This window comes from Chaetodon trifascialis, chromosome 6 (genome assembly GCF_039877785.1).
Source record: "Chaetodon trifascialis isolate fChaTrf1 chromosome 6, fChaTrf1.hap1, whole genome shotgun sequence".
NCBI classification, from domain to species: Eukaryota; Metazoa; Chordata; class Actinopteri; order Chaetodontiformes; family Chaetodontidae; genus Chaetodon; species Chaetodon trifascialis.
The window spans coordinates 1993970-2065493 of NC_092061.1; the positions used below are offsets into that span (position 1 = coordinate 1993970).

Below are 71524 nucleotides of genomic sequence, written 5' to 3' on the forward strand. Positions count from 1 at the left end.
CAGTCACACTCTAGATGTTGTGTAATCAGTCTAATAAAACTTCTATGACCTCGCAGGTCACAAATAAAGGATTTCAAGGGTATTGCCAGCAGTAGTTTTGTTCCATTACGGACAGAGAGACGACGAAAGGGGAGGGGCACTCACGACTTCTTCTCTGAGCCAGGATATTTCTAGAGCTGACCCATTTAAGCAGCCCGGAGAAGCTGCAAGCACAGGTGCATCTGGATGGCTGCAAGTGGCAAGCAGAATGCGTAATTATATACATTAAGTGTCAAAACAGATTTGCATGTGTAATTTGACGGGTGGACATGCAAACTGTGCGGGATTTGAACGGGGGAACATCCCAGCCGCGCGGATTTGTTTCATTCATTTCCAACACTTGAATAAGTGTTTTCTCATTCTTTTATGAAGAGAAAAGAAAAGCGAACGTCAGTCTACGATTCAGATGTTTTGTTGTGCAGTCAGAGGGGAGTCTTTTATGGGAAACAGTGCCTGCTGCAGCCATTATACATGGCCTACAGCCTCGCACAATTAGTGCAAGTCAGTACTGCTTTGCATTGTGCTGCTGTGGGACGGGGAGTGAGACATATCCATATTTAGAAGGACCTCATTGATTCTTCCTAACCGCGGCACAAAAGATTTGTTGTCCGTCCAGTCTTGAATAGCGGGACCTTAATGACAGCCCTGCTTTCTAAAACCTCCTGCTGACCTCAATCAGTGTTTGAAAATGTGATGAAACTGAGCAGGAGCTGTTTGCTCAAACCGTAATATAGCTGCATTCTGTCTCTGCGCCGTTACATAACAATATCACAGTGACAACGCACAACCACAAATAATTCACACCATCAGGAGCCCTCGGAAAGAAACTGCTCCCACCGAGAGGCCCGTCTCCTCCTTCCAACTGTGTTCCCCTTTAATAAACTTGCACACATGACTGAGTGATTCCTCAGCCAAAATGGCAGATGATGAAGGATGAGAGAGGACTGTATAGTAAAGATTTAATTAAGACTCACCATGGGATGTCTTACTGTGACTCCAGAGACCAGGACAGAGGAGTTTGTGTTTGCTCACTGCAGCTGTGAATAATATCTACACTATTCTTACTTTGACCTACATGTACTGAGAGGAGGATGTGAGCGAGCCCACACCAGCGCAGGCCTTTGTTCCTGTTTCATTTTCAGCGTGGGCCTGCCAGAGGGGCTCTCCTTATGCTAAACCTTATGTTGACTTTAAATTGTCAATCCCTGCTGAGGATAATCAGGGACGCAGGAGACACTGCACTGTATGTTTGTGAAGCTGCACGGCTGAACCCCCCCACCCCCCTGCCCCCGCGGTGCATCTGCAGATTGTTGAGGGTTTATAAGCAATTTTCGCCTCCCTCCGTCTTCTCCCCGTGACGTAGACTTTTACAGTCTCCATGGAAGACTCCCATCAGCACTTTACTTCGTTCCCTTTGAAATCAATTCAGTCTCTTTTGCTCCTACTCGGTGTGGGTTGCCATGGATACCGCTCCCAAATGGTTTGGCTCGTACATGAATTTGTTTATGAGGACCTTAAAGTCTGTGTTACTTGGAGTGGAGGGGAATGCTCTTTTTTTGCGCAGCCAAAGCAAACATCATTTGCTAATTAAACACAGCACAATTACACTCAGATGAGTATTTTATTCTGTTCTTCAAGTCCAATCCAGAGCGCCCCGTTCGCTGAGGGTTTCTTCAGGGAGTGATCATGAAATCATTTCTTCCACCTTTAGAGATGCAGTATCAGCTGCAGGACGGCAGTCGTAAGAGTCACACCAGTAACTCAAAGGCATTCGGGAAAAGCCGAACAATCCTCTGAATATAATCTAGTCTGATCCACCAGGAATCAAAGCAACGCCATCGTGGCTGCTTCGGTTCCCCGTTGAGCCAAAAAAGCATCCAAATACTTCGCTTGGCTGCGTCTAAATCCTCACAAAAACACACACGGACTGAGTGGCATGCGGCCTATAAAGACCATCGCAGCTGTAAATTTGTCTGGAGCGAGAGCGTTGGAAGGAGAGGATTGGGTGGTTTAATTTGTGGAGGACTTAGTCAGGGCTCATTTGGAATTAAGGGAAGACTGGGTGCATCTCCCACTGAGTCTTCAGATTCATGCTGCTGCTGCATCTCACTGCCTCCAGTCCACTGGTTCAGAGCATCTGCATATTTCATGCAGGGTATGAAAGGGGCTTGTAGGATCTCAAGGAACCACCCACATTCAAACAGACGTCTGTCTCAGGCAGGCGGGGGGAACCTTTCCTATCAAGAGTCATTTCGATTTTTAGAACAGCCTTTGAGAGCTTTTCTGAATTATAGAACACATACATCACACTGACCTCTGAGGCGATGGCTGGAAAAGCTTCTCTTTGACGAGGGTCTGACGTCAGGTGACAGTGAGGATGATGATGCTGCTCGCAGCTGGTTTTCCAGGTTCGGGTCAGTCAGTCTTCAGCAGAACTGAATCTTTGCAGGAAGGAGCTGCTCTCAGTAGCAGGTTGTTGCTCTGCAGCTCATTGATTTCATGCTGTTCATGTCAGACGCATCAGCTGATTCCACATTAACAGCAAACATGTTCAGTTCCTTCTGATGACTTCTCATGTCCTGAAACCTCTCGCCAAACTCCTGAAAGAGTTTCACACCCAGCAGCATATTCACATGTCACAGCAGCTTTTGCTCTTGCAAAGCAGGGACATGCAGAGTGTTTCCTCTTTCCAGCTGCCACAGCTTTAATATCACTTTAAGTGATTTCACAGCTGAAAGCAGAGAGCTGAGAAGCTGCTGGAGCTCCGGGAGGTTCACGGTCATGTCCGCCATGAAAGTCAAATCACACAGACGCCTGCTATCACTGTGTTTTTCTTCATCTCTATGAATTATTCCAGACAAACTGACACTTTGAACAACTTTCACTTTGTCTGGTGCTCGCAGCTCCACAGCAGCAACAAGGCGCTCCTTCACTTAGCCGTTAGCTCGCTCACCACAACACCTGCCAACACCGTGTCTGTCAGAGCGCGGTCTGTCAAAGCTGCTTGTTGGGCATCCAAACGCCACTCAAGACCATTTACTTGATCCATGAGCATTTGTCCTTGCACCTCAGTTTAGGAGGTTTTGAGCTGCTATGATGCTCGAGATTAGCCTTTTTCATCCGCGCGAGCTCGTCCCTGCAAGCTAACTTTTGCCTTTTACCTCAGCAAAAAGAAAATCGTTTGTCCATTTCTCTCGACACTCTGCATACTTCTGTTTTCTTGACACCTGCAATGATATGATATCAACTCTACCTGTGTGGTGCATTCAGGGACCACTTGGAGGAAAGTGTTAGTCTACTATTTTCTGTCATTTTCTTTTATCATTGGAAAAAAGTAATTGCTTTTTCGTACTCATGAACCGCCTCACGGGCCGAATGAAATGGTCTTGTGGAGGTTCCCCAGTCCTGAAGGATGTCTAATTCTGGCTGTGTGAAATATTCAACACTACAGGGACGCCATCTCTAGCATCCCTGGGGATTTCTTGTGAAGCAGTCAAGCTGAAATGCCTTAACATCTCTGTCTAATGTGCTTTCCTTGCTTCCTCTGACATATCATTACAGTCCAAATAAGTGAAGCTGAGAGTTGCTTTGTATTACCCTGCCACAGTAGCTATTTTGGGCTGGACTTTGTAAGCGATGGGGCCTGGCTGTGTGTGCATCCTCGCATCTCTTATGTAATTCCCTCCAATGGGAACACAGAAATCAGAAGGAAAGTTTGTAGAGAGTCACTTAATCTTACATAGAGTTAATTGGAGACAGCTGGAGAACTGAAGGATGTTTACTGTGCCAACATGAGCGGGGAACAGTGTAGGAACAAAGCAGAGCGTCCAGACTCTTCCTTATGGCTCATTATGGCGGATATGCCGGAGCGGCGTGAAAGCTTGTTTGAGCGGTGGAGGCAGAGTGAAGCAGTGCTCTGCTTTAATGTTGTCACTTTGTGGCGGTATAAGCCTGATTGATCCCTGTCAGAGGGGCCTCTAATCAACAGAGAGCCATTGATTTCCTCTACACGGAGCCTACGAGGTGCCTGAGACACCTGCTAGCAGCCAGCTGACAGACACTTATGCCTGCTAACCAACAGCTGACACAAACTGATGCCAATGCACTGTGCTGGAGAGGGTGAGTCACACATGCTCAGATAGATCCCACTCTCAGGGATGCTGGACGGCGCACAATGTGAGATCCACTGTACTGTCATTCTGAATCATATCTCATACACGTGGTATGTCACAGATGGAGTCTCGGTTAGCTGTGGTGTTTTGTAACCACGATGCAGGCAGGAATAGTGCGGAAGCGGCGCGAAGCCGCCCTTCCTGTGATAAAACTAGCACTGTCAAAGCTAAGTATCATTGCCATCTTCAGCCTGATCAGCACAGTTCAGCTGTGGTGATTTCTATCTGCCCTCAGACTGCTTCAGTAAGCAGTTTTCCAGCGGCAGTCACATGCCCCCGGCTGGGGCTCACAGCCAGCTGTCCCCATCATCAATTCAGACAATGCAGAAGGCTGTGGCGAGCTGAGACTCTGGGGTAGATATGTGTGGCACGGGGCAGGCTAGGGAGAGCAGGACGCCACCGATTTTTCCTCTGGCAAGATTGCAAAGAGCGCAGACGACATGCAAGCGAGGGCATCTTTATCAGGTGCCAATCTGAGTCTGTGTACGAGCTCTCGGATTTCATCAGACTCCAGGTCGTTATCAGGTCATGTTTTGATAAACTGTCCATCACACCAGAGCTGCAAAGATGAGCCAATCAATAGAAATTTAATTACTGATTTGTTCACTGAATTAAGTCATTTCTCAAGCAGAAATGCTGAGCAGTTGCTAGTTCAGGCTTCTGTAACGCGGTTTGATCTCTTTCTTTGTCATCCATGATAGACTTATGAATGTATTTGGGTTTTTGGCTCTTAGTCGGATAAACTGAAGCATCTGAAGATGTCGCTTTGAGCTGTGGGAAATTATGACAGACATTTTATAGACGAGGAAAATAAGTGGTACATTAATGCATAATGAAAACAATCCTTCCATCTACTTCCATCACAATAAAGTAGAAAATTACAGTATGTTGGAACAGGATTGCTTTTCTCATTACCATGTCTAATGCATGTTCAGTAGTGTAGGAGGAAGACAAGATGTGAGCAGTCGAGTGGAGGAGAGGGCCAGTTCTGCACAGCCTGCGCGCAAACTTTCTAAAAATGTAATTGTCAGAATTGCTTTGCCTCATGAAGAGAAAAGCTGATTACAAAGCACCTCACACTGCAGGACGAGCAAACAAGCAGCAGCTCCCCCGGAAATGCCCGCGCAGCCACGCTCAGGGCTCCATGTTCGGAGCTGAACGGAGAGACCGCATTGCTGCTCCGAGACCGAACACCCACCCCTGCCTCCTCCAGCACCCCCGGCCCCCCCACCCATAAAAACACGCACAACCACGCCTCCGGAGGCACGCGCACAAGCGCAGGCTCAGACACACCTCCTCCTCCCCCCCTCCATCGCACACAAACACAACACACGCACAAAGGCAGAAGCGGGTGTGAGACCATCGCTGGGCGCAGCGGACAACATGTAAGGCGGCGGCGGCGCGAAGGACGGCGCGGCTCCGGCAGGCTCACGGCAGGTGCGTCAGGGCTGAAGCTGCACCTCGCGGAAAACAAGCTGCCGCCTCACCATGTCCACCGCATCCGATCCGCCCGCTGGTGAGACGGTAAGGCCCCTCGTTCACTCGCGAAACCTTAACATTTCCAAACTTAGGCGAACTCCTTCCCTCCTCCTGCTCCCCGCCGGGCTCCGTCCCGCTTTGAACCCGCTGCTTCTTTCTCTCTCCGCAAATGATGTCATTCCGGGCTCAAAGGCATCAGGTCAGCCACAAAGGATGGAGGGCCGTCCGTGCCGCAGCACCAAAATAAAAGGGGTGCTGAAGTGCGTTAGAGCAAGTATTTGGTGAGGCTTCAAGGCTGAACGCGCCTCGGTATGGCCCCGTGGGGAGGCTTCAGGCGAAGCTGCACCACATTTGTTATTGTCTGGAAAAAGCGTAGCAGAGAATACAGCTTTGGCTTTTTAAGTTGTTTTTAGGTACAAATTGTCATCCAAATGTGATCAGACCGCGCGCACAACCACAACATCCTCCAGTTTAACCACAGCGCAGGGAAATGCAGCGTTTTGTTGCATGAACACATCACAGGACTGTCATTGGTCCGTTTGTTGATAAGGTCAGTATGAAGTGGTGGCGTGTCACAGATGGATTTTGCCCACACGGAGAACATTATAGCAATTCATTGCGCATGAGTCCATGTTTTTAGGCTGAAATCGTGCCCTCAGTGAGCAACTCCAGCAGCGTTTCATGGTTTCTTTGCTGTGTGCTGTAGCCATGGAGACAGTATGTGGCATGTGGTTTTACACTTGTGCTGGGAAGTGAATTGAAGAACAGCCTCAGAGCATGAAGATGAGCAGAGGAAGGAATGCATGCTCTCAGTTAGTCAGCATCTTGTTCTGTCCTCTGCTGTTTTGTCTTGTCTCTGATCCTGAATCAGTGCCATCAAACACACTTTCCTGCAGAAAAAGCCTCATAATGTTTGTGCAGGGACTTTGAAAGTGCGTCTGTGGTGACCTACTGTAGACATACACCATTAACTCTGATCTTCTATGAATCTCTTGTGGCATTTATATGCTACAGCTCTCATGCTGGGATTTGCACGTTAGCTGTGCAGAGCTATTTTTACATTATCCTTGCAAACCCATTCATACAACAATAGTGGGAGCTATTGTTCATAGCCATTAATGTATGAAAGCTGTGTAGCTGTTTGAGGCACGTAGGTAGTGGTAGTGAACTACTCACTCAGTGTTCATCTACATCCTTCACCTTATCAGGTCTATTTTTATACTGTGGAATAAAATGAAGTTGCATCAAGGCTCCTGCATCCTGCTGACACCTCACCTCATTCATTTAACCCTGGGAGAATAGAAAGTAAAGTGGATTTAAGTCATTTTTCCCTATTTAGTGGCATCTGGTCACCATGGTCCTAATGGTGTTAGAATAGCTGGTAATAGTATTTAATCTGTGTGTTTCAGATTTGAAAAGATGGAAAAATGAGCTCAACAGCTGAATTTAGTAAGCCAGATAGATGCTTTGAATTACGTTTGCAGCTTAAATACTCGTGCTACAACAAGAAAAGCTGAAGCTGTACACAGAATTGATGATCCTAAATTGCAGCTGTAGCTGCTGTGTTTCTTTTGATGAAGGGTAAACACACACAGGCGTCGTTGAAATGAGGAATTGTGAGGGGGTCAAGCGAAACAGTGAATATCAGCGTTGGTTTGTCTGTCGAGGTCGTCGTGTGTGAACAGACGTGATATTTAGGTGTGTTGGGCAGACCTGACTGGAGATGGCTGGTCAGTCCTCTCTCTTCACGGTGAACAGATGGTAACTCAGGGTTAGCTCGTGGGTGGGCGCCAACAAGAAAGCCCATGTGTGTGTGACACATAAATCCATTGTTGAAATCAAACTGTTTTGCCCATGATAATATTCAAAGGCCTAAAAAATACTCTTAATGTTCTTTAAGCTGAGATTAACAACAGTTGTCCGTGTGTTATTTATTCATAAGATGTGAATAATTCAGACCGGAGAAACAGATGCTGTGTGTCGTGAAAATGTAAAAACGAGCAAAATCACTTTCTGAAGCTCAAACTAACTTTTTGTGATAATTTTGTTGAGGTCTCTAACATGGAATTGGTTATAGGTTACAGGATTTAATGGAAAACCAAGACTACTGCAGTAACGCAATAAAATTACTTTTATTACTACAATTTGTTTGAAATTATATTTAATCAGAAATAGTTTAATAATAGCTGCGAGTTATGTTTTTAAGATAATGTTAATAGATCCTTTCAGCTCACAGTCTCCAGTTTCATTAAAATTAAAAATTAACTCAGATAATGTCTTTTTGTCACGTTGCTCGGATACAAAGTCGTATTGTGGCTGTAGGCTTGAAATTAACTCGGTTAGTAAATGAGCAACTACATCTGTTCGTAGGCAGCCGTCACCTCGGGTGAACATGTCATGTGCTCGGGCCGCTGTGGTCAGGGACGGTTGTGGTTGTAGCGTTGTGGTCAGGGAGGTTTAATTGAGAGAAAGCTTCTCTCTTCCCTGTGGAAGCTGCCCAGTACAACCACAATCTCATCCGCTGGCCGCCGAGCAGCTCCGCTCGAGCATATTGAGGGTTGAGGGCCTTGCTCAGGGGCACCTGAGTGGTGCTAATGAGGGAGGGGCTGATTTATCCCGTCGGTCCTGCAGATTGAGCCAACGACCTTCTAGTTGTACAGATTCAGTAGATGCTTTTAGATTAAAAGCATTAAAATGATTTCAAAATGTGTGTAGGGATTTGGTTCTCAGATTTATCAAATATAAACTGATCTTACTGTCGTTACACAACTTAACAAACAGTTTACTGCCTGCCTCTGAGGTGAATTGGTTTTTAATATATCTCTTTCTTTCCACAGGCTGTGTTGATCGTGAATCACACTGAATGGAGATCATTGAAGCTCCTTTAAGATGACACGAACGCATCCCCCTGATATACTGGCATCGACTCTATATCAGGACATTACTTTGAATCCCCTCGCTGACCACTCCATTTCTCTCCACTCCTCCCGGCAATGTGACTTGAAAATGATTGACAAACCCGAAATCATCAACAAAAGACACTGCCGCAGCTTTGACTTCATCGAGTCACTGGATGACCCGCAGTCCTTCTCTTCCTCAATGGAGTACCCATACAAGAGGGCTGAGCATCAGACATTGAACAAAGATCTAATGTGGAATGGGCTGGATCAGCCGGGACACCTTCGCTTTTCATCTCCCGATCTGTTCAACACCAGGCAGTTCCAGCAGCAGCAGCAGCAGCAGCAGCAGCAGCAGCAGCACACCACCCAGGACAAAACCAGCCACCTTACATGGTCCGACTCTAAAAAGAGAACGAGATCTAAAAGCGCTCCGAGAATTAAGGCCACCCTCACTCCGGTGCCCATCTCAGTGTCTCCTCCAGGAGCCAGGAAGGGGAGGGACGCACCTCCGCCTGCATCAGACATCTTAAGGACTTCTGAAACACATCGAGAGTCCTACAACTCAAACAGGGCTTTTTTGAATGATGTGCATCCTATCAAACTGCAGCCACATTCACCCCTCTATGTTTCAGACTGTTTTGAGGAGGATAAACCAGATAAACCAGCCATAACGCCTCACGTCAGGTGCCGCGTGGACATTAAACCGGATGCTGCGGTACTGCAGCACACAGCTAGGCAGGTTCCCAATGTACGGACTGAGCATCTTTGGCAGAGATACTCCCAGGCTAGTAGCAGTAGAGGTTTGTATGTACCACGACAGATTGTCTCCTCACCAACGCCCACTCCGAGTGAATGCTACAGTGGAGATTTTAGACAAGGATACCACTACACCACTAGCATGTCTCCTATCTCTTACCAGCATCTAGACATGCACAGAATGCCGTCACCAACAGCACCGTATCTGAGCCAAGAGCAAAGAGCTTTCTCGAACCCAAACATACCAACCAAGTTTTTCTATACAGAGGACCCAGTTCGGTACCCAGTCCATCCCTATTCTAGAGCATACTTTCAGGATGATCGCTCCAGTCTAACCAGTCACGGTAGTACAATGACAAGTCAGTATGATCCAAGGACTCGATGGGTGCACAGCCTCCCTGTCAGGTCGTATTACACAGACCACCTTTCCAACAGAGAACCAGCACAATCTGTGTACAGTAGGCCTTATTCAACCAGTGAGGCAGGATCATACTTTTCTCAAACTCCAATGTCTAGATCGTACTATGGAGAGGACAGCCGCTTCAATCCATACCATATGAGTAGCTCAAGGTTATTTTATTCCAAACCGTACGGCTCTCCTGAGGAGCTGTACTTTCCTCCAAGGCCATATCATACAGAGGGTCGTCGACGCCCTCGAATGTCCCAGGCCTTTTCAGATGACTGGTATCGCTCAAGTATATCTGGTTACTCTAACCACTCCTCACAGCACACACCACCAAGAGTGAGGCAAGACCCTACCATACCCCCATGGTTTACTAGCAGCTGTGTGGAGACGAGCAGACTAGGAGCAGAGGTCAAAAACCACTCCAAGTCTTGGGACAATATTCTGTATCCACGGCATGACAGAGAACAATCAGTGCCTCGTGGACGAAGCTATGAGAACCTGTTCCAACAAGCGAGGCAAGGAGCATCCTCTGACATTACATCTCAACCTGTCATACTAAACCTCTCGAGTTCACCAAGACGCTACGCTGCCCTTTCACTCTCTGAAAACTCGTTAGAGAGGGCCTCAAGCAATCCATGGAGGAGCACCAAGAGCGGGCACTGGTTTGTTACTCCTGAGATCACCATAACGGACAATGACTTAAGTGGCGGCAACAACAAGCGACGCGATGCACACTCTGTCAGCTGGGATATGCTCGATGGTGAAAAGACGCCATCTCCGAGAGTTGTGCATCAGAAGCAGCCGTCCAACACAGCGGACATAAGCAAAGACAGGAAGCACAACAACTTCTCCCTCCAGCAGAGTCTGGAACAACTGGACGAACTCTTAGCTGATTTGGTCGTTGATTACAAACCACCAACTTGCAGAAAGTCCAGTGAGGACCTTTTAGACCAGCTGAAACAGCTCATTACTGAAGATGACGACAAAGACAGAGATACTTCTGGACTCGAAAACTTAGGATGTCTGAACACGCAGCTCCCATCCTCTAAATCCAGCCCTGACACAATCAAAGACCCTGACAGTGGATGTGATGCTTTTCAAAGGAGCGCAGAAGAATGCTCTCCAGACCACAGCACAGATGAAGATGACGCTATGGTGTGCGCTAACAAGAAGTGCAACCGGATTGAGAATATGTTCAACGCCTGCTTGTACTTCAAGTCCTGTCACAGTTGCTACACCTTTTACTGCTCTCGAAACTGTCGCAGGGACGACTGGGAGACCCACAAAGAGACCTGTCTGTACGGCCGCGTCAACAGCGTGTGCCGACACTCTCTGAAGTTCTGCAGAGAGAATTCAGAGATCCACAAAGCCTTCTCTCGCGTTGCTAAAGCTGGCTACCTCTCAAGAGGGAGAGGCGTTCTCTTTCTGGGGTTTGCTAATCCAGAGACAGCTGACAACTTCCTGCAAGTTGGGCTGGAGAGCCTCCTCATGTCTCCCACATACTTATCTCTCAGAGAGCTGGATGGCTTCAAGGACAACCTGGGTGAATACTGCAAGGAGCTGCAGCTGGCAGGTAACGAGTACGACCCCAATGAATGTTTCCTTCTGAATGTATCCATAGCTGTTGGTGAACTAGTGCCTAACAGACCTTCACCGAGGGTCCAAGCACCAACAGTTCGAAAATATGCAAAGGTGTCCTTGGCCTCCTCAAGCCCTGACAAAAAGGTACTCAAGAAGGACAGTGAAATGGAAACTCTCATCCTCACTCCGCCTCCAGGCACACCGGACATTGACAAGGAGGGGGAGGAGGGAAGAAAAGCCAGAGAGGTGTGCTTTGTCAATATCCAGCGTGAGCTCAGGACCAGGGGAGTCTTCCTTCGCCACGAGTATCCCAAAATCTACAATCAGCTGTGCGAGTTTGTGGAGAGCAACAAAAGGTTCACTCCAACAACAATTTACCCCATAGATAAGAGAACGGGGAAACAGTTCATGTGCATGATCATGGCTGCGTCCGAGCCGAGAACACTGGACTGGGTGGGCACGCCTCACCTTCTGGATGATATTATATAGCAAAGCACTAAATAGAAACGATAATGATGTCAGCTACACTACATGTACATAATGTAAATACATGATGTGGTTTAGCAGACTCAACACTGGTCTGGACATATGTGGATATATGTGACCAATCTCTCTTTCTGTCTTTCTCTTATTTCACTCTGTTGCCACACACAAACACTCACACACACGTACAGTATATACACACACACACACTTTTAGAAGTTGCCCTATGTTGTTATTGGCTTGTTTTGATCCTGTTGCACTCTGAAGAGTTAATAGCCTGCATGTAGACTAGGCACAAACCCAGTTATCCAGGTGTTTAAGATGTGAACATGTATGATCTGTGCGGTTTCTGCAGACAATGTGTGAAGCACACAATATTTATGAAGTACACATCTCATTGCCACCACATCATAGATGGCACCACAGCCAGGTCTCATATTCTAAGAGTCATCCACTATTGATTCCTCGGAAATTGTTATAGCAGAAATTTATACTATAACTTGTTTCATTGGTTGTAATATTACAATTATTTACTAGTACTTAAGTATTATTTCCTAAGTATACTGTAGTTGTGTGGGTATTTTTTTTCATTATTGCTATATTAGTTATTCATTTATAGACGAAGAAGTACAATCAAACCACCTGTTTTTTCCCCACTTCATTCAAAATTTTGGTTGGAACTTATTTCATCTCGTGATAAGACTTGATGTCATTCTCGTATAAATTGCTTTGTTTGAAAGTGGCCTTCAGTCGAAAAAAAAAAAAAGCATTTGACACAAAGCAATGTATAGGTTTAGCTGTCTCTAAAGGCTCGACAGCTCCCGACTTTATTTGTTTGAACTACCATTGTAAATGAACAATTATTTTGCTCAAAGCATGTTATTTATATTCAGGTATTTTAATATTGATATTGCTTATGACTACATTTATTATGTTAATGAGATACCATTTGATGCTTAGAAATGTAAGAGGTATATATATATATATATATATATATATTGAATATTAGATAATTTGAACATCATAACCCTGAGACCTTATTGTAACTAATACCACAGTATGTTCTTAAACAATATGCAATAAAAGAGCAACCTTAACATCTATACTGTAAATCCTATTTTATTATTAATATTGAATAATCCCAGCCGAGAGCTGCAAAGACTTTGTTTGCACTAAAACATAAATTATAACATGAGAATGTTCCTAACACAGCTGCAGCACTGAACACAGATATGATGACATGCCTGCTTCCATTGCCATTGATGACTAATCTAAGGTTGCTCTTTTACTTGATTATATATATCTTTGTGCAAGACCCTCCTGGACTTTCTATTTTGTGATGTTTATAACCCATATATAAATATATAATAAATGGAATTTAACGAGTGACCTTGTGGCTTTGCCTTCCTCTTCCGCAGCACTCTTAATTGAGCCGAAGGGTAGAATTATACATTTCCCATCATTAAGGTTGTTCTGCACAGTGATCGACATGCCTGAAGACATCAGCCTCCCGACCCTTAACCTCGTCAGCTAGGATGTTTTTCATACGTTGTTTTGTGATGAGCATGCATCAAATAAGTCCAATCAACTCGATCCCTCAAAAGGTAGGAATGAACTATCTGCATTATAATTCAGAATAGCGTTTTATTTTGCTTTGTGTTAAAGTGCAAAAACTACATCAAAACTCAAAATGCCAGTAGGCTGAAATCCTCTAATTGTATTGATCAGGTACCGATACTCTGATGCATCGGCCTGCATCTACCTGAGATACAGGTAGTGTAGCTACATATGAGTCGTGTTCCCAGTCATCATCTTCTACCGTTAAAGCAGGTTTGACACAGGAAATGAAGGGGTGGGATGTGGGGCACAATGCACTGAGTAATGTTTTGATGAATGACATGTAAATGGATGAATTCACTCTGATCAAGACACGATGTTTGTCAGAACATAACCTCATCGCTCCATATCCTGCTTCATGTTCGAAGTTCTTCTGTTCAGGCACTGATCTGAGTTTAAAATGAGCTAGTGTCAGGAGATTCCCTCATTTTGTTTATTAATTTATGTTTTTATTCATTCATTCATCTATTTGTTTTTACAATGAATGTGTTGCAACACGCCTGACTCATTTCACTGTAATAAGTTGCCTTTTAGAGAATCTGCAGTATTTCTTTAGGAATCTTTCTTCTATGTCGTTAGACCGCCACCTAGTGGAATAATGCATGAATTACTTTTTTTTAAAGTTTTTTAAAGTACCCACAATCCAGTACGTAATTGATTGAATTGGAACACACACACACACACACACACACACACACACACACACACACACACACACACACACACACACACATCGGCATTCTGCTGTTTTTATTGGAAAAACCTCCCTTCAAAACAGCAAAATGAAAAACGTGATGGCTTTTTGTTTAGCCTGCGTTATTGTACTACGTTGTAATATTACAGGACTGTCAGGGGATGCAGTCCAGGTAAATGTCCTGCTTTAGTTGCCTTTTTAACGACTGCAGATCTGATAGTAAGACACTGGATGTCAGTCAAAATATGCCGTGATCCATTCATTTATGGACAAGCCTTTGTTGACAGTGTTGATGTTTGTATTTTTTAAATTACCTGTGAATGTTGATTGATATCATTTCCCTATAAATGTTTAGATTAACATGAATTTGAACAGGCAGTTACATTCAAATGCATGAATAATATTCATTTTCTGGCTCAGTTGGGTGCCATGAACAAATATATCAATGTTAATCTGAAGCTAATTTGAGGTTTTAGCAGACTGGCTCCATTAATACAAGTGGAAATATTCTAAAGTTACAATCTTTTTAGTTTAAAATTTCCAGAGGTGTTTCCTTGCTGAGCTGCTGTGGAGGGATTGAAAGCAAAGAGCAAAGAGGATGGAAAAGACTTGAAGAGAACAACCTGATACGTCTAACTCATTCTGCATACAGTAAGCCTCGTATTAGATTAGCTTTGTGAAATTAATTTTAGAATTGCTTTCCATGAAACGAGGAATGTGAAGCCCCCATCATTTACACTGGAAGAGCATTAGGAAGGGATCTCTTAATGGCCAGAATGAACAGGAGGAATGATTCCAGCTAGCAAAGCCAATTCACTGTTCATCAACTGAAGACTGATTTTAAACAGGCTTGAAAAATGTGAACCTGTCCTGTCGCAGCTTGAATGTTTTTCTGTAATGATCTCGTCTTGGCACACTGCTCCAAAATCCAGCAGAGAGCAAATGTATAGTGTGCACGGCCACATCATGACATCAAGTTCAGTCAGCTTTACTTACAAAGCGCACGTAAAAACATGTTAGGATGGCCGAGCACTGCACAACATCAATACTCAAAATAAAAACCTGAAATACAGCTAAAGAATAAAACGATGATTTTAAAATGGCCTGAATGGACGAACACATCACAAAGACAAAACAGGAAGAATTCACAAAGCATAAGCCATTATAACAATTTAGATTTCAATCAGAGGCAAAATCCAGACACACAGAGAGCCGTTGTCCTTTTCAGTGCTTCATTATGGGATGTGGGCCCTGCTCTGCTCAACCTCAGAAACATTTATTGCACTGTTTGTCTGCTCTGGGTGGTTAACAGCATCATATCAGCTCTCAATATCACATGCCTTATAACAGTCTCATGTTGAGATCGACTAAAGAGGCACAGTTTGGCCAAGGTAGCTGTCAACACACTCAGCCAGTGGAATCAGCACACCAAATTTTGTTTTTACAGATTAAACAAAACATCAATCCAGCGCCACAGAATTACTTGTTACATTTCATTACATTTCACCAAGTACACACGGAAAGAATATGAACAAAGCAACACTGCTGTACAACCACGACAGCAAAAAATTCAATTTGCTATCTTAACAAATGCATATACGAATCCTCTTTAACAGTTTGCAGAAAACTGGAAACTGAGCATATCAACGGAGGCATTTTTGAGGGATTGGATTATGTTGTCTAGCTTTCCATTCACGGCAGCTGTAGGGTTTGTTAGAGCTCTTTTAATAACATACAGTATAGGATGGTGTTAAGGCCTGTTTTCTGTATTAGTGTGGATGTTCCCTTTAACAAGCCTCTGCGCGTGCGCGCTGCGCAGGTCTCCTCGTGATGACAGCAAATGACAGCAGTGCTCGCTCCTGCAGAAGCCAGTGTGAGACGGCTAACCGCCAACTAACTGTCCCTCTGAATCGAGAAATCTTACGAACAGCTGTGTTTAGAGACATTGTGGTCAACCAGTACACGCTAATCACGTTAGGTAAGTCACCGAATTCATGTTAACATGTTTTCTTGATCACATTTGGTCACTAAGGAGCTTGCAGCCTGAAGCTAAGCTAACGTAGCTAACTAGCTTATCGTTAGCTTACCCTGCTTGACTAGCAAGCGTTAGCCGAGTTTAACTTGGTCAACGTTAGCAGGCTAACGCTAGGTTAGCCACTTCACCAGTTTGTTCTCTTTCTCCAAATCAGTGCACACACCAGTCCGCTTTCACTCGTAACAACCAGTGTAGCACCCGGGTGTCCTGGGCTGTGTCGGTTTCCTCACAGCGTTTAGCTGACCTAACGTTAGCTACGTGCTTTATTAGCTTTGATTCTCTGCTCGTCTGATGGTAATCCAAAACAAGTTCACCAAACGTTAGCCAGTAACTTAACCTAAAACATCTCTATTCGTTGGCTGCCTTCCTGGCTAAATCTAGGCTGGCTAATGTTTGTGCACCGTCTAATCAAGGACACTGTAAACGTGCAGCTCAACGTTAGCATCACATTAACGTTAAAAATGTTTCGGCTTATTGTGTCAGATGTGCCCCCACCCACCCATGGAGCCTGCGACAGGAATGACTAAAGTTGTAGCCTGTTAACATAACCGCTCAGAGCTGGTATCTGTAACGTCAAGGCTCGTGAGGCCTTAGGATCTAATGGCTTACTGTCATTAAACATCATAACTTCAATATTTAATCAGTGGATATAACCGTTAACCCTTCGGAGCATAGAAGTACTGCGGTTATCTCCTCATTTGTCCGGTATTACTATTGCAATTAGTCGTAGACAAGAAAATAAGTCAGTTAGGTTGATCATTAAAGCTATTGTTGTTCATTTCTAGTGTCACTGTCCTTTACGCTGTACTGTTTTATATCTAATTGAATGCTTTCGCATTCTTGCTATGTGCCAGACAGAATAAACTGATGGAGGACCTGGAGGCTCAGTGATGTGTGACTGAAAGCTTAAATGATGAAATGCTAATGAATTACAACCCAAACATCCAAGAACTGCTGTCACAGTGAACCGGTCCTGAATTATCCAAGCCTGAGATATCGCTCACCTCAAAGGGACTAACTTTTTACCATGACACCACCTCACTCAGCAAATCCTAACTTACATGAAAGCTTCAGGAATCAGTTCCAGTTACTCACTGTACTGTATGATGAAGTCTTAATCATAATCCGATTGAGGGTCAGTCAGCAGAACTTTCTTTCCTCTGTAGTGATGACTACAGATTGCCTGAAAACGAGGTCATTGCACTTTATGGTTAAGTTCGTGTGACCAAGAGTTCACACACTTTCTGCTTTGAAAGTGGATTTATGTGAAACCCTCGGCTCATTCATTATTTAAAAAAAGTTCATCTTTTCTTGTTGGGATGCACAATACTGAAAGTTTAACATGATCATTTGACTTGATGCACATGACACATTCTGTACCTGACGCTTGGTTTAATGTTTCATTACTTCCTGTCCTCATGTGTTTTATACTGTCTATGAGGAGATGATGGCTTGGATTTTGAACTGCAGAGCTGGTGGCGTGTGTGTATCTGTGTGTTTGTGCTGTTTACTTCACGTCGTCATGGCAGCTGCTGTACATCTGTAGGATTTTGTTTGGGCCCTCATATTGGACACTGCACATCCAGTGTTTTCATAATTTCCTTGATGACATTACTCTGTGTACAGTGTACATTGAGTGTCTTTGGCAGCAGGACATGGTTCAACCCGCCTTCATGGATCTGTCAGAGGCTAGACTGATCCTGAACCGCTTCCCCATTTGACAAGGTCTACCTTGAACGTGTCAAATACTTGTAATTGTAGGAAGCTGCCCTCAAGGTAGCAGATTAAGTGACAGCGCCTGTGTTAAACTGGGTTAAAATCCAATGACGCCTGAGTTTACAGTACAAGCTGTGGCTTTTCAGCACATGATGGCCGACTGATAAACAGCATCCCCTGTTAATGATAAATACTGTTTATCTGTAAAACTTCCACTTTCTGCCCTGATTAACTGCATCTCCAAGCTGATAACTAACAGTGGAGTCTAGTCAGGAATTCTTGCTTGAACACTGTTGTGTCAGCTGAATGTGGAGGAGCCACATAAAACAGGCCTTATCAGCCCTTCATAATGTGTGTGGTGTAGAAACATGGGTTTAGAAAGATTGTATTGTGTTTTTCTCCTTTTGCCACCGTTACAGCTTCTTGTGTCAGAGCTGGTGGACATTGTCAAACGTTCCTTTGGGTCGGTGGGGGCCTTAAGCTTAGAGAAGTGGATGTGTAGCCAGAAGGTCACATTTTCCATCCCCAGAAAAGTCTAGATGGCAAAAGTGAGAGCAGTACGTACCCCTCCCTCACATTCCCCAACCAAGCAAACCCAAGAATCTGACCTAATACTCATTGTCAGCTTTCATTTCTTTAATCGATGGTGTGGAAACATTTCAGGCAGTAGTGGAAAAGTGTTGTGGTCCAATAGCCAGCCCGAACGGTGGGAAAGGTCACCATAAACCTCACTTAGTAGGTGTTCGTTATTTGCCTGCTGAGCAGTGTAAGACATTATCTGAAAAGGAAGTGTGAAGAGGATGTTCGCTCAAACCGTGAATACCTTTTGTAGAAAGTGAAATCCTTTGAACATCTATAAAAAGCACTTGTTCCATTTGTGTGTGTGTGTGTGTGTGTGTGTGTGTGTGTGTGTGTGTGTGTGTGTGTGTGTGTGTGTGTGTGTGTGTGTGTGTGTGTGTGTGTGTTAGATCATGAAGTGGGAGGAGAGGGCTGTGTTCCAAACACTTTGACTCTGATGCTGTGATATCTACATACATTTTTCTGAGTGCTGTTTTGTGCTTCACATTTCAAAAATAGTTCCAAACGGTTCAATGTTCTGTTGAATGATTTAAGCTGCTGGATTTGTCCTGGCCTTTAAGAACCTGTTTGTCTTCGGCCTGCCTTTTGTCTCCTGTGCTACCTTGTCGTCATTGTTGTGGTGCTTACAGATGTTGTGGTTGAAGGCTTGGTCCTCTGGTGTCTCATGTGAGCAGCGTTCTTTGGCCGTCCTGCCGCAGTGACATTGGTCGTCACGCAGCTCAGAAGGCTGCAGATCATGCCGTCCCTCTCGCTGTCTGTGGTTTGGTTTCTCTTCTGCTTTAGAGTTCCTCAGTGCTCTCCATGACTGACTCACCAGGTAGCTTTATGCAATGGATTGTATTGGAGCTGACGGGCACGGGGGGGCCGTGACGAATGGCAGTTAGCCTCTCTGCTAGCCACTTAATAGCCTAGTCGCCTTTTCACTTCCCTCCCAAGTATGTGAGGAATGTGTTTATTCAAGAACATGAGTGTATGCTTGGAAGGGAACCGTGTGTGTGTTTGTTACCTGTCAGTTCATTCAGATTTAACTTCTAACAAAAGAAACCAGAGAAAAACAGCCTCATTGTAGACAACAACTTAAAGATAGAACCAGGTGGTTGGTTTCAGTGCAGCTCTCTTCTGTGATTCAGATGCCATTAGTGACTGTGTTGTGAGGAAGAGCAGACTCAGATCAGATCTGGAGTGAAATGATACCCAGCTGACAGAGGAAAGGGTTGTCTCATTTATAATGTAGAACTGATCAGATGTTTTATTGATTTGTTGATCAACAGAAAATAAATCGGCTAATGTTTTAGTGATTGTTAAAGTCATTTTTAAGAAGAAATGCCCAAATTTCCCTCATTTCCAGCCTCTAATGTGAATATTTGCTGTCTTTCTCAGCCATCTGTGGTAAAAATGGAACATTTATGGGTTTTGGACTGTTTGTTGGACCAAAAGGAAAGCTTTGATGGACGTTTTTCACTCATTTCTGACATTTTATACACTAATTAGTCAGTTACAGATTATTTGATAATGAAAATGATCGTTAATTTCAGACCTAATTAAAATAAAATTACAACTGCATTACAGTGCCTTTAAAAGACATTTCTGAAACATTAGAGGGAATTAAAGTGTTGCTTTCATGATCAGCTGTTGACTCTTTTTAATGAGTTGTTTAGCCTTCACAATGTCAAAAATAATGAAAACCCAAAAGCGCTATTACAAATAAGTTTGATTTCTAATGATGTGAAATGAAAGCAACACATTTGGACAACTGTTAACAGCAAATGTTTGATAATACTGATGAATGAGTGAGTGATTCATTTCTCGAGACACTGCCTGCTGTGTTTTTGTTGACTGATTGGTTGCAGCACTACCTGCAGGTGGCCATCACAGTTCTCACATTTATCACATTTCTTGAAAAGCAATATAAATATGCTTTTTTCCCCCCCAACCTTAAAATACCATAGCAGACATTTCTTTGTATTACAGTGGTATTTAACTAAAATTGGTCTTTAAACTTTTCTTATTTACAAAAATGATGACAATATGCCACAGTAATTGGAGATCAGTAATCAGTTTATTCTTGGTTTGCCAGGGGAATTCATTGTGGAGCCTATGTGTTTAAATCTGCATAACCAATTTGATTTGTCAGGCATATCAAATCTGAAGTTGCGGTTGTCTGTTACCTTGCGAGCGCTGACACTGCCTCGCAGTCATTCCCACTCTGAGGCAGTTTTCTCCAGTCTAGTCTCATTCTCCTCCCAGAGCCATAACTCCACAGCTAAATCTGTCTTTGCTATGTTAGCAGCCAGCCACAAAGAGGCTTTTGTGCAAAGGATTCACCAAGAAATCATTCAGATTTCATGCACTCAGCTTGGTTTGTATGTCTTGGCTGTGTATGTTTGGAAAAGGGAGTTTGATTTGCATATTCTGCTGTGCAGCGTCTCCTGAAGCTGGTGAGACAGCGTGCTTTTGCTGCTGTCGTCGGGCCAGCGAGTGAAGCACATGGAATGCAAATGACTTCCCTCGTATGACGCGAGCATCATGTGTGAGCTTGTGTTCAGCCAGACCTTCACAGAAAAAGGAACCATATCCAGCTTTTCCTCTAAGGTCTTAAATTCAGCATAACTCAAATCATAAATACTGAAACTATTTGCTGCTTTACTGAATTCAGGATGTGTTAAATTAAGTTAAATTACTGTATAATACATGTGAACCATAAGTTCAGAAAGCTACAAATATGCTACAGCTGCATTACCAGTACACACACCAGGCAGTCCTGCAGTGACTAGTCCCATGCTAGAAAGTCACAGCGATGATGTGTTGAATCGGGGTTTGTTTTCTCAGACTTGACTCAGCATCTCCAGAGCATATCAGACATTACAGTACTGCTTCCACATGCTGAAGTATGAGTACTACGAACCATGACATGTCAGTTGACTTTTATTTGTAAAATTGATGGAGTTCCCCTTTAACAACGCTGACATTGGTCTGTTAAAAGCTTATTTGAGCTTTTGTTTGTTTCCCCAGAAAGCAAAAATCCATTGAATCAACATTGAGATATGGCCATGGCTTAAAATTGAATCAACATTGATGTCAGACATTGAAAGTAACATTGAAAGCGCTCGTTATGATCAACATTGAAATAATGTTGAATTTTCAATCAGTCTAAACATTGATTCAATATTTATTCAACTACATCATTTTCAACATTGAAACAATGTAGAATTGTCAATTAATCTGAACATAGAATCAATATTGATTCATTTATAAATGCATTGAAATTACATTGATTCTACATTGCAACAATGTTATTAATTAAAGGACCATTACAGCACTTTTCAGCCTTCATCTGTAGGTTTTAAATATGCTTCATGCAAGGCAAATTGCATGAAGCATACGCGATTTGAAGCGTCATTTTGCCGGGCGACGCGATGGATGCGATGCGCGGCGCGATGGACGCGTTGGCCGCGAAAATCGCTCTCATCGCGTCGCCCCATCGCGCCATCGCTTCATTGCTCGAGTTGAAATTATTGAACTTTTGCGGCGGATTCGCGTGAAGATGCGCCGCGAGAGCCTATCAGCGTTGAGATCGTCATCGACGTGCTGACGTACGGACGTGGTCGACGAGAGAATGAAATGGCGGAAGAAATGTTGTTGTTGGGCGGGCTTGTCGCGCGACGCGATGACGCTGCAAGGGGTTTTTGTACCAGCGTCAAAACTGGAGCGTCTGGTGCGACGCGATTTCATTTGGAACGCGATTGAATAATTTTCATCGCGTTTGGTGGGAACGTAGCGTTAGCCTGGCAGGGGGCAAGTAAAGCCTGGTGGCCCGCCAGGCTTATAATACACTGGGGGAAACCCTGAACCCTCAGCGTAGCCTCTGCACACGGACACACTAGCATTAGCTAGCGTTATCTAGAATGCTAGCGCTAGCTAATGCTAATGACGCTAATAAGCTACAACCTCACGGTAATAATTCACAAAGTTGACATGCTGGTGAAAATACATTGTGTTCTCATTAGGACTTACCAGTTTGTCTTCTTTTGTCACTCGAAGATAATAAAAGCTGCCAACCGCTGCCAACTGTTGACTGGTTTGAACTGGTTTGGTCTCAGGAGAGAGCAAGTCTCGTGGGCGGGGGCACAGGTGCACAGCCACAGCATGCCATACATTGAAACCATGTCTATTTAATGTTGACATTTCAGCATTGAAAACCCAGCATCTATACAATGCTGATTCAACAACATTTTTTCAAATGTTGAAATGGTAGCTCTAATTCAATATTGAATAAACATAGATTTTTCAACTTCAACCAAAAATAACCAATTTCACCAAAATTCATCGTTGAATCACTGTATTTTGCTATCTGGGTCCCTTCCACATATTAAACCTTATTTACCCATGTGTCCTCCATCTCGTCCCTTTTGTCCTCCAGTCATTTAGCTCTCTGCCTGTGTGAGCCAGTGAAGATGGTGAAGCCAGACATCCACACTCTGGCCCACCACCTGAAGCAGGAGCGGCTGTACGTGGCGTCGGAGAAGCAGCTGATCCAGAGGCTCAACAGCGATGTGCTGAAGACCGCCGAGAGGCTGTACCGAGCTGCGTGGATCGCCAAGCAGCAGAGGATCAACCTCGACCGCCTCATTCTCACCAGGTCAGATCTTCAGTCCGCTCTGGCCTTTGAAAAGAGGAGCTTATGTTTATTTGCTTTCTTTGTGCATTAAGCACAGAGCTGGAGCTAGGGCGTTATTAGCCTAGCTTTCAATAGAGATTAGAGTCCGGGAACTCACTGCTGCCCTGGATGTCTCCAAGGTTAAAAAATGTGTCTAAAATTCACATGAAACTAGACCTGTGCGATATGATGATACAAAATAATATATCATTTCATATTATGCTCTATTTTTTATTTGTTTTACTCCTTAAAGCACCACTTTTCGTTATTTGGACGACAGTATCACAGAACTACCTACTGCATTTGGCGTGAAATGAGGGTTAGCGTTCACACAGTGTCTCTTGACTGTGATAGTAGTTTTGCATTGTTTGTGATAATATATATTAGTCATGACATGGCTCTGTTCTACAGCGCGGAGGCCTCTCCGGCTGAATGCTGCCAACATGCCAAAATGCTGGAAGACACACAGTTTGTCGATGGCTACAAGACTTTGGGCTTCCAGGAGACCATCTATGGCGAGTTCTTGGCCCGGTTGAGGGAGAATCCCAGACTGGTAGCATCGTGTCTGGTGGCAGGAGAGAGGCTGAACCAGGAGCACACCCAGGGAGTCATCCATACAGTCTTCACCTCACTTTATGGCAACTGTATCATGCAAGAGGATGAGAGCTACCTGCTGCAGGTCAGCTACCTGTGCCTACTGTTGTTCATTTGCAAAACACTTTGATAAGCTCTCAGTAAGATGAGATGTTTTTATGTGGTGCAACTGTCTTTCCTGCCAATTCCCAGGTGTTGCGATACCTGATAGAGTTTGAACTGAAGGAGAGCGACAACCCTCGCCGTCTCCTGCGACGGGGAACCTGTGCCTTCAGCATCCTTTTCAAGCTCTTCTCCGAGGGCCTGTACTCAGCCAAGCTCTTCCTCACTGCTACCCTCCATGAACCCATAATGCAGCTGCTGGTGGAAGATGAAGACCACCTGGAGACTGACCCAGCCAAGGTGACAGAACGCCTCACTCCGGCCCAGCAGGAACGTTTTGGGGAGAAGGGCTCCGAGGGCTACAAACAACGGGTGCAGGCAGCGGTGGAGGCCAACGAAGCCAAACTGGTCGCTCTGGTCAACAAGTTTATCGGTTACCTGAAGCAGAACACCTACTGCTTTCCCCACAGCCTGCGCTGGATAGTGTCACAGATGTACAAGACGTTGTCCTGTGTGGAGCGTCTTGAGGTGGGTGAGGTGCGCACCATGTGTACAGACCTGCTGCTGACCTGCTTCATCTGCCCAGCTATAGTGAATCCAGAGCAGTATGGAATCATCTCAGACGCCCCCATCAACGAAGTGGCCCGCTTCAATCTGATGCAGGTCAGCGGCGCAGCATGCATTCTGTTCACACGTGGAGGAATCAGTCATGGTGTAGGTTGACGTTGCATGCTTCTGTCACACAGGTGGGGCAGCTTCTGCAGCAGTTGGCCATGGCTGATGATGATGCAGACCCAAGACGTAAAAGCAGTTTGTCCAAATTTGACAAGGTGTGGAACCATCGTTATGTTTTTACTGATTCCAGCCTTAATGGATAGAATGATTTCTTCTTGGAATACAGTTGGTTCACATTTCTTCGCCTCCATCTGCAGAGTTGTGTTGCTGCCTTTCTGGATGTGGTGATCGGCGGAAGAGCGGTCGAGACCCCACCCATGTCCTCCATGAACCTCCTCGAAGGCCTCAGTAGGACTGTGGTCTATATTACGCATAATCAGCTGCTCGTGCTGGTAGGCTCTTTTGCAGCTGATAAGCAAATGTTGATTCAATTCTTTTATACATTTTTGAATCAGTTTGTAGTACTTTTGAGCAAATATCTTGCCATTACGTATATCCTCCAGTCAGTGCTGTTTGAGGTTTATTTGTGACCACTTACCTTTGCAACCTCTCTGTCTTTCTGTGTCCCTCATTGTCAAATGACATCATTTAACAACAAATTACAAGCAGTTTAATCCTGAAACTGTAGGTCAGATTTTCAAAGGGAAACTATACAAGTGAGTCACCTTTACTTGAACGCCAGTAGCACTTTGTCAAAGCTTTAAAGGTAAGTAGTTAAATCACCTACATGTAGGTGAAAATAGAGGAGATTGTCTGGCTGAACTGCAGGTGGATCAGCCGAAATGAGGCAAGAGGAGGCTTAGGTGTTAACTCACCTCATGACCACAGTGTGACCCTCGGCACACGTTATCTATCAGTACGTTATGATGTGTGTCAGGACGTAACGCAGCTCAGGAGCCGTTTGGTTTGTTAGTGTGTGAACGCTGTGTGTGGCTTTCCTTCATTGAAAACTCTAACAAAGCCCAGCCACAGTTCAGCCTGATGTTAAACGAGACCTGCACAAGTGCAAACTTGTCATCTCGCACCCCTCCTGAGAATAACTGTTGACTGCCAGTGATCGATTCATCGTGATGGTCTGAGGAGTAATGTCCTCCACTTCCTGCACAGGTGGACTTTGTGCGGAGCGTGATGGCAGGGGACCATCTTCGGGAGGAGGAGCACATGGCTCTGGAGACCCTGCTTGCCAACGTGCCCCAGAGTCGAACTGTGAAGAGCAACAGCCTGGAGCTCACTCCCTCCAACACCCCCCAGCTCTCCCCAGCCACCACTCCTGCCAACAAGAAGAACAGGCTCCCCATAGGTACCTACCTCTGCGGCCTCTCAGCCTCCGTCCTCCTTCCTCTGTGGTTTTTACTATGACTGTTCATGTGTGCTCAAAGTGATGCAACCTCTTGTAATTTCCTGATGTGAGGACATAAAAGAAAAATTTGCTTTATCACAATTTGAACCAAGAACTGTAAGACAGAAGTGCAATATTTTGTCTAACGAGAAGCAAAATAAACAAGTAGAGTTGAGTGGTGATGGCTAGTGAAAGGCCTGTGTTTCACAGGAAGCTAATGAGCTTCTTCTCAGCTTGTTATAAAGATAATTAGCATGGCCTGGATTGAGGCTCAATTACAGAAATGACAACCAATTAAATTACCAAATATAAATGAACTCATTTTAATTGGAATGGATGGAAAAGATGCATAGACTACCTTCATTAGCATTCTCAAGACAAATGACACTGTAGCAACACCCCCTTAATTAGAAACGAACCACTTGTGCTTGCTTCTCTGAAATATGACGTTTTACACACAATCTTGACTTGATACTTGAAATACTTGAAATTCTGAGATGTCCTCTGTATTCTTTCTCCACCTCCCTACCTTGTCCTTCTCCTTTCTTCTTGTGCTGCCAATGAATGACCAGGACAACACTTAGCCGCTATAACATCCTGGGACCCCACAGCCACCACTCTGTCTGCTCACATTCCATTAGTAACCCCTTTTGGTGGGTAGCCTGTCAGCCGTGTTAGAGCTGGAGAGACCTTAACCATGCGTCTGTCGTTTCCACCCAGCTGTGTGTTAGATAACGCTCATCTAGTCCATGCTGCTAGCTGCACAGTGACCTCCCCGCCTCGCCACTTCTCCCCAGCACTGCTGTCGTCCGTGTGCTCTCACCACGCTTGCATTGCCCTGCACAGCGCTCTGGCTCCTTATCAGAGCTGAGATGTTTTTACACTCATTTCGTTTTCTAAGTTTTCCCTTTCTTGCTTCCTCATTCAGCGGATTATGGCTTTTCATTACCAGGTAGAGTGAGGAAAAATCTGTTTTCCACCTTTGCTCCTTCTGGTCTGTGTCTTAGTCGTGGTCAGAGTCAGTGAGACACTAGCGCAGTAGCTTTCCACAGGGACAGTATCAAGGCTTTTCAGTGAGTCTATTGGCTCTTTGTGAATGACTTGGAAGACGTGTAGGGTTTCAGTGTCAGATCTCAGCTGAGTTAATGTCGTCGTTGAAGAGTGTGTGATATAACCATGTTCTTCACATTGTTCATTCCCTGTGCACGCTTTGGTGAAGCATTGTTCATATGAAACAAACACAGCTCAGGATGAGTTCAATGTGGTCACATGTCGATCGTAGTGATGTAAGTCTGTGATGACTGGAGGAGAGAATACCTGTTCATAGTTCTTTTAATTTTTCCAAATGTGTCCAGTGGATGGAGCTAAAGAACCAGTGAACATTTGCTGGGCTGAAATATGTCTGAGTGGCTTGAGACTTTCATTATGTCAGGCCTGCCATTTTAATCCCAGAAAGACTGCAGGAACAAGCCAGTTTATGCACAGACAATACCTTTTTTTTACCAGTTTTGTTGAAATAATATGCCAGATGCAGGGTCTTGTTTTCCAGAGACAGTGCCAGCAAAGCTTTGTGTGCGCTTGTGTGTCTGTTTTCAGCTTGACCAATGAAGTGTGCACAGTGGGAGATCCATTTTCACATTTCAGAAACGTGATTTTAATGCTAAAAGAAAGCTCAGCCTTAATTATTCTTACTAACCGTCTAACATTGAGAAATGAGGATAAAGTCGTCTTTGATGTCACACCAGTGTTTAGCAGCGTAAGGAAAGAACTGGGAAACACTCAGATGGTAATTTTGACATTTTCTTTGTGGAACTGATGAAGCCATTGTGACTCAATTGGAAGTAAGAATTTTATCTGCTGCTGAATTCATTCTCAGTCACTCACTGGTGTGACATACAGGATGACAGTTCTTCTCTGCTGTTAATTTTCACAAATAGTTTGTTTGTTTGGTGAAACATGAATTCTTGAATATGTTGCCCATTATTATAATTATTTTTAGGTTTAAATCAAAGCAGCATATGTCGTTATTTACTGTTTCCCTGCGAATTCTCTCCAACCGGCCAACCAGCAGCTGCTCGGAGCCGCAGCCGTACCAACATCGCCCAGGAGGGGGAGGCAGAGGCCAGCTCCCAAGAATCCCTGCAGGAGCTGATGCCAGAGGAGGTGCTGGTGATCTCACTGGGAACTGGTCCTCAGACCGTCCCTGGGATGATGTCAGAGAATGAGGTAATGTGACTTGAATTAATGTGCTCATTTGCAGGAGACATGATGATGTGATGAATTCAGTGTAGTATTTTTTCCTGTCACTGAAGGGGAGGAAGACTCTCTCAGAGCTGGTGTCATGCATGTTGTTGTGCTTTGTGTGCGTTTGCAATGTTATGCAACCGATAAGAAACGTTGGTTCTGATGTAAAACTGACTCCTCTCTCATCTCCTGCCATCTTTGAATGAGGTCGTGCTTCTGGCTGCAGTGACTCGTGGCAAAGCAAGTTTGCTACCAAACTTAAGTGATATACATATATTTTATGTATGCACGTCCTCTCCTCTGCTCCCCAGGTTTTGAACCTGCAGATGGCTGATGGGGCCCAGGGGGACGGCCATGCTGATGATACTAAGCTGCATGGGAAACCAGACAAAACCCTGCGCTTCTCCCTCTGCAGCGACAACTTGGAAGGCATCTCAGAGGGTCAGTCTGCAGTCTGATGACGCATAAAGCCAAAACATGGCAACCACAAATCACAGCCACAACAGTAATATCAGAACAAAGTGTATTTTGGTTGGGGAAGCTCATCATTGAATGAAAAGTCTCCATCTGTTTTGTTGTCTTGTCACACAGTTATATGGACAAAAACACACAAATAAACAAAAGCAAACAAAAAAGGAGACTGATGAAACCCACTTTTACACTCCAGTAAATGTTTTCGAAGGCCATAACTGGTGTATGAATATGCTAACTGACCCGTATACCTTGTGTGTGTTTTTACTTCTGAATTTGTGACCTCAGGTCCATCCAATCGCTCGAACTCTGTGTCCTCTCTGGACCTGGAGGGAGAGTCTGTTTCTGAGCTGGGAGCCGGACCGTCAGGGAGCAACGGGGTGGAGGCTCTGCAGCTTCTGGAGCATGAACAGGGTATGTGTGTGCTTTTCTAAATGCTTTCATAAAGCTGAGTTGGAAACATGAATATATATATTTTTTGGATCCCTGTCCTTAACGTACACTGTGTCTCCTTCAGCCACCACTCAGGACAACCTGGACGACAAACTGCGCAAGTTTGAGATCAGAGACATGATGGGTCTGACGGATGATCGGGACATTTCTGAGACTGTCAGTGAAACTTGGAGCACCGATGTGCTCGGCAGCGACTTCGACCCCAACATGGATGAAGATCGGCTGCAGGAAATAGCAGGTGTGTTTGCTGCGTCTGTAGACGTTCGGTTCAGGCTTCAGTAAGAAAAGGCATTGATCTGTGCAGCCTGCGTGATCATGGCACTTTGAATGAGATGAATCTGCTGCACGTAGCCACGTTCTCTGACTGTTGATTGAGTGGATTTGGGGAAATGTCATCACCTTGTGGTGTGTGGGTGAAATAGCATCACGGGGCAGGTCTTCAGCGTAGCTCAGGCTCTTTATAGAAAAGCACTGGTTACACACATGCATGGTCCTCGCCGTGCATTTCTTCACGTTAGTTTTCTGTGATTTAAAAATGAATTCAAATGCATTTCAGCATTTACAGTTAATTTGTGCTTAAAGTAGCGCCAAAGGTCTTTCCTCCTGTTTCTGAGAACAAGGTTTAACACAGTGCAATGTGCTTTATCATTTGGTAGATGTGTGAAATGTTCAGTGCTGTTGCTTTAATGGAATCTCCTGTCTCACTATCAGATCTTAACTCTACATGATGATCAGTTTGGGTCATGCAGCATCTCTAGTATTTATGCTTTTGCGCTTGAAGGAAAATAAAACAGTGGACAGTTGGTAATATTCATCTTTTGATTCTGAAGTTTGAGGATGAAGCAGAAAGTTTCATTCTACTGAATCTTCGATTTCCAGTTCATACGGACACATTTCACAAAAACAGACTCCATAAGCAAACCAAATTACTGTCTAGTGTCTGAAGTAAACATGCATTCTCACCATGACATTCGGTAATAAATACATGCATAATCATAATGTGCTGGTTTACAATATTAACATCTTCAGTCGATAGTGGAGGCAGGTTCAGCCTCTGCTATGACAGTGAACAGTGGTTGTAAAGATAACCAGTTCATCGTCATCGTGTTGGCAGTGAAATAAAAGACCCTGTAAAATCCAGTTTGAGGGGCCAGTGCGTGCTGACGAAGAAGAAATCTGATTTCGAACTGGCTCCAATAGTAGTTCGGATTTCATTTGTAAAAATCACATTTCATGTGTTTTTTGGCTGTCCAGACTCGATCTGGATACAATCTGGATCTGCCCTGAAATGGATCTGAGCCGCTCGCCTGAACTAGGCCTCTGAGCCTCGGTGTTATTCAGAGCCCATCTTGCCTCCTCTGCCTCAGTCTTTTTCGTCACAGCCTTCCCCCCTGCCCATCTCTATCCTCCTCTCTCTCTCTCTGACATTCACTCAGTCCCTGCAGTCTTATTGACCTTGGTTCCTTCTCATTTGCATCCACCATTTTTCATTCTTCGGAATATGGCGTTGGGGGACTTTTCCATCATTAAGTGAATTTACAGCGATTTCCTTATGTGTTTTCTCCAAGGGATTGGGTTATGAGATGCACATTAAATATCCATTAATACCTCATTATCCCACTGATAAGATTACCATGATAATGAGGCAGAAATTCTAATTGTTTCACTTCTTGTTGTGCCACTCATTTAATCATCCACCTGAAAGACAAGTACTCTGCGCCCCTACCTTGAAGACTGTAAACACGGACAGCAGGATAGAGCTCTCCCACCGTCATTGAGAGCCCTGCCCCCGCCAACATCAGTGCACACTGTTGCCTGGGTGCTGGCATGCATGCGTGCTCATGGCGTGCGTGTGCCATGAAGTGGAAGCGTGACATACCAGGGGGCGCGGCGACCGCAGCTCCACTTTTTGGTCTTGAGCCTTGGCCGCTGACTCCCACTCACACCTGCTAGCTGTTTCCCCCTCCTCCGCATTCTTCCGCCTTGTTAAGCCACGGCTTCCCAAATGGAGATGGAGGGACATTGTGCTGAGGACTTTGTGCTGTGGAGGGGTGGGCGAAGCGGTAATTTGGTCGTGAGTAATGCTAGGCTTAATCAGCGGCTCAAAGTCATGGCCCCGGAGGCCAGGGAAGGGTGAGATATTACCATTAACCTCTGACCTTTGGCACAGTGGTATATGTGCCTGTGGGTCCCAGCATGAAATGCATGTGACCTCCAACTCTCTCTGTGTGTCTGTATACAAAGCTCAGTGTCTCTGAAGCCTCGTCCACACACAGGGTTTGTCTGGTCTTTTCAGGGCGTACGTTCAGACCTGAAGGCATACGGTAAAGGTGATGGAACGGCTTTTAATTAAGATGACTCGTGGATGAAAAGAAAATGAATTATAAATAAAAAAATGTGCCTGTTCCAGCTCTCATGTGACAATATGCTGCTTTTCAGTGTCTTTATGTCATAATAAGTTGAATATCTCTGCGTTTTGACCTGTTTCAAAACTACCAACTTGGATATTTTACTGTGAGCTGAAGGAAGTTGAAATAGGCATTTAAACATTTTTAGACTAAATAATTAATTTCTTAATTGGCAAAAAAAATGGACGCATTTACTGACAGTTAAAGTAATCATTAGTTGCAGCCCAGTACCAAAAATAAAATCAAAATTTGATGAAATGGAGCACTAATATGAACATGCATGTAACTGAAAAGGCCTTTTATCAGAGGCATCATTCCTGTTGTGGCATTCACAAGTTGCTCATATTTAAGGCCTGAATAATTTATTCGAGCTAATTACAGAATATGAATCAACACAGTGCCTTAGCAGCACTTGGTAGAGAGCAAAAAGGTGCCTTCAGGATGACTTTGTGACTTCAGAGGTGACTTTCTGCTGCTCCAACACTTCTCCAGACAAAATGAAAGCTGCTTCCTGCTTTGGAAGGTTAACTCTGTCTGTCTCTGTGCTCTCAGGGGCGGCTGCAGAGAACATGCTCGGCAGCCTGCTGTGTCTTCCTGGCTCGGGTTCAGTGCTGCTGGACCCCTATGGCTCCACCATCTCCGAGACCACGAGCGAGGCCTGGAGCGTGGAGGTGCTTCCCAGCGACTCAGGTAGGGAGCCAGGTTCACCCTGTCGCCGTAGACGGTCGTCGTCTTCGTCTCCTCGGCAGGCTCAGATGTTCATGTTTGTTCGCTGCGGTGGGGGCTGGGACGCCAGGTGTGGCCGCACGGCATTCCACAGGAAAGACGTGCGCGTGCATCTGTCAGCGTATTTGTGTGAACTTGTCTGTCTTTCAGGGCAGATCTGCGTGTGCCAGTAAAAGGCAGCTCTGAGTTTCCTTAGAGGGACCACCAGGTGTGTTTGCACCTGTGGTGGAGCAGTGGGGAGGGAAGCACGAGGACGGCAGCTGTCCTCAGTCAGTCTACGTGGTGTCAGTGTTTTTTATCTGGCTGCGTTGCTCTGAGACGGATGTTTACATCGTACAGTGTTCGGACAACGATGACAGAGCGTCTGTTTACGTCCGTGTGATAGAAACACTCTCTCAGAAATCAAATATTACACTTTCTGTGTCTGCTTTTGCAAACTGAACATTCACCAAACCTTTCATTAATGAGAGATCATGTGCTTAACTCCCCGTTTTGAAAGGCAGTGTTTTGTGAAAATCAGCAGAGTGTTTTATTAACTGTGTTAAGTGTTTCTTTGAAAAGCCTGGGCCTTATGTTAATTGAAGTAGTACACCACTTCAATATGTGCAGCGCACAAATGACATGCATGAGTGTCTTGATTGCTTTTTGTTCCGTTTGCTGCCCCTGTTCTGCTCAGTAATAGCACGATCGGAGGCTTGCTTGGAGTACGGCGCTTGTTTCATGGCTAGGCAGCAGAAAACTACACTCTGAAGAGCACTTCAGCAACACATTATTACTAACGAGCATGCAAATGAGTACTGCTGTTAGTATGGAGCCTCTGGGTTCGACCCAACAGCTCCATTGGGTAGCCAAAGAATTGGCTGCACTACCTTTATGGTTTGGTTTGGCAGTTAGGACATGGTAATGTATGCTTTGTTTGATTTCATGCATATGTGTGCACTTGGTTTCTCAATAATCATAACTGGGGGGGCTTAGAGAGAGAAAGACCATCATCTGGAGCAAACTGCCACACATACAGTGGATTATGAGTTTCTATTAAATGGTGCTTTATCCACACTTCAAATGAGCAATGAACAAATTCTTGTCTCGGAAGGCTTTTTATAAAGACACAGTCTGTTTTTTCCTTTCTCGTCCGTTCGCAGAAGCCCCAGACCTGAAGCAGGAGGAGCGTCTGCAGGAGCTGGAGAGCTGCTCAGGGGTCGGCAGCACCTCAGACGACACCGAGGTCAGAGAGGTCAGCTCGAGACCCAGCACGCCGGGCCTCAGCGTCGTGTCCGGTATGAGTCTGGCCTCCTCTCATCTCCTCCACCTCACAGCTTTTCTCCTTCTCCTCCTATGAGTTGAGAAAGTCATAAATTCACCTGCATTGTTAAATCCTGGTTAATAAACCGCCTGTTTGTCGCTCTCCTTGATTCTGTGTCGAGCGGTCATGGTGCTGGGGGGGTTTTAACCGGTGTAATGGGGTCAGTGTGAATGTTTCTGCGTGACACAGGCTGTTGCTGTTTGTCTTTTCCGTGGGCTCAGGTGGACATGCCACGTTGACATGCATGAAGTAGTATCCCAGATTAAGAAGCCAGCGGTGATGTTCCTGGCTCAGCTCACAGGAAAACGTCCCGCGGGATCCGCTCGATGGATAGTCTGCATCTGATGATCACTCTTATCTGTGTCTTTCCTCTAACCCATGGGAGCTTACGCTACCAATTTAGAGTTCCCAGTGGGTTCCCATCTCAGAGACACCATGCAGTGTAGTCTAAAGAGAAAAATATCCTCTTTTGTTTGAGAGACACTGAACATGCAGGTTCTGCTTTTTGACTGCTGCCAAGCTGAAGTGTTTTCCTGTGTGGAGTTGCTTTCGTCCTGAATGTCTGAAACTGTTTTTGTGTCGTTGGTTTCCGGCTGCAGGTATCAGCGCGACCTCAGAAGACATCCCGAACAAGATCGAGGACCTGCGGTCAGAGTGCAGCTCAGACTTTGGAGGGAAGGACTCTGTGACCAGTCCAGATGGGGAGGAGTCAGGCCACGGTAGGGTAGTGTCACATCCCCGCTACGCTAGCTAAGCAATCATTCCGGTGTCTGTCCGGTCTGAGCAGCATCAGCCACAACCATCAATCCCTGTCACCTCCACAGCTGCCCCCAAGCTGAATTACTGACTAGTTCTAAACTCCTGTCATTGTTACATAAAGTTAAAGTGTAGGCTAAAATAATCTTTGTCATCCTGGTTTGTTTTTTTAAATAACAGCTGTGTGTATTTGCGTATTAATCTCCTAAATGCTCTTAATTGTCTTGTACCCGCTTGTGTTTTTACAGGAGCGCACCATCTGACATCCCCGCCCTCACAGTCTGATTCCTTGCTGGCCATGTTCGATCCCCTCTCCTCTGCTGAAGGTAATTTACTCTCCCAGAATGTTCTGGAGCCAATCAGAGCTAGAAATGAGTGTCATTAAATCCCTACCCTAATGTCATGGGCTCGCAGAACAGCTTGAGCTCCGAAATGAACCAGCAGAGCGCCTGCGCTGCTCGCATAAGCCTCACCCCGATTACCAAACTTATTAGAAGTGAGAGTGAGACGTCATTTCATTCGGCCCTTTGATGTCCCAAATTATTCTTAGCGGACATCGTGTGCGTTTTGTTTGTAGTGCAGGTGGAAAATGTGTGAGAGAGGAATGGTCGCGGCTGTGTCTGTGGCAAGGTGAAGGGATGACAGGTTGAGAGACCTCACCCCAGGCTCTTTGGCACTGTCCCCTCGTCCCACTGTGCTCATGGCACGAGGCTGCCATTGGAAGCCTTTCAGGAGAGAGAGCGTACCCTTGGAACAGGTGGCCTACCTACACCTAGGGCTCATCTCCCACCAACATCTCTCTTTAGCTCTCTTTCCCACTTTTTTTTTCCACTGGTTTTATAATGTTTAGCAACTACTCTTTAGAGATTTTGTGGTACAGAACAATGCTACGTCTTAGTTAACCAGTTTAAGTTTAAGGCTTTAAAAACACAAGTATGTTTGGGGAAAGCAGTATTTGTGAAGCCTGTGCATTGGGCTGGTCAGTAAGTAACTCAAAGGAAGCAGAGTACAATGAAAGCTGCTCATTCGAGGTGTGCAGGGATGTTTAAATGTGCTCTGTTCCATCAACGTCTTTTCCCCCTTCAGGTTCCTCCACCGGAACAATAGTGAGGCCTAAAGTGCACTACGCCAGGCCCGCTCACCCTCCCCCCGATCCTCCCATCCCTGAAGCCAGTGCCCTGGGGCAGGAGACACGCCACTCTCTCTTCACGCCTCACTGCCTGGCCCAGGCCGAGCTGGAGCACACCAAGCAGCGCCACTCCTTCCCTGACAGGCTGGTCCGCAGCCGCAGCTCTGACATCGTGTGCCCAGGCCGCCGGCCCACAAGCGACCCCGGCCTTAACCGGCGGGTGGCAGTCGAAGAGCGCGACCCTGCCGGGGCCTTCGCCTTAGGACCGTCCTCGTCCCCCAGCAAGGACTCCCTGAAAGGAGAGGTACGCAGCAACGGCGAAGTACTACCATAGATGTTTTTTTTCTGTCTCTGCTGAGGAACAGCTGGAAAACACATAAATAATTACATTTCCAGTGAGTTCCAGCTGTTGTGTCTAATAATCTGCTGGTGTCTGACTGTGTCGTGGTAATTTCCTTCCAAAGGCAGAGGACAGGAAAGACAGCGACGACGAGAAGTCTGATCGCAACAGGCCATGGTGGAAGAAACGCTTCGTGTCAGCCATTCCCAAAGGTAAGGAAGCCAGGCGCCCGTCAGCGTGAGCGCGCCCTCTTTCCTACGCTGAAAAACAACCTTTTCTACATTTAAAAGTGATCTGTTTGATTGCTGCGCTCCTTTGTGTTTTGTTGCGGAAAAAAAAGTTCTCCTAATCGCAGCTGACAGGAAATATCACACTTTAAAGAGCAGAGCGAAAAGCAATTTATAACGTGAGAAAGAGAATGATGATGCATGTTGTCCACTCGGCTGCTGATGCTCCAGTTGGAAAATTATGTTTCTTGTTGTTTGAAGTTTCTCCAGAGACGTGTCCAGTCTTTTTTCTCTCACGTCTCACTGGCTGCAGATTTATATAGACTTTTCAAAGCTAATCAGTCATCAGAGGAGCTTTAGCTGTGTAGATTGTATGGCTGTAGCCCTCCCAGCAGTGCTGTCAGCCGGCGGCTAATGGTCATTAGATAGACCTTTCTGTCATCAGCGCTGATAGATGACACATCTCTTGTTGCAGTTCTACTCTGCAACCATCTCTCATACATCTGTCTGGGAAATAATGAGCTGTGCCCACACAGAATGGCTGCTTATTACTCTTTGAGATAATGATGTTTCTTAAGTAAACATTGAATTGATATTCATAAAGTGGAGGAGCAGAGAGCCGTGAAGCTCGAGCCACCAAACCCGCCAAACGTCCGCGGAGCGCGTTGTGTTCGTCCTGTTGCTCTGCATGGTGACGCTCGCTCAGCTGTCCGGCTGAGCGGCAGCCTGTGTGTGAAAGGCCAACCCTGTCTGTTGTGTCCCTCACAGTGCTGTATTGGACGGCTGAGAGTGATGTCCCAGGTAACGCTTCCACGCTGTCGTCATTGAGCTAGCTTTTCTGCTGGAGCCGGCGGCTGCGCCCACGCTGCTTTGTAGATGTCGCCGTAGCGCTGTAGAGCTGTGATGTGACATGGTGCAGCCTCCCCACACCCCTCATCCATGCATCTGTTTTGCCACCCCTGTTTTTGTTTGTGATACAGTTTGTTTCCATTTTGCTGTATGGAGAATACAGAATATCAGTGTAGACACTCGACCCAGTGTGTCCCGTGTGTGTCATCAAATTGTCTCTCCTGTTTGTCCTGTTTGCACCTCTGTGTTAACAGGACAAGCACCATTCTGCGTATTCACATCTATATTGACTGGACTTACAGTGGACCTTTGTGATATTCTGCTATGAACCAGTGGTTAATGCACCATCTCAATATTCTTTTGCTTTTTCCTTAAAGTTTTACACTGGGCTTTTTTTGGTACTGAATGACCATACATCCAGTATTGAGATATTCAGTCTCAATGCAAACCCAAAGATTTAGCACAGTGGCTGTCAGCAGGCGACTCATGATCAGCTTGTCATCCAGTGAGAGTCAGAGTCTTGTCAGTCCACCAATCGTGTCTCTCCTCTGCAGCTCCCATAGCAGCGTTTCGGAAAAGGGACAAGCAGGAGAAAGACGACATTTCCCAGGAGCGTATCCCACAAGGTCTGTCCTGCTTTGGTTTCATCGCACTCCTCGCGCTGCTGAACGCACCCTGAACACCGTGTGACCTCTGTCAAAGTGCCTTTAATTTTAATGCATCTTGTTTGTGGGTGGGTTCATCAGACGACCCGCTGCCCAGACAGAGCTGTCAAGCACAGGCAGCTGAAGACATCCTGGACAAGTACAGGAACATCAAGAGGACCAGCCCGAGTGATGGCGCCACCGGCGGAGCTTCGTACGACGGGACAGGAGGTCAGGAGCAAACACTGCGTGCATGTGGCGACTGCACAGCGCCGTAGATCGATCGTGTAATTGGCCTGTTTTTGCACGTTGACAGATCTTTGTGTTGAGGACAACGTGCACGACTCTCCCAGAGAAGACACTCTGCAGAACATTTCCACAGATGACCTTCCAGACTCAGCCAGCCAGACAGCGCAGCAGCACGACTCCAAGTTCTCATTCAGGTCTGAAATCTGCAGTCCTGCACAAAACCACAAAGCCCAATTCACAACCCGCCAACACTTCCTGGTTCTCATAGCAGACGTTCGCAGCCATCGCTGTTCATTAGAGTTGTTTTTCTCTGTTTGCCTGCTCCAGTGATGCAAAGAAGAAGCTGCGGTTGGCGTTGTGCTCCGCAGACTCGGTGGCTCTGCCCATCATGGCTCCTGCAACCACACGAAACGGGCTGCCCGACCACATGGACTCTGAAGGTAGGCAGAAATCTATCCTGTGATAGTCACTGAAGTATTACAGCTCCTGCATTTCCATTCTTAAACCGGCTGCCATGATAGAATTTTACTTAGAAATTTTGAAATAAATGAAGACTTTATTAAACAAAAATGACTTAATTACAACAAACTCAAGTTAAGTACTTTTCTGACAGGCTTCACAATTTTGTTTTTAATCACACACTTAGTGAAATATTCCCATTTTTCTCATTTCCGTTTTAAGTCAAAAGTAAAAAATAATATCCAGCGTGTCAGAGGGTTGCAGTGTTAAGCTATATATTCTGATAAATAAACAGTCACTGAGCTTCATGTTAGCTTAAGATAAGGCTAAGTTAATGTGTGGCCATACGGCGAGTGGAGACGGGATGAGCAGCAGCAGCTGCTGTTCTGTTGTCGGGAGGCTCCAGAAAAGACAAAACACGTCACAGATCTACTCTGTAGTTTTAAATGAGTTGTTCTGCTTTGAAGAGTAAGTGAAGTGTTGGATGTTTCTTACAGAAAGAGGCGTTTCGTCCCTACAGCTTTTCATTATGTGCAAAAAACAGAAAACATTTGTCTGGAAACATGTTGCTCAGGTTTGGATGTTGCCCTGTGTGTGCCACATGAGCGTCCTTACCTGTCGAAGTGATGATGTACTGCACCGCTCGTCATAACAGACGTTTCTTTACTTTTGTGGCCTGTTCGACAGAACGTTCATCCTCTGTAGCATCAGTGCTACATGCAAAACAAGCTAACACGCAACTAACATGCATACCTGGTGCTAGACAGGTATTAGCGCTTCTGTAGTGACAAATAACCAGTGAGGACATGAGCACAGTTCATCTACAGCATGTTTGGAGGCAGACTGTATTATTTTGAACTCGGTAGCGTCTCTCAGACTTCGGGTATCTTTGTCACAGCTCTCCGTGGGGAGCAGAGTACAAGACCTTAATGTTGGCAAGCCTCCAACCTGCTGAAAGTGTCCTTAAGCAAGACACCAAATCTGTACCACCTTCACCTTCTGACTGGCCTTCCAAGGTTTGGGGCAAGGTTGGAAGAGTGGGGGATGTTAAAAGAGAATTCCCATATGGTGGCAGCGAAGTGTGGCATTATTAAACCAGTGAACGTATTAGAGATACTCGTGTAACCACACAGATGATACTGGTCCAACACAGAGACTCACAGCAGTTCTGCAGGGAGCCTGCTTCACATCCTGAGGCGGGACATTCACAATGAAGTGGCGTCCTCTGAAATGGTCAACAGTAAACCATGACTCCATCTTTGTGGCCATCAGTCACGTTGTCAAGCGGATGCAGCAGCTTGATCAGATCACAGCGACCAGCCGCTCGTCTGAGCCGCGAGCTGTCGTCTGATGCCGTCTCCCTTTCATCCTCTCAGACAATGAGATCGTCTGCTTCCTGAAGGTTCAGCTAGCAGAGGCCATCAACCTCCAGGATAAGAACCAGATGGCCCAGATCCAGGAGACCACGCGCTGCGTCAGCCGCTTCGACGCGCGCACCTGCAGGAAGCTGCTGGCTGCCATCGCTGAGGATTACAGGTAAGTGTGGCGGCCAGGGGAGACGATGCAGGCCCACATAACGGGTGTTTCATTTTGTTATCTTTTCTTTCTTCAGCACACGATGTTTTAGGCAGCCTGCAGTACAGCGGCGATAATAAAAGAGAAATGTTTGTGTGCGTTCCCTCCAGAAAGCGGGCGCCGTACATAGCTTATCTCACCAGATGTCGTCAGGGCCTGCAGACCTCTCAGGCCCATCTGGAGAGGCTCCTCCAGAGGGTGCTGAGAGACAAGGAGGTGGCGAACCGCTACTTCACCACGGTCTGCGTCCGGCTGCTTCTCGAACACATGGAGTCCAGGATGCTCGACTTCATCAAAGGTATCTGTGCATCTTCACCTCCGGGGAAACTCTGCCCTCGCCGAGCACTTCTTTGTCCTACTGTGGCAAATTACACATGACAGTTTATGTCGTAGGTATGATGGCGGTGCTCAGAGATTTGTTCCCTTCTTTATGTTAAACATCAGAAGGTGTTTTAAGTACCTGAAGTCTCCACGCAGCACCTCTTCACAGCTCGACTCTCTTCAGACCTGCCTGTTGTTGCACAGTCGGGGCTGCAGCTCCATCCTGTGCCGCTGTTACATCTGCTGTTTCTCTGCCCCCCCCCCCCAGCGTTCCAGGGCTGCACAGCAGCCGATGACAAGACAGCCGCAGTGGAGGATTTTCTGCGCTACCTGTATGGCGCCATGGCCCGTGATGCCATTTGGCAGTATGCGAGCGAGGACCAGCTGCAGGACGCCCAGATGGCGATCGAGCGCAGCGTTATGAACCGCATCTTCAAACTGGCCTTCTACCCCAACCAGGATGGAGATATTCTCAGAGACCAGTGAGTGGCTGGGACAAGCTGGAACGGTTCCATTTGATTTAAAACCCCTTCAGGATCCAAAGTAACGTCAGTCAGAGAGTAGACTTTGAGGCCGCGCCCAGAGAAACGTGTTTCATTGGGAGTGTTGGTTGATAACGACGTCATGTTTCAGATCCCGTCTTTTTCATTGAGCAGCAGCGTGTGAATATGTGAAGTTCAGAGAGGAAAGCTTTGTCATGTCACACTTTCAGAGTAAAACTGGTCAAACATGGTTCAGATGAAAGTCATGATGTCATATCACCAAATCCTGCATGTGTATACTGTACAGCAAGTACGACGCTAGAGATGATGAATGCTAATTTTAGCTGCTAACAGGCCCGGCAGGCCTTTCCTTCAAACGCTTAGTGAGTCACTGGATGAACTGTACACACTGTAGTGTTTGCGTCTTCAGCAGCTGCACCGCGGGGTTGGACAGAACGTGTCTCTTTGTTGTCTTGAACTGAGCTGTTTTGTCTCACGCAGGCTTTTCCACGAGCACATCCAGCGGCTCTCAAAAGTAGTGACGGCCAATCACAAAGCTCTTCAGGTCCCAGAGGTATGGCATTCATGCAGTCATGCAGGCTTGTCGGCACACGTAGCTCCAGAGAGCGCTCGTCATTGAGTGTTGTTTGTGACCCTCGTCTGGCTGCAGGTGTACCTGAAGGAGGCCCCCTGGCCCTCTGCCCAGTCTGAGATCAGGACCATCAACGCCTACAAGACGCCGCGAGACAAAGTCCAGTGCATACTGCGCATGTGCTCCACCATCATGAACCTCCTCAGCCTGGCCAACGAAGACTCCGTCCCTGGAGCGGACGACTTTGTCCCCGTGCTCGTCTTTGTCCTCATCAGGGTGAGTCTGCCCTTCAGTCTTAAAGCTCAGTCAGTGGTGATCATTTATCAGCTTTTTATGGCTGAAGACTGAGAATGGTGAGAAAATCTTTCCCCTAACGACTGTACAGTAACTGCAAGGCTGCTGTCTGCTAACCCGTGTGGATGCATTTTACATATTTACATATTTATGATTGTAATCTGTACGGCATTGCATGAGCTTCTTTCAGCGGCTAATGTGGGCCCATCCCCACATCTCCTCCCCTCCAGGCAAACCCGCCCTGCCTGCTGTCCACCGTTCAGTACATCAATAATTTCTATGCCAGCCGGCTGAGTGGGGAGGAGTGCTATTGGTGGATGCAGTTCACCGCGGCGCTGGAATTCATTAAGACCATCGACGATCGCAAGTGAAGCAGAACAGCCACCTGTATGGGCAGACTGCGGGGGAAGGAGCCGGGAGACTGGGAGACTTCCCAACCAACTGCTCCCTCTGCACAGCTTAGAAAACCTGGCCCTCAGCCGCCTCTTTATTTGTATAGCTTGTACATAGCCAGAGACGTTGAAAGATTGCAAAATATATATTATTGTACGTTTGTGGACAAATCCAGGTTTTAGCCGTGCTGAAAAAAAGAAAAAAAACGGCCTTGGGGGAAAAATTGGCAATATGTTAACTTTGAACCTGATTTGGATTTTTCCTTTTTGTCTCTTCAATCATGTTTCACTTTGGGGGTCTGTAGTAGGATTGTATATATACACAGTTACCATTACCAATATGACATTAAATCCACCTAAAAGATAATCCTGATGTAAAGGGACCAGACTTCCTTCATGTGATCACTGATCTTTTCCCCTGAGTGAGAGGGAAGGGCTTCCAATGAAGTGACAGTACAGTGTTCATTGACGGCGTTGTAGCCAGGCTTTACAGTGCGCGGCAGTTACTGACGGGATTTAGTGACTCATAAACACTGAGATCAATTCACAGCAACCGTACGACTCGCAAGGTTAGCGCACCAGACAGCAGGGCAGCTTATTTCAGGAACTGTTTACTTCATCTTATTCCCAAAAACCAGTGTGTCAGTGACAATTTGGACGCGAGGGCCCGCATATTTATATGAAATAAAATGTATTTATTTCTGTAATTCTATTTAATGCTTTGTTTATCTGATTTAAGAAGAAAGCGCAGATGCATATCGTGCCCATTCGAGATGTCTGAGGCGTCGTGTGACTGTAACGAACCTGCTGGGAGAGCAGAGTCGGGGGGGCCGGGAGCCGTCTGTGGACGCAGACAGGGTCGACTCAGGCGCAGAGCAGCGGTGGCATTTATGGAGACATTGAAAATAGTGCCTTTGACGTGGGGCGCTCTGTACAGGTAGTTTTTTTTTTTTTTAACCCAGCATAGTTATTAAACCCACACACACACGCACACCAACACACTCCAACGGGCCAACCACGCACCGCCACATCACTCAGTCCCTTTAATGCAAATGTCCAAATGTCCCCCTTGCTTTCTCGGTCCTACCTCAGAGTTGAAGCCTGATATCAGTCTGTACACAGTCACTGTCCCGCATTGGTTGACAACAGAGGACTGGATCCTTTTTGCACTGGTAGAAGTAATAGGAACACACTGAGGGGATGCTGGGAAAGGTGGACGCTGAGCTGCTGTGATGCTCGACGCTTTGTTTCCTGCTCTCACGCCTGCGACGCCACATGTCCACATGGGCGGACTGGTGAACCATTGGATATTAGCTCTCTACCTCCTCATAAGTTCAACAAAGGGACTCGTGTTTATGTGCACTTAAACTTTTTTTTTTCCTCCCAGTTTGGCGTGCTGTGATATCCCAGTGTCATTGTATCTTTCCAGTTATAGTACGAGCATGTCTTTAATTATCCAGAAGTGACTAAAACTCCTCTCCTCTTGAACCCTCTGCTTCATTTTTGCCACCTGTATCATAGTTTGGGATAACCCACGACCTGACAGCACAACACACAGTAGGATAGAAGAGCAAATAATCAACACTATTGACTTGTTACTGACTTGCAGTTTATGCTAAAGTGGTTGGTGTAGTACGTGAGCGTGGTTTTTATCTAGTGAGTGTGCGTGAGACGACGGTGCGATTGCTTGACCCTCTGCCTCCTCTTGCATGAAGTCATTGGATGGTCTGTACGCTCTGTCATGACGAACAGTAGAACAGGATTAGCATCTGCCACAGGCCAGTAATTCAACCTGCAAGAGGACGCAAAGCTTCCCTCTGTGTCCCTGATACTCGCATATCAGAACTCGATTTATTTTGCACAAGCGGATGTTTTCCTGAGCAGATTGACAGGGAGCAGTGCATTCTGGGCAGTCGTTTCACGTGAAGACGCTGTTCGTTACGCACCTGACTGTTACTCCTTCGAGCTGATGAACGTTCACGTTTATGGGCGACATCACAAATGCGTCTTCACATCCGTCTGCAGCAGCACGAGCACGCAGGCGTACGTCTGTGCAGCGTACAGTCAGTGTAATCAGTTTGATGAGAAAACCATGCACTGGAAAATCAAGTTGCAGGTTGCATCTATACTAATTAGGTTTATGTGATGTCACTTTAATTGGAAATACAGACTCTACAGATCTGATGAAATGATTTGGACCTGGCTTATGTTTCAGCTACACGTGACCCCGTGGAGCACTGATCAGCACAGCACAGCATTAAAACGCACACACACACACTCGACCGAAGGTTTAGCTGATCGTACGCAAAGCGCTGGACGGTGGCTGAAGAGGCTGCTCTGCTCCCTGTGCAACTGAGTCGAAAGGCCGAGCAGAGAAAAAAAAAAAAAAGTTTTACATCTAATTTTACATTTAACTGTAAGCTTGCACAATTATGACATGCGGGGAAAGCCGGTTTGTCTTTACTGTGATTAATGCATTATGTAATTCTTTAAAAACAATAAAAGACGCAGAAATTTTTTTTCCTTTATTTTCTTCTTCTGTGGCTCTGGAGACGCGTCCTGCAGGAGGACGATGTCCTACCTGCCTAACACAGTGGTTTCATTATGCCGCGGCGGCGTGGACAGTCGCAGGTACATCTGGCCGACAGTTGGCACAAAAGAAGAGGTGGAGGGGAAATTTATGCGAGGAATATAATTGTTAGTGGGGGCAGTGGAGCAGCATCATCCAATCTAGCAGCCACAAATAGCAACCTCTCAGCAAACATTTCATTACTGCTGACAAGTGTACGGCGGATTGTAATTGGAGATATCCCCTCATCTAAAAGCCTCCTTACTTCACCGATCGCCTCCTCGAACACTCATCTTTTTCCCATCATGAACTTCTTGGTGGGGGGCTTTGTGTCCCCTGATGATATCTCGCAATTGTTAATTTAAATTCAAATTTTGGTGTGTGAAGTTAATTAGTTGCATAAGCCAATGGCTAGATAGGCCAGATTTGGAGATTGGATCTTTTGACTGTGGCACTCAGCTGATCTGAGATAGGAGGCTTGTTTGTGTCGTGCTGCTCCGCATGCTGTATTATCATTGGCTAATACCTTCTTCAGCAGCGCGAGGCTGTGCACACGTCACACGTAATGTTACCTCCGTAGTTTATAGAAGGTGTCGGCTGAGTCCGTTTCACAGGTGATGGCAGATGGATCGAGTGAGGAAGAGGAGGAGGAGGGGTCTGTTGGACTTCCTGGTCTGAGGTTTCACTGATGTCACTGCTGCTTGAAGACATAAACAGGCCTGAGGTCTCACCCAGACGGCTGAGGAGTGACAGATGATCCGTCCAGCGGGGCTCGTGCATGACTTCACATGTTGGTCTCGTACTTCCTGGTTGGAGGGAAAACACTCCCCCCCCCCCCCCCAGGGACCTCCTGCAGGCCTCACTGTAAAGCTCCTGCTGCCTTTGGCCGACAGTGGGAAGGTCTGGATGAGCTGGTGGATTTTACAGCAGAACAATAAAATTACCCTTCGTGTCATAAAAAAGTAGAAATTCCTAATCAATTGAAAAAGTGGCTGTGATGGATCCCTAAAGATTGGCCTAAAGAGAAAAGAAGCAAGAGTGGAGAGAATAAAATAAAGCACCGCAGGAGGACTGAATGCACGCGCTGCAGACGCTCACTCCTCACGTTACTCCTCACGTTGCGCCTCCCGCAGTGTTCCTGTGATCTGAGCTTTATTCCAGTTATTCTGTTTGTGCACGCGCCCGGGATCTCCATACGAAGCACGCAGCTGCAGGAGGAACAACAGAGCGCGCGACCCGCCGTCCAGCTGCGTGCTTCACCCGCGGCGTCCTGCAGATGGCACACGCGCCATTCCCGACGACGGTGTGCAGATCTGATCTGAGAGCGGCTCAGACAAAGAACACCGCGGGGCACGACGGCGTGGCATTTAAAAGCAGCGGGGCTCGCTGTCTGGAACCGGATCTGTTTAGTTTATTGTGGATATTCGTCACATCAGAAATGTTGTTATTTATGTTTTTTTTCTTTATTATTCTTACTGATTTTATTTGTCTTATTCCAGCTGCTTTGGAGCCGGACGGACTCAGAAAACACTAAATAAAAAGGAAAAACCTGCAGATAGATTGTATCCCTCAGCTCATATGAATGGTCTTTTGGTGAAGGGTCCTCGTGCATGAAACGTGTGTCCGAATAGCGTCACACAAGCACGCGCACGTGCCGCACGACGCAGGTCCACATTGTGTTCACATCAGGCTGGTCCAATGTGCTGCTGGTGGGGAGAAATCTTCACTGAGGACAGAATAAACAACACGAGGCGCATCAATTAAATTAAGTGTGCGTGCGTGCGCGTGTGTGACGGGTGCGTGGATCTAAATGAACAAAAATGTCAAATACACATATTAAAACTTAAATGAAATAGCCGCGAGGATGCAGGCAGAGGAGGAGATTAAAACTCAAAGGGAAAGCACGTGCGCCTGCCCGGAGGCGCTGATACAGCGAGACGCAAACAGCACAGTGAGGTGTCCTGTTCGAACTCCAGCCTGGACCGCAGACAAAGAGCTGAGAGGGACGCGTCTCACAGCACACAGCAGAGGAGCTGTGGTTCGTTTGAGGATGCATCAGAGTCAGTGCTAAACAATGGGGGTACAGTGACCCTAAAGGTCGCGCTGAAGCGTCACTGCAAAGACCGCCGCGTGCGTCTCTGTGCGCGTTTACCGCGCAATTAAACCTGCAGGCTTCACTCTGAAAGACGCAGAATAAACGACTTTCCCCACGTGACAGAGGATGTCAGTTAGGCAAAGGTGTCGGCTACAATGAGGCCGCTCCCTGCTTATATTACGCTCATATCATTAGAAAAAGAACAATTTCCAGCGGCACAGCTAATCACCTGCGAAAGAAAGAGTGGGTGGCGACATCAGACTGAACCGTGGAAATGGAACAGGAATTAGATGCACTTAGCCATCACATGTTAATGGCAGCAATCAACAGCCAATTACCCGGCGTACTTGAGTACCTTGACAAGTGCAGGTGTACCCCGCGACTAACACAGGCCTCGTTCATGCATTTCCATAAATTCGACAGTAAACTCTCCCTCTGATTGAGCATGCACGTTTCAATGAGGCCGCAATTAAGAGGCGGCATTGTGAGGAAAGTGTGGAGCGAAGAAAAATCCCCTCAGAGCAGCCGAAACATGTATTTTACCTGCACGCGTGTAAATCAATAAAGTTATTTGCTTGTTTTAAAATGACCTTTGTCGTCGTGGCCTGTGAAATGTTGCCTGTGTGTGTGTGTGTGTGTGTTTGCACATTTGAACATTTCTGAATCAATGCTCAGAGACGCGCTGGCAGCCAGCGTCTCTCGGGCGCCACTGGACAGCGCGGCGGCGTGTCACCGCCTGGCACGGCGCGCACTGTGAACATGATCCAGGCTGAAGATCTGCTGCTGACGCTGATCATCTCTGTCACTGGGGTGGATTTCAGGGCTCAGCTCTGACTGCCTGCCTGACAAGTCCAGGAAAACACACGCAAACACACACACACACGCATCAGATGAACACATCAGCCGTGCACACGCGCGAGCCCGGCGTCCCAGTATGACCCACTCTGATTATTCTGTCCTTAAGCAACAGGTGACGGGGCTTCCCCGGATGTCATCTGTGTCGCTGGCCTCTGTTCAGAGACGGCGTTCAGGACCCAGGGAGGGCTGGCTGGCAACATGCCCGATCTACAAGTGAGCTGTCCTATCACTGACATCAAGTAAGCCGAAGATGTCATGTCTTCATCTTGTGAGAGTTCAATCCCCCTTTCAGGATGGATCAAGCTCCCTGTCGCTGCAGAGAGGCTGTGCTCACGAGCGCGGCGGGTCACACGGCGCCCCCTCTGGGGAACGTCTGGAAAGTAACCCCTGGGATGCAGACGTGCGTGATAAAGGCGGCTTTATTGGTGATCATGAAGCAATAAATTGCAGCAATGTGAGAGCGCGCTGCGTCCTACAGCGGTGGATTTTAAGTGTTCACGTGCGGAGCTGAAGTGCGCGTCGTGGTGCACGTGCTCTTCCTTGCTCTGAGCAGCCCCGACCGGCCCGGCGCTCAGGCTGAGGTCCATCTGGTGGACGGCACCGTGAGCTGCAGCAGCGCCGAGCTGTGATCCCAGCAGCTGGCAGACAGACTCGCTCTGGAAAGGTCACCGAGACGCAGGAGAAGACGTGAAAAGAGAGAGTGTGGAGGCGTATCCATACTCTGATTTTAAGAAATCAAACCAGGTTTTTTCAAGAAAAGCAAAATGATGCAAACTCACTCTGTGGTTGTAACAATCAACATGATCTGAATGGAAATATGTAGATGAAATGCTCTGCTAATGTTTTTATTGTTGTTGGTCAACAGTCTTGGTTGAATCCTGCACAGCCAGTGACTAATAGCACCGTCTTCACGCCAGGCCAACACATTTTATAATATTCGATATGGTACAACACGACCATTGACAGTCCATTAGCTTTTAAGAATGACCTGCTCTCTCCCTCCTCTTCCTCTCACTTTGGTTTGCCCTGGAGCTACTTGACTTGTTCTACTTGACTCCTGAACCATTTTAATATCAGGCTGCCATGGCTTTCCTTCCTGTAAACCAGCACCTTCATATTTCTGCCTCTGCCCTCCCAGAACCACAGATAAAAGCTGGAGTGCCGAGCATGCCGTTGGTGTACTGCACCAGTGTATATTAATAGAGTCGGTGACCCTGTTAATGGTCTTTTTAAACACAGTGGAGAGCAGGCGAGGAGCACAAGTGTTGAGAAAATATTCTGCATTGATTTGATGATGATATTTGTGTCAAGATGAAAAAAATGTGATTTCCTCAGAAAAACTGCAGGAGAAACAGCTTGTTTCTGCACGCTGACTGAAAGGACTGAAGTCTAACGTCTCCGTAGTTTGACTGTCCTGTGAACGGACGTTGTTGCATTGGTTTGATGTGTGCACAGTGTAAAGAAAGCACAGGATCCAGCAGCAGGTTCAGCTTTGTTTAGTGCTAAATGCAACAGCTAGTTAACACTTCATATTAATCACTTTTGAAATGACATCAATAAAGCAGCCCAACGGAAAAATGGCAATTAAGCATTTATTGGCCCAACGTGATCAGTGCTGTCAGAGGTCGTGTGCAGACGTCAATGGCACTGTGTGTGTGTGTGTGTGTGTGTGTGTGTGTGTGTGTGTGTGTGTGTGTGTGTGTGTGTGTGTGTGTGTGTGTGTGTGTGTGTGTGTGTGTGTGTGTGTGTGCATGTTAAATCTGGCTCAACTTTCCTCTTCATGACAAACAGCCTCCATAAAAGACGCCGCCTGTCTGCAGCAGACCTCTTACGCTCCGTCTCTCCGTCTCTGGCACTTCACTGCTTACTCACACAGGAGTCCACAATGCTATATATTAATTAAGGGTTTCACAAACAATAATGGTGACAATAAAGACAGTCCTCCCTCTTTGTCCTCGGCGTTCTGCCGTCAGACAACATTAGGAGGCATTTGCGAGGAGACGGGGGAGGAGGAGGGGATGGAGGAGAGATAGAGCTCCTTCTCTCCAGAATGTAATCTCCCTGATGTTACATGGTGCAGCCTAAACTGATAAATTGCAGATTAAATGGCGGCCACACTCCACTTCACCCTGCAGCCTGCACCACACCCCCTCAGTTCCACACATTTTTGCTATTCGCTGCCTTCTTGGCCTGTCAATTCTGCCTAATCGTGAGAGGCACTAAAACACCAGGTCTTGACAGAGCCAGATCAAGAATGATGAACATCTCTCAATGGCAAAAGACTCGTGCTCCTAACTCTACTCGAAGGCTCGCATCACTTATGCAGAAATCAGCAGCGTGCCAGCATCCAGGAATTATGCCTGCTGACAGGAGATGCATGAGGTGCGCATTGTGCGGCTGGAGCAGCCTTGACAACTTATAGTTAACTGCAGCAACGGCGACCCCGAACACAAAGGATGCAGCCGCTTATTAATGGTGGAGCATCCATGTCAATAATCTCTGCTTTTGGGTTGTGTCCAGAGTCATGCATCTTGCCAGTACACACCTCACAGCATACATATATGTATGTACACACACAAACACACGTCTCCTCTGTGTGTACAGCCTTGCTTTTCCTATAGCGTGAATGGCACAGCGGCAGGAAAAAAAACCCATAAATATCAAAACATACACCTGTGCTTAATTATTTATCTGTTTCCTCAAACGCCGGCCTGGGGGAGGTGTCCTCCCAGCCCAATCCACGAGCACGAATACAAAGAAATAAGTCATTAAATTCCTAACCGCATGTTGCTGATGTCGTCTATGGAAATATTTGTAATGTATATTCTAATTTTTCTGAATAAATTAGGCGCAGATGCATTTCCATGTAAATTTATTCAAAGAGAAAGGAAGAGGAGAGTGGGGGGTGCGCTAAGATCTGCCAGATTATGCATAATTGTAGTATTGTAGCCCTCATTTCTACATCTAGCTCCGTATTGCGTGGTCATTAAATTCTAAAATAATGGCAACCTCACAGCTTCTCCGTCCTAATTGCCCCTTCCATACAACTGCTTTCTCAAGACAATATGATGAAGTGTGCTGTGGGATGTGTTAATAAGATGGCATTTCTAACTGAGGAGGACGACGTTGGAGCCGAGTGACTCCACTCACTCACCGACCGTCGTTCTGATCCGCTCACCTTTTTCACTGTTTGATGTCTCGCAGGCAGCAAACCGCTGAGCTCCGAGCAGTCCTGACACGTCAGGAGGACGCTGGGATTTCAGCCTGTCTCCGCTCATTTCAGGACGAGCAGAAATCAAAGAGGGAAAGAGGCTCATTAATAAAAAGACGTGTCTCTAATCCACTCAGTGGTCGGGGGGAAATTTTTTTAATGAAATGCAACACGTTGGCTAATTGCGCGGCTGCATCAGGAGCACAGTATACATTTCAAAGGAGGATATGCATGAATTTCAAATGCAGTATCTCTCAATCGAGAGCAGGGACGAGCGAGAGGAAGGGAAGGAGAGATCAATCTTTGTGATGATGTGCGAAAAGGGCAAGCTCCTCGCTCAGCATGTACTTTTCCTCATTACCTTTCATTTGGCGAGCGAGCATCTTCCACTTGGTTCAAAATAAACAACTTGAAATGCAGCGAGGACGCGCAGCCGTCCGTGGCCACGCAGGAAGCCGCCCCTCCTCATCTGGGCACATCTGTACACACACATTTCAGAGTGGAGGCTTTAGTCGCCCTCGCATGATAGAAGGTTATTCTAATGTGTTTCAAGTGTCCCCCAGTGGACATTTTGTCCACGCTGAGACTTGGTTGACTCATCAGCAGCAGTCCTGTCTCTCTCACACACACACACACACACACACACACACACACACACACACACACACACACACACACACACACACACACACACACACACACACACACACACACACACACACACACACACACACACACACACACACACACACACACACACACACACACACACACCTGAGCATCCACTCAGCCTCTGACGTTCAGCCGTGCTTCATCTCTGCATCCTTAAAAGCAGAAATTAATGACAAGCACAAAGCTGCTCATTTATAATTGCTTCATTATACTGTTGTGTTCTCCTGACAATAATGGTGTTGCTGGTGTTTTTCTAATTATATGGCTTTTTTTTTTTTTTTGCTCGTTATCAAGGACTTCAGGTAATTGTGGAGAAAATAATGACTGCCTGCCTGCTTCCTCCGTCTCTCATGGATTGCACATCACAAACAGTCTCAGTGCATCCAGGAGCCTTATCAAGGAGGCTGCTGGGTTGCCTTTTAGAGCCGACTCCATTTACACTGCTAGTCATCAGCGGCCCACTGGCTCAAGCGTCTCTAATGAGCAACTTGTATTCAAGTGTTCAACTCAAGGTTTATGACAGATTACAATTAGCTTCTGTTTTTGTTGTACTTGAATTGCAGCCTTTCGCACTAATTCGCATTTCATATTTGTTCTCCGCTGGCAGCGCTGAGGCGCCTCTCAAGGTTTGAGGTGATTGGAACGCGGCAGGAAGAACAAGGACGGCCTTCTTAAGCAGTTTAAAGCGCGGACATGTGCATCAAAGCTCATTCAGAGAGCGCAGAAGTTTCATCCAAGAAGTGTGAAATATGCTGTGCACCGTGACGATAACATCACTAATAATGCTGTCTGTGAGCGTGATTTCATACAGCTGTGGGGAGATCAGTGATTTGCATTTAATACCCGGTGTGCTCCGCTCTTCCTCTTTCATGCAACATTGCCGGATATGGATGATGACATTATAATAATTAAAGAACATTATGGACAGAGGGCGCGTTGCTATTCGCTAGCGTGCGTAATGGCGGCCAACACTGTTATTTCTATTTGAAGAACGCATCCATGTGTGAAATAATAATACTCCCTCCAGGAATACCATTGTCATATTTTATTCGTCAGTGTAAGAAGATGAAACAGAAAAACACAATAAAAAATGAACTCTCACTCTTCGTCTCCATCCTTCTTCCTTTTGTTTTTTAATTCTGCTGTTGCAGCATCCAGCACCATCGCCGTCTGCAAACCTCAGAGGCGGACTTAATTAGTTGCTAAGAGAAAGCTGCCAGTGGTGGGGAGCTCGGAGAGGGGGGCAGATTTTAGTTTGCTCTGAACTTTGCTAATTATCAGGTAGGATGTAATTTTCTCTGTTCCCAAGAGGCGCCCAGCAGAGAGCTGCAGCAGCCGAGAGGAGAGGCCAGAAAAACCAGGAAATACTGAGCGTTCAACTAATTCCTTCTTCCAGATCACTTAGACTTATTCTTTTCTGCCATTTCTGGAGGTGTGATTACAGTCTAATGCCGCGACACATCACAAACACCACCTGAGAGGGTGTGAGGCAGAGCAGAGCGATGGTGGACAGGTGGAGGCGGGATGCGGCACGCTCGGGCTGGGGAGGCGAGCGCAGGGCGCGTATCATTTATATCCAGCCATGTCTGAGCAGTGACAGGGACTGTGTTTAGCAGCTTCCTATCCCACATGCATCACATTATGATTCTGAAGTGCCTCAGACAAAAGAGGAGGTTGAATTGCCGTTGACCTGAGTGAGCTAAAATGACACAGATTCAGACAAATAGAGCACTGAGCTAAGCGGGAAAACAAGATGGATGTCTAGTGGCAGCACATCTGCTCAGACTCCCCCTCTCTCGCTCTGTGTGTGTGTGTGTGTGTGTGTGTGTGTGTGTGTGTGTGTGTGTGTGTGTGTGTTTGGCGAGTCCAAACTTTTGACATTTTCCCCACATGCTCCACATCTAAAGCCGTCTGGGTAGCAGGCGTGCATGCGTGCAGCTTTAAACTCCAGAAATTACGCACTCGCTTGATTGACAAACAGGTTTGTTTGAAGGACTCGGAGAAGCTGCTCCGACGTTAAACGTGAGGACTGTGCGGAGGATCTCTCTGGTTCTGAAATGTCAGCTGAAGTTTTCACGGCGCCTTTAAAGCCTCCCAGTTTCGGCCCTGGCAGACTCTTCTGTGTGCGAGTGCATCACCATGGTTGCAGCGTCTAATATGCACGCCCCAGTGCATTGAGAAAAGAGAGCACTTCTTCCTCACTTGCTTTAATTGTCCCTCAGAGACCTGTGGAATTGGAATCTAAGTGGAATACCAGTCTTTTTCTCCAGCCTCGCCCCCCCCCGACACCCCCACCACCACCGCTCTCCCCTCCGCTCTCTGGGGTTGGAGCGGCCATTCGGAGACTCTTGATTTGGTCCTGTCTTTATTTCATCACAGGCATCTTCTCAGGCTGCTCCTCGCCGTGCTGCTTTGGCGCCACAGCGTTCAGCTTTATTAACCCCCCTAAGCAAGAAGTACCTAAGGGAGGTCAGACGCTGGTCGTTAAAAATCTATTGTGACTTGTCTGAAAAATGAATAAATGAGCACATTATTTCCCCCGTTCCACAGCCCCGCTGCGCTGTTTGTCTAATCAAGTGCGGGAGCAGGCAAAGTCAACCAGGGCTGACATGCACATTTTATTTAAGTTTTTGTCTGTCAGAGGAGTTTAAACGTGTAATGAACAAAGGAGTGGTGATTTGAAATATAATCCCATTACACTGATGAAATTACAAAGACGGCGAGAGTTCACAAATCATGCTCATTGTTTTCTATCATGAGCGATGCCCCTGTTGAGGTGGTGGCGCGAGGAGGAAGGGCAGAGCGTGAATGAATAGTGACAGCACTGTAAGGGGAGTGGGAGAGCAGCGCGGCCCGGCCTCGCCTCGCCTCGCCTCCCCGCGCTTAAAAGGCTTTGTTCCCGCCTGCCGCGGCTCAGGATGGACCCGTTAGAACCGGCCCGGCGCTGAGTTGCGGCGCCAAAAGAGCCGCGTCTCGCCAAAAAGGGGGATTCTCAGCTAGAAGCTTTGGTATCAATCAGTTTCCCTGAATGGGAGCTGGGATGTGCACTGTACCGCCACTGCTAACATTCGTCTTCGTCACCTCCGATGCTACCTTCAAGCAACTTCGAGGATGGACAACATCAACAAAGCGTGATTGAACTGTTTGCGCCTCTCTTCGACTCAAGCTTGTGAGATTTTGTCTGAAGGATTAATATGGCTGCGTGTGCAGAAGCCCTTTGATGTGTGCCTTTGATAAGGGGGGCGCTAACAGTCCGGCCCATGGCTTACAGAAGTTGCATCTAACTCCAGAAAAAAAAAACACTGCAGAAACTTGTGTTTTAGTTTTCTCCAGCTTTAATTGGAAGCCTCATATGCCCCTTAAACAACATCATCTGAAGCTAATAAGACTTAAAAAGTACATCTGGCTCTAAAACGCTTACCATTTTTAACACTAATGAACTGCGGCGTGCAGCGGAGATGGCCGGACTGCGGGGAGATGTACAGTATATTCTGGAGAATTCCCCCGCTGCACGCAGCTCATAAAACACATCTGAAGACAGGAACTTGTATCTGGTTATTCGTGTTTAATTGGAGGCGCTGAGTGATGCAAACTAGGTTTTAATGCCCTCCCCTGCTGCCTGACTACAAGTAGCATCAGCGTTGCCACCCCTCCTTCTCCATCTCTCCGTGCAGAGATGACCGAACACACCGCTAACAGCACAAACTCCCTCCAACATGCACATATTAGACGCTAAATGCATCTAAACGCCGCAGTTTGGTTTTATTTCCTGGCCTGTAAAGAATTTGTGATAATGCTGCCAAAGGTGCCGTCTTACGACTCGTGTGGGAACTTTATTAAATCATGTTTGGTTCAGATTATTTTAGCTTGTGCTGGGATTTATAACGTGATGCTGATGCCATCGTCCCGGGAGGCGGGGTCTCAACCGCGCCCTGAAGCTCGAGCCAGGGCCGAGAAACCAACATGTGAAGTGAGAAAGCTGCGTGTCACCCATGTGATGTACTGAACCTCGACCCAATCGAGTTGACAATGACATCATTCAGAGCAGAGCGACGGGGGGGCTCGCGAAGGCTCCCGACCGAGGGCCGCTTCACATGAATTTTCCTGAAGTGTCACACGCGTTCTGTGGCGAGCTTCGTCGAACGCCCGCTTTCTTTGGTCGTTAAACGCTTGACACAGCGTTCTGTCTCGCGCTCTCACGTTGTCTTCCAGGCTTTGATCTTCTCCGTGTACAATATAATAGCTCATCCTGTAAACATGAGAACAGATTGAATAAAGAATACTTTGCTTTCCCTCGGCCCTGGAAAACAGTTCTGTCATGTGCTGTCCACGCTCATCTCGGCTCCGGGCCGGCTGTGGCGCCTTTATTCAATGTGACAGAGGAGAGCTGGGGACTCTTTCTCCTGGCACCCCGGTACGAGCCACACTGACACTCTCCTCTGAAGTGCCACATTAATTCTAATAAAGCGCTGCCTTACCAGAGCCCACGAAGACCAGGGCTGTTGAGGGGGGGCGGACGCTCGTATAAATACCAGGCTTAATGAAGGGAGGCAGTGGTGGCGCAGGTGGTGTGGCAGTGCAGGTGGCACCTCTCGCCCTCAGGCTCCTGGGTGAGTCCGCCGCCACTGCCACTCCAGGGGGCACAGCAGCAGAGATTGCATTTTAATTACCAGGTACACCTTGTCCTCCTGATGGGTCACCGCCTTGGTGGGAGCGAGTCTGCCTCTTTTCAGACCTGCTTTATCTCTTCCTGCGTGTTTACAATGAGATACTCCCCTAAACGCTGTAACGCTCCAGCACGAATAGCGCTCTTATTGTTCATGCTTGGCCTGTCACCACTCAACATAACTAATTCTGTACATGGGAGAGAGAGCGGCGTCCTCCCTGAATTATGAGCACCTCTTTCCCTGCGGGGAGGCATCCATCCAGCCCCGGTCGTTGCTAACCCCCCCCATGAGGAGCTCTATCCACAGGGAGGTCCACACCTGTTTCCTCCCCCTCCCCCCTCACTCTGCAAAAATCATCTCTCTCCCTCTTCCAGTGGTAACTCAAAACTCTTGACGTTTTGAATGCTTCTTCAGTCGCGGGTTCGAGCTCCGTGCGAGCGGCGTGAGAAATGGATCGGCACCCGTCCCTCCTGTGTGCAGATGGGCGACGAGAGGGCTTGGATGGAGGGAGGGTTGTATGTCCAGGACATGTGAAGACACCACCGACACCCCCACTCGCTCTTCCTCTCTCTGGGGACGCTTCTGTCAGCACACAGCAGCACTCAGCAGCACAGATGTTGTTGCATTGTCTGGAGCACCAAAGCCCAGATCAGCCCAACTGGGAGCTTCTACTCATTAGCTATTGTCTCTGTGTGTCTGACTGGGCCTTTGATGAATGCAGCAGTTAGCCAAAGATCAGACGCCAGGCAGAGAGAACAGAGAACAAGCACCTATCCATCCCAGAGACACAGCTCAAAGATAACACCCCGCCACGTCCGTCATGTTCGAACGACCGCGGCTGAATTCACGTTAATTTCACTCAGATTCATTAAAGGTCTCCAACACGTGCACGCTGCAGTCGAGGTGCATCGTCTCCTTCATTGTACAGTTTGTCTTCTGGCTTTTTCTGCACTCAGCAAACATACTATATCATCTTAAGCTTTGTATTTACCATGAGGAGCATGGGCTCTAAGCTCCGGAAAATAAAAGGGCACCGTGTCTGCCACTTGGAAACTCAGCCTCCCTCTTTGCTTACTCACCCAGAGAAAGACCATGCTATTATTTATTTAATTCCCCCTCCTTCCCTTCTTCTCTCTTCCCCTTCATGCACCCAGCCAGCCAGCCAGCCAGCCAGCCAGCCGGGCTGTGAACACATTGCGGGGCCTGAGGGCAGCACTGTGGACAACCTGCGCTGTGTTCACATGGCTGAGCAGAGAGCGAGTGAGGAAGACTGGCACGCTGAAACCAAACAGGTGTATGATTCAGAGGCGTGAGCTGTGAAGGGTGAATTTCTTATACAAGTCAATGTTGCTTTTGGAGCAAACAGCGGCTTGGAGCTGTCCCAGGAAACATTTACACGCACTGTGACTTCTTCCTCTCATAACCCAGAATGCATTTCTGTTGTTTCGTGGTCAGCTTTTGAAGGGCCGTGAGGAACTTTGCATTGCTGTCGTACTTTATTACTACACCACGGTTCAAAGTAAATATTGGCTTAAATGACATTCATCAACGTGGCATGCTACATGATGCTAATAAGTGTTAGCTGCATTTCCATCGACGTATTTTTTGTTAAATTTTGAAGGATCGCAGTAGAAAACGTTGATGGAAAATTCAACAAAATTTCCTGAATTTTGCAGAAAAGGTAGTTTATGTTGGAATGATTTAATTTACTCACTCACTGCATTTGAAACATCCATCCAAGGATCCAAAAGTTGCAGCACAGGCAGAGATCAAGCTCAGCTAGCAGGCTACGAAAGCGTAGCTAAGCTAGCTTTCATTTCCTGCGGACGCAGCGAAATCCGGCCGAGCTCGACAGGCTGGTGTCTGCAAACGCATCAGAAACAAAGAAAGTGTCAGAGGAGGGAATAAAAGGATGTTCAGCTGCCTCTTCATCTTGACTGGTTAGCGTTAGCTAGCTAAAGATAACTGAATTCATAGTGCCGCTCAAAGGCTTCCAGCAGCTAGCTGCAAATTTTAAGGCGGAATATTTTCTGAGCTGCTGCTGCGAGTCAGTCCACTCGTCCATTTGTTGGTTTTTTTGTCTCTCTTGCATGAAATACTGTATGCTTCAGCAGTGATTGCAGGTGTGATTGTGTTGGAAAGGATATTTTTTGGGTACATTTGTGTTGAGTCTTTGAGCTGCCAAACATGAACTATCGTTTTGAGTCATGCAATTTTAACGCAGCTTTTTTTATTACTTAACTTATAATCAATGACAAACAACGACGGACAGAGCAACATCAAGCCATTTCATTCCTCATCCCTTCTGTAAAAAGATCTGCCCTGCAAGCTGGGAAAGAACGGCCTTTAATAATGTGATTTAACAAGAAATCAACAGAGCTCTCACACTTTGGATACAGAGATGACACAACGTCCCGGAGGAGTCGCCGAGGAAGTGGACGTAAATCTCGGTGCAGTCAGTCCTTGAAGGCCAGACCTCGAGGTTAAGATAAGAGACCATGTTAGTGGTTATTAAGTGAAAGTTTCCAATCGATAGCCAGAGAGACGTAATCAGGGAGGGTTTAATTGCAGAGGGGAAGACATCTATTCACGTTATTGCAGCAGCTGTCCAGAAAAGCTTCATTTTTGCCCGCGGTGTCCCTCCCGTCATCTGACCCCGGCCGACCTCCTGAAAGGCTGCAGCTCGCACGGCGCAGAGGTGTCGCACACTCAGTGACATCACTCTGGTTTCATTCTGTGACGTTCCTGTGACTCATCTCTCTGCAGCGCCATGGCGTTTTACTGACGCCAAAGCGTTGTAAAAGCAGGAAAATCAGCTAAATCATCACATATTACATACTTACACATACAGTTCGTGCTGTTGAATTCCACTTTCCTCAAAATAAATAAGAGTGTTTCACTTGCAGACTTCTCTTTGTCTCAAACGAGCAGAAGGAAAAGGAAAACTTATGAATACAACTCCCTTTTTATGACTGGGAATTCTCCAAAGCATTAACCTTTAAAAATTAGATTTACATCCGCATTTGTCAACCTCCTCCGGGTAAACCTGGCAATAAACACCTCAGAGACTGCAAACATCTCCCATGACCTCAGAAAATATTTGACTCTAGTTATATATCAAGCATCAATTACCGCTCACATAATGAATCACTGAATGCAGCCGTTCTGCCGCAGACTGTCCAGTGCATCAGTGCTGTGATACAGCACAAACAGAGGATTTTTAAGCATATTCCAGCATTAATCACCTGAGAATTCATTGTAGCTTCTCGCACTCAACAAGGTGCTTAATATCAGGATTCAGCGTTACAGATGAGCTGGATTCTCACGTAGAAAATCGGGGCATTATTCAGCGCAGTCGCTCTCTCCTTCCTTATTTAAAGACAGTCCACATTATGCTGCACGATCATCACGAGCGTAAAGCCCATCCACGTCCACGCCGGACTGTTCCCGCTTCATTTCTGGCTCCATGTGCTGCCTGATCACCAAAATCCAAAGGCGACTTATTGCGGCGAGTTTCATGCCATGAAATGATGATGATGTGACTGGATGGCTGACGCCGTGTCAAATCCAGTAGATGTCAGTAAATTGGAACATATGTTACTTAAACTATAACATCATGATAATTCTCCTCCAAGATGGCTCATAAAACTGGAATTTATTAGCCTAAATCTGGGCTGATGATAACATAGATAATTTTTAATGGAAGGTTAATGTGAGAATCAAAAGATAAAAATGGACCCTTTGGCCTCGCATCAGCTGGATCCTACAGCGCCGTGCTAAAATCTCAACACTTTTTATGCGCCGTGGGGTGTTCCCCTTTCATTACATTTTATAGCTTTAAGCATAAAAATATACGGAACATTTTCACGGCTAATAAAATCCCAGATCCTTACATGATAAGCAGAATGGAGACACATTGTAAAGGAAATCTAGTCAGAGCGAAGCTTCTGCAAAATATTCCCTCCGCTGTTTGTCCCACCAGGATGAGGAGTGTGTTCAGCTGCTGGCCAGCCGCACCTCCTCCTCCTCCTCTTCCTCCTCCTCCCCCCAGCGGGGGCCCGGGAGCCGTCTATGACACCAGCACCGAGCACTTCCTCTATTCCCACAGACGCACTTTTAAAATAGGCCACATTGGAGAAAACATGACTTTTCACTATTCTAATAAATGGGAGCCTGCCTGTTTATTATTAATGACATCCCAGCACACTTTTCAGATTTGGTTGGTGTTACGCTATGTGAGTAATTTATATTCATGCCAGCGTGTGTATGCTTACTGTCTTTTTACTGTCAGCTGTGTGTAGTAGCTCCATGAAATTTTAATGTTTACCAGGTCAGTCCTGACCTTCTTAATCCTCCTGGTTATTAATATGGTAAAGCCAACACAGAGGAACAATTAATCAAAAACACCTCTTTTCTTCCCTTTCTCACCTTTCATACATATTAATTATATCCAGCCGCCTTGGGCTGAGGAGTGCATTAACATGTATGTACCGGCGCAGAGAAATAAGTCAGAACGTGGAGCGGCTCGGCCCCGCGGCGCGAGGTGCTTCCCCAGGATTAGCCTTACGAGGCTGAGTGGCAGGAAGTTGAACATGACAGAGCACTGATACACTTTCTTGTCCAGACAATTATCTGTGCCCTACTTTTAAAGCTAATTCTACACGGGCCCCCCAGGTTGTGTGTGAAGCATCCTGGTGGGGGGGCAGCGGTGGAGGGTGTCAGTCACACAAGGACCAGACTGCCTCGGAGCAAAGCTGCGGGTCCCTTCTCAGAGGGAGGGGGGGCGGGATGATTGAAATAGAAGTTGAGATGTAGGACACATAAATAAAGCGATTTTTTTTTTTTTTTTTTTCCTGGAATACACTTCCCTCTCCTCACATTTACATAATACTCCACCATGTGCACCATCACTTCTATCAGCCCCAAGGTTTATGGAGTCATGTGATGATGCCTGGAGCCGCGGGATTGGCCAGTAATTCACAGCACCTTCCTAAATATTGGCAGTAGCTTATATTTGGTTTTTAGGTGTTTTTGCTGCAGTAGCTCCTCCTCATTCCTCCTCTTCTGTGCTGGAGCTCGTCACGTTCAAAGGATGGAGGCCTGGGTTCACTCTGCTGCTCGGGCTATTGTACTTGCACACCGCATGACCTCCAAGGAGAGATGGAAGACAATGCGAGCGTGCTGGATGAAAGGGCATCGGAGAGCGGCCGCGTCCATGGGTGGGGGGACGGGGAGGATGGGAAGCAGATGGCAGCGGCTCCGTCCCATCAGCACAACAGAAGGGGGACTCAAGATGGCCACAGGCCCCCCTCACATTAACAGCATTCAGGGAGACGCCTTATCATCCCGCCAGCGTGATACGTTTTTAACAACATCCAGGCCCCCCCACCCCACCCCACCCCCCAATCACACGATGCTGGAGATGCAGAATCAATCATCTGGGTGCTTACAGTATTACATTAAAAGTCAAGGGTAGAGCCTATCGCGCACGGCCTAAAAATGGGATGTGGATGAGGATATATATTCCTGAAAATGAGACAGAATAAAATCAGGTTTAAGATGACGGGGCACGACCCGCCTGACGCGTCTCGTGGTCGACTATGAATGAGGCTGCGGCGTCTCGGAGCAGCTTGTCTGGGAGATAACCTTCAGCAGCCTCCCGTCCCTCGCCTCTCCTCGCAGTGTGAAGAGCATGTACTGAATAGGTGCTAATTAAGCTTTGTGAATATAAAGAAGATGCCATACTGTTGCAGTCAGACAAAAAAAAAAACAAAACACAGTAACGCACGCCACCTTTTCCTCCAGTCAGGACATCACAGTTCACTCGGAGCATCCGGCGCCGCAGCACAAATTCATTTTGGTGCGTTTCCCTGTTGAGAGAGAAAATCCAGCCTGAGGAATGTATATGTATAAAGCCACAGTAAATCAGAGGTAGAATCTAAATTGTTCATCTGATGACTTTTCCTCACGCAGCACAGTTCATCATACAGGCCAGCGACAGAGCAGCAAAAACCAAAGAATCATGCATCTTTGCGAGCAGAAATTAATAAAAACACTATGTCAAGGAGCCAGGAGAAATGGCTTCCCCTAATGGATTCTCCACAGAAAACAGCTTTTAGACAATCAATCTTTTCTTTGAAAGCCCAATTATTTAAGTAATTGTTCCTCACAATTGCCACAGGAATTTGTCCTCCGGACGCTGTAAAGTAAGCATCTTTTGTCACTCGTAAAATGGCTCATACCATTTTTATTGTACTCATTTAATTTCTTTGCTACAGTTCGACTTAACACCCTTTGTCTACATTTATAAAACTGTTCATTCTCTATTTGTCAAAGAACACACACACACACACACACACACGGCGCTCGTCGTGTTACGGTGTAATGGAAAGTCTGACAGAGTGCCGTGTCAATCACAGGTGCAGCTTTGTTTACAGGCTGCCGTAAACACCTGTTGACTGACACGCCGTCATCTCTGCACTGTATGCTAATGCCTGCGCTCTGATTGGTGTTTGATTTAACCATGCCGTCGTTCACGCGGCCCTGTCGGATCAGGACGTGGTCCCTAAGTGAAAAGAAATGACTATTCATGAAACAGAGAATAATTATTCAGATATCAGCAGTTTTAGCCTCTTAGTCTTTTTTTTTAATAATCAATTATTTCCATGTTTTACAACAATGTTCACTCTTTAAATCTCTTCATGCAGTCAACAGTTAACGTTAACATCTGCTTTATTTGTTTGCATTAAGTCATCCCAAAGATTGATTACTAACTGTTGATTACTCACCTCCAGGCGAGCCCAAAACTTGCATGTAGCATCAACTAAAGCGTGTCCTGCATCATAACCTCATGCTGTGACCTTCAGCTGATGTTGCGTTCAGGTGCTCGTCTTTAATCAAATGACCACAAACTGATTTAAACACACAGAAATTCTGCAGCCAAGTTCAGCTGAAGCCTCACAGCAGGTCAGTCTGGTCATGAGTAATACGGCATGCTGAGGCATAAAACACACTACATTCAAAAAGTAATGTATATATTTATACTACACATCACACATTAACAGGATACCAGTATGGTTACAGATACACATGGGAACGCTGTCCAAGCTGCCAGCGCTCACTGCATCCAGGAGGGACATTTGATCTCTGCTGCTCCCCTCTGTGAGGGACTTAACCCTGCAGAGGGGAAGGATGGAAGCAAAGAGAGAGGATGCAGACAGAAAGACAAAGCAGTAATCCAGTGAAGACAGTCAGTGTACTTTTACTTAAACTGGATGAATAAACAGCAGCAGTTCACTGTAAGTATGAGAAGATTCATGAATTTTGAGGTGTGTTTTCTATCAAAGTGGGAAAAAAAACACTAAACTAGTGCAGAACTGACTGTTCTGGAAACGTGATCTGAAACCATGATGAGAAATAATACGTGTAAAAAAAAAAAAAAAAAAAAAAGGAGAAAGTTTCACACAATAAGCAGATTTCACAGCTCAAACTGGTTCAGGAAGTCGAGCACGGACGAAATAATTACAAGCTAAATGCAGTTACCTCTCCCAGGAATGTGTAGCATAGGCCGGCAGGCTTCTCAAAGGCTTCACTTGCATCATTATTATAATTTTGTTTTGCTTGTTAGTGTCCAGGTTACTGACAGGCTGCAAAATACTGTTACAATTAGGCCTGGCAGCAGCGCCAGATGTTTCTCTGAGAGGAGAGAGGGAGATGTCAAAACACCTGTCTGATCACCGCCGTGCACATGCTGCTGCAACCGGCAGCGGTGCAACCGGTCCGTGTTAGCTCAGACTCCTCTTCAAGGCCCAGCCCGTGACGACACGACGGACGGAGACGCCGACGGAGACGCTGCACGCCGGTTTCAACGCCTGCACCGGGCAGAATGAACAATGCAGCATCTTCAGAGCATTTCTCACTGAGAAATTCACTTTCTGGGTTTGTTATTGACGAGAGATAAAGTTTGTGACGACGTGTAGAATAATTCCACGTCAAATGAGATCTTCTGATATTTAAGTGTGAATGTTGCTGTCAGTTTGCAGCCTGATGGAGCGACGGCTACACATGAACGCTGAATTCACTGGTTGGTTATGAACAACTGAACATGACTAAAAATAAGGTGTAAATGAAGCCAGAAGCACTTTCTCCACCTGCCACCAACATGTTGATTCAGTATTTACTGCGTTTTCTCTTTTCTTCCCTGAACTCGTCCGCACAAATTAACTGAAACAGACGTTTTTTTCATTTATTTTTTTGGCTTCAAGTCAGCTGGCGCTTTAAATATGTCTGATTATTCTATCAGGATGTAGAAATCCTCCCGTGTGATGCAGAATATTCCTGAATCTGCCACAATAATAACATTAGCTAATATATAACTGCAGGACACAAAGACGCTGTGAAAAGAAGAAAAGAATGATGTTTTCTTCTTTTTACTGAGGCTTCGGATGTGGAATGAGACGACTGAGGAGGATCTGACCGACACACTCTGACATCACGCCTGATCTCTGCCTGACGCTCAGCAGAGACCATCAGAGCCACATTAAGCAGCGTTACGTCAGGCTTTGATTGGTGGACTCTCGCGTTCTCGTGGGCCGATGTGTGCTGTAGTGTTACTCATCCCTTCAAGTGCTCAGGTCAGTTACTATGGCAACCTGCACAAACCGGGGATGAGATAAGGGCCGGAGCCGCGGCCTTGAGGGAGTCGTTAAGCATCTGTCTCCCGACTCCCCCCTTCAGTCTGTGTGTGGAGGAGGCTGCCGGGGAGGCAGCGCATAAACAACAAAGGTGGCTCACCCCTGCTCCCTCTCCAAGGGCTGACCATCATCACGCTGAGCTAACAGTGCCACCCATCACCGGCGAGCCCGGCGAAGGCGTTGAGGAATCAGAGCGTTTCGGCGGCAGTTTGGAAACTGAAGGTGCTCCTTCCACGAAAAGGTGATGCTCGCTCACAGGTGCAGCTTTGACTCACGTCCACTCTGAACAAAGGTCGACTTCAAAGCAGCGGAAGAATAATGGCCCTCTTGTTTTCTCACTCACGAGTCAAAGTGTGACTCTTTGTAATTACTTCTCCGAGTGAAAGCAAATGAGACACATCACCAGGACTGCTGGTTAACTGTTGGTGAACCTGCAGCGAAAAAGTGAAATACTGCTTCAAATTATTCTGACTCCGTCGCCGTACGAGTGTGGAGACAAGAGAGATGTCAGAGGCTAAGTTCATCAGTGGATTGTGATGAGGTTGGCGGTGCTACAGCGGCGGCGAGCGAGCACGCCTCGCTGACTTTCAATGCAGCTGCGCTTCTCAAGATGTTCCAATCAAGATGTTAGCGTCTCCTTCAGAGGAGCCGCTTCTGTAACGGGCTACGAGAGCACGACTTTGTGCTAAGAAGTCTTAATAGTGAGGTGTGACTGAGGGGTTTGAATGTGATTTAAAGTCTCGCTGCCCTCTTTGGTGGAAATCCAGTGACCCACACAGAACATCTCAGGAGCGGAAACATACTTTCTATGTAATATCACGTCACAGACGTCTGACATAAAGGCAACGCACGCTTGTGTGCGCAGCCTTCCTTTTTCGCTCGTCAGCATCGGTCTGTGGACTGAATCCAGCTTTTCTCCCTCCTGAATGAATTAATCATTCTCTAAACACACAAAACAGCAAGAGTCAGCTAACAAGAGGCCCCTGCTGGTTGACCACAGCATGTCAACGTCAATAACAGCAACATTTACCGGACTCAACACCACCGCACGACGAGGAGCGCGCTTTGGCGGCCTGATGCCCCTTCAGGTGCGGCCGCTCGGCGTCCTGCAGGGTTTCCTCCTGTGTTAAAGTGTCACGTTGCTGCTTAAAGCGAGCGCGGAGCGTCAAGGCTGCCGTCCACCTCCAGCCTCACCTAGCGGCGCGGGGACCTGGAGCAGCCAGCCTTGCTTCAGAAACAGATGATAAATAAATCAAAGTGCACTAAGCACTGCTTCCACATGGCAATCGCCTCCTTCATAGCGTCTGCACCTCATCAATCACGCCATTGTCTGCTTGAAAGGCGAGCCTTGTAAATGTCATATCCACTCAAAGCCAAGGAGAGGCGGATCAGAATGCGGCTCAGTTTTTTCTCTTTTAATTGGATAGTGTAATTAAACTAAAAAACCCTGCTAGGCTGCCTTTTGACAGGACAGATGAAGACCCCTTTTAATAGGGCTATGAAACATATTTGTTAAAAGGATGAGGCAATATGTACCATATGATTGGGTGCCCTTATGTGTCATACTTTTCATTTATGATTAAAACGGCAAAAAGCTGTCTTTATGAAAAAAGAGAGATTCTCAAAAGGTCTCAGTATATAAGAATAATTAATGAAATTTGCCATCCAAATTATGAAATTTCTTGGAAGCAGCTGAAAAAGAAAGCCCTCGTATATTCCACACACCAATCAGATGCATATATCAAAGCATATGTTCAGCAGCATTTGTGAAACATTCATCTTGGGACCGAGCGATTAAGAGAGGTAGAGCTTGTTCTTGATTAAAGTAACAACCGAGAGAGGCCAAGCTATAATATTGATTACATGCACAAACGGGATACGGGTCACTTTGCTACCCACACATGCTTTCTATTTAATTTCATTAGCAGCGTTCTTTCCTGATGTACTAATGTTACACAAACACCAGAGGAATACATGCACGCATACACACAAAAAAACGCTTGCTGTCACATGTCCGGGATCATAAAAGCACCGACACACACGCACACACACACACACACACACACACACTCAACATCCCAGTGCTTTAGAGCTGATTTTGATGGCTGCCGGTGAGAACCTGGCTCGAGAGGTCTCTCCTGAGAGGCAGAGTAAGGCCTCCGTACGAAAGATCGATAGGACAGGGGTGCACAAATAAATCAGCGTGCTCCGGTGACGTCTGTCATAAAGCACCCACCACAGTTGCAGCTCTTAGGTTTATGGCGCCGTTGAGTGTTATTGCAATCTTTTGATAGCTTTGGTTAATTTATCTGATTACAAGAGCACCCAAAGAACAAGCTGCAGTCGACCGGTCACAAGTGCTGCATGTGAGCAGTCGAGGGGTTTCAGCGTGGCGTGGTCATGGTTAGCAATGAGGCGCACCGCTAAGGACGTCCTGCGGCTGCCTGGTCAATGCACCTACGCTGTGATCAATACCCTAACAGTAACAGTAATCTAGTGACTGCGCGACGTGAAAGGGTTTGGTGGATTGAGGAACCAAAGCCGAGTGATCACTCGGAAAAGCGAAAAGCTCTGACACCCTCCTGTACGCCACCTGCCTGCACCAAACAGACAATGTTAGCGGCTAGCTAGCTAAGAGTTGGTAGAGACCAAAACAGAGCTAAAAGGAGGTTTAACACAGGTGTGCAGGTGATCACAGCCTCTGTGTTAAAGGGACTCCAGAGCTCTGCTGTTTTTTTACTCCTGGTTTCACACTGAGGACACATCATTTCACTGTTATCGCTGGCTCGAGATCAGCAATGAAACCCTCTCAGACAATATGAAAGTGACGCCTGCAGACCTTATCCAAAGGGGCATTCGCAGAAGTGAATGAACACGTCAGCTGGCCCAGGCTTTTAAATGAAACCGCATAAAGGCTCGCCCTGCCGCTCTATCTGCTGCAGCCGCTCTGAATTGTGCAGCAAAATCTATTTTGGAGAGCTGGGCCTTTCAATTCAGAGGGAAAAGACTGACTGCTGTAGCGACATCAATCACAGCGGGACGCGCTGGTGGCTCTGCTACACAAGTGGAAGGTCCAGAGTTCACGGCTTAAAACAGGCTATATAAAAAAAAGGTGTGGAGGAGCAGCAGAGCTGGGGGCTGACTGTTGTTGGTCTGTGCTATCTCCTCAGTGGAAGTGTTGGAGAGGTACCCCCCCTCCTGTATTAGCTGGACTTCATTAATCTTCATGCCATCTTCTTTAACTAGTCATGTAGAACGGCTCAATAGAAAGCCGTATAATGGGGAAGGCCCAGTGCCAATTACTAGGTTAACATAGTGTTCAGCCCCAGTGCAACAAAGGAATGAGATGGAGGAGGAGAGCTGGCTTACAGGGGGAGACGCACCGCATTTCCAACTGACAAGCCATGCAAAAGGGAAGTTCCTGCAGCGGCATTTGATCTGCAGAAAAACTCAAAGCTGCCAATAAAAATATCACACGAGTGTATATTTACGTGACTTCCTTTCCGAACAGAGCGTTGGACTAACGGGCAGTTTGACGTCACGCTGCTCAAACAGATGTGATGATTACAGCAGCAGTGTGAAAGTCACTGAAACACTTCAGAAAAAATGAACTGCGGTCGCTCCTTTTCCTGAGTTTGTGACAAATAAAGCTCGTAAAGCAGCTCGTAGACATCACAGTCCTCATTTTCACAAACAGAAATATATATATAAGTGTATATTTATTATATTATTTATTAACAATGCATCAAATGATATTGTGTAAACAACGTGACATTATGAACAGGATCACTAGTGATGGAGAATTATCACCCGACTCTGCATGTTTAGCCGTCCGGCTAGCAGCATCTATGCTCTGGCTCCCTCTCACTGCTCTCGTAACGTTGTTTTCAGCTGTTTCTGGCCAAATAGCTTTTAAAAACAGTCTAAATATTGGAAATATTGGAAGGACAGGTGTGAATGAGCACGTTTGCTAACACTGCACTCGCTCAGAAGGTGATATGTCAGCGTTGTGCGTTCTGCTGCCTCCTAGTGGGCAAAAAATAAATCAGTCACTGAAGGTTTAAGTTGCTAAAGAAATATGATTAGCACACTTCCCAGCATGCATTTGAAGGTTATAACTTTTTTTTGTAGTTTGAAGAAAATGTATAAGATTTTGTTTTTAATACACGTCGAGACGGTTTTTCTTTTTGAGGACGATAATCACGATTAGTGTTTCATCATCAGCTGACTGAATTAAATATTTAACTTTAGCTCAGTTAACTCTTTTCAGGCAGCAGAAAATCAACATTTGTCAGTTAAACCAGCTGAAAATGTCTTTCGGTGTGTGTTATCAGGTACTTTGGCTTTGATCAGTTTGGTAACTACAAAATAAAACAGTGAAAATGTATTCTGACAATAAATAAGGAATGAACGTAATGACAGGAAATCCTGCAGCCTTCTCTCACTGCAGTCCTCAGTAACAGCCAGTATCACTCCTGCCATCTTCAGCCTCCATTTACTTTGTTTTTATTCTTTATTTGACTAGAGGGGAAGTTTGCTGTGCAAACTACTTGTCATGACTGCTGTCAGAACAAGTACAGTGTTAAACTGCAGTTATTTAATTCCATGTGATTAAAATGGGACTGGGTCCGTTTGGGAAGGGCCTGCAGGCTATGGTTTTATTTAGAGGACCAAGATTAAACTCGAGTAAAATGGAAATGTCACACCGTCATGGAAGATGCTGCGGGAGTTGTGAGAAGGATAATATTATTGTGATGTGAAGTGATAATTCCGCCCTGTCCACCCTCATTATCCAGCAGCCTAGTGTATTTGTGGCTCGCAGCTGTGTGTGTGTGTGTGTGTGTGTGTGTGTGTGTGTGTGTGTGTGTGTGTGTGTGTGTGTGTGTGTGTGTGTGTGTGTGTGTGTGCAGATGCCCTTTCCTTTCTCCACACACTCACTGCAAATTCACAAAACAGGAAACATGGGGAAACACATTTGGCATCTTTGCATTTTTATTGTTGTCTAGGCACCCAAATTGGGGCACAGGGAGGACACGGTGTGTGTGTGTGTGTGTGTGTGTGTGTGTGTGTGTGTGTGTGAGAGGGTGTGGCCCGCCTGTGTGTGTTTGCATTGGTCATTATGTTGTGTTTGCATAAAGTCGAGCTCACTCAGAAGTAGTTCCCCGCGCTCCCCTCGCCTTCGCCGACAGCGGCGATGACACGAAACAAAGCGGAGGATCCCGTCCTGAATTACATGCAGAGCAGCAGCCCGACAGCAAAATAACAACAAGCAGCAGCAGCAGCAACGATCCAGACGCAACACAAAGAAACTGAACAAGAGGATGATCTGGAGAGGCTCCACATTGGTGCAGACCCCAGCAGTCTGAGATAAGGTATATTTTTGTCTGGCAAGATAAGAGAGAGAAAGCAAACATATTACAGGGCTCAAAATTCTGTATCTATAGCTCCTTTTCGCGAGTCCAATAATTCATTCATTCATGGCCTCTGTTTCCTCTGCTCTCGGAACATCTGCCTCATACATACATCACTGCGCTGATAAAGATCGCAGACAGAATTGGTAATACGCTGTGAATGGGAGACTGCAGCGCTGATTAAATAACTTCGGTGGCACGCTAAAATTGAAGCGGCCGCGGGATGAAAGGGGACTTATCGGGGGCTTTATTAAAGGCGGGGGAGGATGATTTTAGGTTTAGGGTGATGTACACAATTTAAGACACAATGTCCTGCAACACTGCCAGGGGATTTAAAAGAGAAAACAAAAATGGCCTTCTTGACCTCTGTCAATGCAGTTTCCACTGCACACACACACAAAGGAGGAGGAAATATTATCCTATATGTGCTGGGAATGAAAAGAAGCGTGAGGTCACGACATGTGAGGGGGAGCTTAGAAGTTCTGCACAGAACTTTATCAGGAAGTTGAAAAGTTGAATTTTGCTCCGGAGACTCTCGCTGATTTTTTTATTTATTACGGCTGTTTGTTTCTCAAAATTAATCCTGAAATCAGATTTTTTTTCTCATGAAAGCGTGAAAAGCTTCTGCAGTTTACTTGCTGGTGCGTCGACGGCCGGCCTGTTTGGTGTCGCTTCATTCAGAAGCTGACGTTGGAATCACGTCCTTCTCAGCTCGTGTCCGTCTTCAGGACACGTCACAGCTGCAGATGAAGACCAGCGTCTGGTCTCCTTTAAGCAGTCACACTGTGTATGTACACATTTAAGCATGAAAATGACCATAAAACATTATTACACCACGTGTTTTACATGTTATTGCATGAACAAACACATATTAATGAATAAAAAATATATATATTTTTTGTTCTAAAGTGTTCTAAAAATCCAATAATAGAAATCCAAATATGCTTATTTGGGATTTAGGAGGTAGAAACTGCCAAGACCAATCAAAGATAAAGATAAACAGCTGGTGTCTCTGAGACCCCAAACTGAGTAAATGTCCATTTCTTAAACATGTTGTCAGTTCAAAATCAGGTTTATGAACATTTTTCACTAAAATAAGGAAAGACTTTGGGTTCTGAGGTGATGAAATAATGTTTTTCTGTCAAACAGAGACTTCTAGAAAGAACATCAGGGTTAATATTCATTGACTCCCTTTCTGTTTCCTGCAGTGTATGTACAGTAGCTGCTCTACTTTACAGTGTCAGCTCAAATTATTTCTATGCATCTATCTCCAATTTACAAATTTGCCTCAGAGGGCATCACAGTCTGCACAGCATATGGTGACATAAAGAAAACCTTCCCCCTGAATGACCTCTGATGGGAGGAAAAGAGGAGGCTGCATGTTTACTGGATGACAATTAAAATAAAACGGTCAGAAAGTTTCATTGAGGTGCAGCTTTCAGTTAAATGTGCGAGTAACAGAGTTTCTGTGAATCCGGGAGGTTTTCTTCCTCCTCGTCTTCTGTGTGGGTTTTATATCCTGCAGCGCTCCTGACAAACCGTAAAAGTTTGAATTTCATATTTCTGCTTTTTCTGCGGCGAGCCCACGTGTGAAGCTTTCACTCAAACTC

General features: G+C 46.2%; 2 protein-coding genes across 11 annotated transcripts; both read left to right on the plus strand.

Annotated features, from left to right (window-relative positions):
* The first annotated feature begins 5525 nt into the window (after window positions 1–5525).
* unm_hu7912 (un-named hu7912) lies at window positions 5526–13202 on the plus strand. Of its 2 annotated transcripts, none has more exons than XM_070963620.1 (2): window positions 5526–5735; window positions 8528–13202. In XM_070963620.1, the coding sequence occupies exon 2, from the start codon at window positions 8580–8582 to the stop codon at window positions 11820–11822; it is 3243 nt and encodes a 1080-aa protein (XP_070819721.1). In that variant the 5' UTR covers window positions 5526–5735; window positions 8528–8579; the 3' UTR covers window positions 11823–13202. The 2 variants fall into 2 exon arrangements, with proteins under 2 accessions (XP_070819721.1, XP_070819722.1); XM_070963621.1 differs by having other exon boundaries at window positions 5538–5648.
* Window positions 13203–15956: 2754 nt separating this feature from the next.
* gapvd1 (GTPase activating protein and VPS9 domains 1) lies at window positions 15957–44266 on the plus strand. Of its 9 annotated transcripts, XM_070964338.1 has the most exons (30): window positions 15967–16105; window positions 22878–23096; window positions 23526–23793; window positions 23901–24473; window positions 24557–24640; window positions 24743–24877; window positions 25593–25785; window positions 26397–26477; window positions 26753–26776; window positions 27893–28050; window positions 28380–28509; window positions 28828–28953; window positions 29057–29230; window positions 31953–32090; window positions 33269–33403; window positions 34029–34148; window positions 34434–34511; window positions 35272–35618; window positions 35779–35866; window positions 36650–36682; window positions 37285–37356; window positions 37477–37605; window positions 37691–37817; window positions 37951–38063; window positions 39459–39618; window positions 39768–39955; window positions 40247–40460; window positions 40962–41034; window positions 41131–41328; window positions 41577–44262. In XM_070964338.1, the coding sequence occupies exons 2-30, from the start codon at window positions 22912–22914 to the stop codon at window positions 41715–41717; spliced, it is 4485 nt and encodes a 1494-aa protein (XP_070820439.1). In that variant the 5' UTR covers window positions 15967–16105; window positions 22878–22911; the 3' UTR covers window positions 41718–44262. The 9 variants fall into 9 exon arrangements, with proteins under 9 accessions (XP_070820444.1, XP_070820439.1, XP_070820442.1 ...); XM_070964341.1 differs by lacking the exon at window positions 36650–36682 and having other exon boundaries at window positions 41577–44266; XM_070964339.1 differs by lacking the exon at window positions 26753–26776.
* The last annotated feature ends 27258 nt before the right edge of the window (window positions 44267–71524 follow it).

Excerpts from the sequence above, each read along its gene's own strand:
- gapvd1 (XM_070964338.1), top strand. The coding sequence starts at position 22,912 with ATGGTGAAGCCAGACATCCACACTCTGGCCCACCACCTGAAGCAGGAG. Across the intron at positions 34,512-35,271 it reads TCCCCTCTCCTCTGCTGAAG|GTTCCTCCACCGGAACAATA; the intron begins GTAATTTACTCT and ends TTCCCCCTTCAG. Across the intron at positions 38,064-39,458 it reads CGACCACATGGACTCTGAAG|ACAATGAGATCGTCTGCTTC; the intron begins GTAGGCAGAAAT and ends TCATCCTCTCAG.
- unm_hu7912 (XM_070963620.1), top strand. The coding sequence starts at position 8,580 with ATGACACGAACGCATCCCCCTGATATACTGGCATCGACTCTATATCAG.